Source organism: Elaeis guineensis, chromosome 1 (genome assembly GCF_000442705.2).
Source record: "Elaeis guineensis isolate ETL-2024a chromosome 1, EG11, whole genome shotgun sequence".
NCBI classification, from domain to species: domain Eukaryota; kingdom Viridiplantae; phylum Streptophyta; class Magnoliopsida; order Arecales; family Arecaceae; genus Elaeis; species Elaeis guineensis.
This window is the reverse complement of record NC_025993.2, coordinates 147,696,890-147,768,978: the sequence shown is the minus strand read 5'-3', so window position 1 is coordinate 147,768,978 and position 72,089 is coordinate 147,696,890. Positions and strand designations below refer to the sequence as shown.

The 72,089-nt window shown below is 34.2% G+C and overlaps 3 protein-coding genes and 1 non-coding gene across 4 annotated transcripts; all 4 read left to right on the top strand.

The window, feature by feature from the left end:
• Window positions 1-12,980: 12,980 nt before the first annotated feature.
• Window positions 12,981-13,087, top strand: LOC140854966 (small nucleolar RNA R71). Its single transcript, XR_012138059.1, has one exon. It is a non-coding gene; the product is annotated as a small nucleolar RNA R71 (small nucleolar RNA).
• A 7,888-nt stretch (window positions 13,088-20,975) lies between these two features.
• LOC105036475 (beta-glucosidase 13-like) lies at window positions 20,976-31,337 on the top strand. The gene is made up of 13 exons (XM_073243333.1): window positions 20,976-21,155; window positions 21,252-21,321; window positions 23,364-23,422; window positions 23,538-23,613; window positions 23,962-24,039; window positions 24,116-24,203; window positions 28,121-28,376; window positions 29,296-29,411; window positions 29,513-29,730; window positions 29,831-29,862; window positions 30,111-30,213; window positions 30,681-30,789; window positions 30,955-31,337. The coding sequence occupies exons 1-13, from the start codon at window positions 21,024-21,026 to the stop codon at window positions 31,160-31,162; spliced, it is 1,545 nt and encodes a 514-aa protein (XP_073099434.1). The 5' UTR covers window positions 20,976-21,023; the 3' UTR covers window positions 31,163-31,337.
• Window positions 31,338-32,965: 1,628 nt separating this feature from the next.
• LOC140850892 (beta-glucosidase 13-like) lies at window positions 32,966-36,686 on the top strand. Its single transcript, XM_073254612.1, has 9 exons — window positions 32,966-33,084; window positions 34,472-34,586; window positions 34,817-34,970; window positions 35,079-35,198; window positions 35,282-35,325; window positions 35,437-35,578; window positions 35,635-35,688; window positions 36,142-36,268; window positions 36,593-36,686. The coding sequence occupies exons 1-9, from the start codon at window positions 32,966-32,968 to the stop codon at window positions 36,684-36,686; spliced, it is 969 nt and encodes a 322-aa protein (XP_073110713.1).
• Window positions 36,687-53,406: 16,720 nt separating this feature from the next.
• Window positions 53,407-62,145, top strand: LOC105061258 (beta-glucosidase 12). The gene is made up of 13 exons (XM_073243326.1): window positions 53,407-53,622; window positions 53,698-53,767; window positions 57,487-57,545; window positions 57,667-57,742; window positions 57,816-57,893; window positions 57,990-58,077; window positions 58,288-58,543; window positions 59,113-59,228; window positions 59,346-59,563; window positions 59,670-59,701; window positions 60,343-60,445; window positions 60,638-60,746; window positions 61,862-62,145. Exons 1-13 carry the CDS (start codon window positions 53,464-53,466, stop codon window positions 62,028-62,030), a joined length of 1,533 nt encoding a protein of 510 aa, XP_073099427.1. The 5' UTR covers window positions 53,407-53,463; the 3' UTR covers window positions 62,031-62,145.
• The last annotated feature ends 9,944 nt before the right edge of the window (window positions 62,146-72,089 follow it).

Below are 72,089 nucleotides of genomic sequence, written 5' to 3'. Positions count from 1 at the left end.
CACTGTTAGTATAAGATTTGCCAAGACTCTTTAAACCATTGATTATATCAGTAAAACGAGTAAACATAGCAGTTATGGACTCATCATGCTCTATTTTGAACAATTCATATTTATGTACAAGCATGTTTATTTTAGACTCTTTTACTTGATTTGTTCCCTCATGGGTTACTTCTAACCTATTCCATATTTCTTTAGCAGATGCACAAGTAGAAATGCGATTAAATTCACTTGCATCTAGTGCACAATAAAGAACATTCATGGCTTTGGCATTTAATTGTGCCAATTTCTTGTCAACCTCATCCCATTCTTTCTCGGGTTTGGTTGATTCCTCACCATCTATAATCTTGGTGGGTGTGTGAGGACCATTCACTATGATACTCCACATATCATAGTCGAGTGCTTGTATGAAAATCTTCATCCGAGCTTTCCAATAGGTGTAATTAGACCCATTGAAAAGTGGAGGTCGGTTTGTTGATTGCCCCTCGGCTAGAGAAATACCGACATGGGTTGCCATAGATCTTTGGCTCTTTGATTGTTAGATCAAAGAAGGGCTAGAGCACCGGCTCTGATACCACTTGTTGCCCAGCTATGCAACCCAAGAGGGGGGGGTGAATTGGGTTTCTAAAAATTTTAAGCCCAACTGATTACTTATGAAGAACAAAACAAAGACTTTAAATCAATATTAATTACCTAAAGCAGTATTGCAAGGATATAATAAAAAATAAAGATAAAGCGATAAAGCACACCACAAACAAAGGATTTATAGTGGTTCGGTGCTAACCTTGCACCTACATCCACTCTCCAAGATCCTACTTGAATTTCAATCCACTATCCTTTGTATTCAACCCGAATACAAAACGTCGGAAACTCCGACACTAGCTATCCCAAGCTAGATCACTTGTTTCCCGGGTACAAGTAAACCCAAAACACTCCGATTTCAGGTTCGGATCAACCTTTCCTTGTTTTGGAAATCCTCCAAAAACAAGAACAAAAACTCACAAAGAGTTAGAAAATTTTGAGCACAGATTAATACAATAACAGCTCCTTAAATGAGCGAATATAATAATAAAAGCTTTACTCAAATGAAGAACCCCTTTTTCAGATTTTCTCAAAGTGGATGAACGCTTGAATGCTTGAGAAGAGGTTGATTGTTGATTGAAGATCTCTTGAAAGCTTTGAAAGATCTCTAGATCAAGGTTGAACACTAGGCGTGAAGATTCTCTCCTTGAAAGCTCTTGCTTTTCTCTTTCACACTCTCTCTGGTATATTGTGGATCCTCTCTCTTTTTCTTTTTGGATTTTTCGTTGATCTCAGGCTTTTTCTTGCAAATTTCGGATCCTCTCTTCTGTTCTTCTCTCTTTGATCTGCCGATTGATCTTCTTCTATTTCTCTTCAATTTGATCTGCTATTTAAACTGCAATTTCTTTCATCATTTTAAGCATTTTATAGCATTAGAAGCAAGAGAAAATAATTTAGGTAGATAAAGAGCCATTAGAGCAATTTTAGGAAGCATAAATGGCAATTAAAACGGGCAAAAAAATAGCCGTTGCTGACATTTTCCGTCGCAGGGGTCGACTCATGCATCAGGAGTCGACTCATGAGTCGACTTCTGTTGCACAGACCAGAAGGTCTGATTTCTGGATTTTTCGGCTCAAATCAGCAGAGGTCGACTCATGAGTCGACTCATGCCTTGTGGGTCGACTCATGAGTCGACTCACAGGTCGTGCCAAGTCAAAAATCCAGCGTGCCATGGAAATTTTTGCGTGCCAATCAGCTCACAGTGCCATGAGTTGACTCATGAGTCGACTCATGCACTTCAAACCTTCATAACTTCAAAAATATAAGTCCAAATACAATGAAATTTTACCAATAGTTTACAAATCATTTGTTCTATCAAATGATACTATCAAATCAGAATTTTAGTGAAATTATGATTTTGCCCTTGAAGAGCATAAGGACTTTTTCATTTTAAAATTATTTGTATCCCTTCAATCTGCTTTGTAATCATCAAAATCAATCTAGGAGCAACATAAGCTAACTTGATTGAGAATTAAGTTATCGATCAACAGGATTGAAGAGTTGACTATGTCTAGCTAGCACTACACATGAGATTCAGGTTCAATCCCGGGGATGAACTGTTGAGAAATATGTCCCAAAAATCAATCGTCAACCTGTTGACAGTTGAGCAACCTTGTATTGTAATTGATTTATTAATAAATAAAATATATTTTTGATATTTTTATCACAAGTTTTCATCTTTTAATGAACTCTATTGTTGTGATGAAGTTCTTAGGACTATTTAGGTTCGATAAAAAGAAGATTTACCGATTAGTCCTTAAAACTGTTCACGATCAAATGATAGGCTGTTAATAAGGATGACAGCCTCTATCGAGCATAGATCGCTGTAGGTCATATGGGTTGGTTGTCCTCTTAACCAAAGAGTGTGAAGATACTGGTATGGCATACAGATGAGATGTAAGGGTTCATCATTATTGAACGTGACCAACTCCAGAGATTTTGCTGTCGAGAATGTCTCTGATGGGATATAGGTATAAGTGTCTCTTAGACCTGAGATCATCTCAATGACTTGTAAGCAACTCACTGTGCTTTGATACTGAACTAACTGAATTTCTAATTCAGTGACGGAAGACTTCTGGACACAGTCAAGTAGAAGTCAGAGTGTGATCGAGATGGGATTGATCACTCTAAGAGTTGGAGAAGAATGAGTCGCTGTATTTCAATTTAACAAAATCTTAACCAGGATAATCCATCAGATAGATTTGATATTTTATAATACAATGTGGACAACCTAATCAGAGTTGACAGTTGAACTCTGAGGTATCCTATGAGCATTTTGGTCAAAGGGATGAATCATATGGAAACTATATCTACATGGGTTCTAAGGATGTTGTTCTACACATTCGACCTATCCGACCATCAGGTATCATTGCTAGATGATCACTTCGATTGGTACAAAAATTTATTTCTATACTACTGACTTAGGTTTGGACCTATGAGGTCACACACATTAGAGTTTATGATTTGATCGAATGGTTGATCAATGATTAAGAATCGTTCTAGGGTTAAATGATCAATGCAATTGACATTTAACCTAGTGCAAGTGTTGCAGGAGGATCGATTAGCAATTCGATTGCTAATTGACTTAATTTGATTAAGTCAATAGATTGAGATTAAGTTTAATTAAATATGATTTAATTAAATTTTGTTTGGACTTGATTGGATCAAATCCAATTGGTTTATTGGATAAGTCAAGTGCAAGAAAAAACTAGTCCTAGTTCAAATAGGACTTGGGTCAACCTAATTTCTAATTTGATTAAAAAATTAAATCTAATTTAAATCTAATTTAATCTGATTAAATTAGACTCTTAATTGGGTTAAGAATGTAATTAATTGTTGATTTAATTTTGGTTTGATTTGATTTGAGAAACCAAATTTGAATAAGTCATAGATTGAATTCTAGTAAGACTAGGATTCCACCTTACGCCACCTTAGCCCCCCACGCCCACTCTCTCTTATCCCACACCCACTCTCTCTTATTTTATGCGACAAAACCTCTCTCCCAAGTCATCATGCATGCCTAAAACTTTTCTCTTTTTCTTTGTTACATGGAATGTAGTTGTGGATCAAGTAAAAGTAGGAATTAGTTTGGATTCCAAATTCTATGAGATAGAGTTTTAGGAAACCAAAACTCTTTCCTTATGGCATAGATTTTATCCAAATTTTTTTTGATATTTTTATAGATTTTATGGTACGTAATATGCACCCTTTGCTGGTGGTCCATGACAGAAAAAGAAGGAGAGGACGCCCAAGAGTTGGGCACCCCTTATCTTGCCTTGTTTGGATAATCCTTGACTAGGTATTTGACCTAGATAAGGACTCTTCATATCTCTCTATTCAAAATGAATTTCCTCATAAAATTTTCATGGATTGTAAAGAATTAAGAGATCTTTGGGGCAACCAAAAAACAAGGATAAAAGTCTTGGGGCATGGAGATCTAATAGACATAAGACTAGGTGTCTGGGTTAGAGCAAAGAGAAGAAGAAGAGGGTCTTCTTCTAGAGTTGCTGGGTTCATCTCTTTTCTTTCTCCATCTGTAAGTTTTCTGAGAGTGTCTCATCTAAAACTCCTCCTACTTTTTATTTTTAGAAGAGTCCAAATCAAGAAGAAGGAGGTATCTGATCGACCGTCGAAGAAGGATCAGCGCAGTACTAGCATACTGTGCTGATTTTCTGGACCAGGACTTCTGATCGTGATTCGTGGGCTCGTGTGGATGACTCCTAGAGATCGAATGTATGTACGGCTCACAACATCATCCTCAAGCCCGGATCAGCAAAGTTAGAATGTCTAACTTGCAAGGTAATAGATCTGATCTATTATATTTTACATACATTAAATGTAGTATAGAAACATGTTGATATAATCAACATGTAGTTCTTGCTCTTTATATTTTAATTTCTGACTTAATGCCATATAATAATCATGTAATAGGATCTTAGATCTAGGGATTCTCTAATTTTATAAGATAAATTATGATTTATTTTAGTCTTGCACTGTCTGATTTTGTAAAAGTTTCAAGATCTAATCTTGAAACCCTAGATCTAGTTCCTTCAATTGATATCAGAGCCAGGTTGTTTATTACATGATTATTTATACATGCTTAGATTATTTCTTAAATTAGATCTAATTTATAATCTAATTATTAAATCTGAAATTAAAATTTTCAGATCAATCACGAACTGTAGGTTGTCCTACTGTAAGGTTTAACGTGCAAAGATTGTCCTAATTCGTGTAGATCTATCTTTAATCATAAATTTGTTAGACGTGATCTAGATTAAATTCATAATTTATAAGATTTAAAAGGTATTTTATATCTAAATAAAATCTCTTTGTTAATAATTCTCGCGCAAAGAACCATCATATATGATAGCCATTTCGCAAGTACACGAAATCGCTCAAGTAATATAATGATAAATAAGAGATCGTTCCCACGAGGACTGAGTTTAATTATCAAAAATAATGCTAATTTTACTAATATCTAAATGATCGAAACTGAATGATAATGAAAAATAAAATTAACTCTAAAGAACTCAATGAAAGCTGAATCAAAATTCGATTGATAAAGCACTAGGGTATATCTGATTTCACTTGGACAATTATCAATTTCAGCTATTCCGATTAATAATCCAAATTTAATTATTAATGCAAGGATAAATAATTCTAAATTATATATAATCTCTCCTGAGCCTTATTAAATATACTAATTAAAACCTATAATCTATCTTCCAATAGTAAAATAGATTCAATTAGTTCAATAAGCACAGTGATTATTTCCAAAATTTCACAGATCAAATCTTCTGCTCTCGCTCCAATTATTATTCCTATGATGTTTGTTATTAACTCTAATTTATAATCTTTTTTCCCAGTACAATTATAAATCGAAATCAATCAAGTACCAAAGATAATAATACTTAAAAGCATTAAGTGCAAATAACAAACAATTGCATTAACAAAGAAAATTAATACAAGATTCTGGAATTGAAATTAAATCCAAGCTACATCAGGTACCCTAGCTAGAAATTTAGCTTTTCATCATATCAAAATCAAACTCAAGTATACTTGAATAAAACTCCAAAATCATCCTAACAATGAGTTTAGAAAATAAATTCAAAGTAAACAAGAGAAAGAATTAAAAACTCTGAAGGAATTGCAGAGCCAAATGAATCCTCTCTTCAAATCTTCCAGATACTCCAAACTCTCCTTGCTTGATTTCTAGCTTTCAAAGATGATTCTCCTCTCCTCCTGCTGATGTTTTAGGATCCTTAAATAGGGCTAGGGCTAGGGTTAAGGTGGTATTTTTTCCATGATTTTATTCTATATATCATTCTTTTATTTGATATAGAATCTCTCCTCCTTTGGATAGGCTTTAAGCAACCACCAGCCATCTACTCCTTATGCTACCCAAATTTTCTGATTTTATTATGATTTCCATAGTAAAAGAAGGAAAGGAGGCATGGTTAATTAGAGGAGAAGAATTTCTTCCTTCTGGGTCCACAAAATCTGCAAAACAAAGTAAGGTTTCGGCTGCCCAAATCAAGTTTTCCAAGAATTGGTTCCAATTCTTTCTAGTTTGCTCCTCATGCAGAATTAGTTTGGACTCTGATTTTTTTTTATTTAATTCTTTCCAAGATAGCTCTTTGCCACCCAAAATTGGTTGCCATATCAATCTTTGTGCCAAGAAACACTAAGAAGAATCTGGGTGTATCGGGTGTTTCTTGTTGTGTCCAACATTGTTACCAACTTCAACCTACTGTAGCTACCTCATCTGGAATCCAAATTCAATTCTGTAAATTATGTTCCTTTCTTGCTTCTCTCAAAATTCTGTAGATCTAATCTTGCTCAATTTGGAGTCCTGTAGCTTGCCTTTTAGGGGTCCTCACACAAAATATCCAGAATTTAGATTGGTTGACTAGATGGGAGAGATTAACTGCTTGATTTATTTCCTGCACCTTCTATTTCTTTTCTGACTGATGATGCCAAAAAGGATAAGGTGTGGGGTCCATTGATATCTTGATTTGGTTATTCTCTTTGAGATGGACTCTGATTTTGATGTAAGACCTGATGACTCCGGATGACAAATCCTGCTGAATCGGACTCAACAATTTCACTTAATTTGACTTTAAAACATGGTTAAGCCCAATTAGGTGTGACCTGGCTCAATTACCTACAATTGACATAAAACATATCAGGTTCTTATATTTATTTAGTTAATTATTATACCAATTTCATCAAAATCATTAAAAACTAATAATAATAATTACTATAAAAATGCAATACATCAAATACCCCCAAACTTAAGTTTTTAGTTGTCCCCTAGCAAAAGAAAAAGTCCAAATCAAAAATGAAGAATCTCAAAAAATTAATGCTAAAAATTTATTTAACATTAATATACTCAAAATCCATCTAGACACAAAGGAGTAATACCCAAATGCCATGGCTTAACCACCTCAACCCAAAACCGAAAGGCAAACCCACAAGCTAACTATTCCAAACTCATTCATACTCAAACAAAATTATGCACAATCAATAGCTACCCTGCTTCCTTTAGGTTTTAATAAATAATTCGATTCAAACATCCAATCCTGAATGCAAAATCCTATCAGCCCATCTCCAATAGTGCAAACAACATACTCAAGAGATCAATAGGACTTTTTCGGGTTAAAAAAAATAGAAAGCAAGCAACAAGAATGATGGTTATGGTCACATAAGTGAAAATAAATCAACCACAATAAATTAGAGCATACTCAATTACTTATACTTTACATCCCTTCCTTTATTGTTTTATTTTATATTTTTAGAACAGCCTATACACTTTGGCACTCTTCCTTAAGTCATCATTTGCCTTTTTACGCGAATACCGATATTGACGATGAAGGCACCCGATTACTCAGCAAGTTATATACTCAAAGTGCTTTGTATACTCATAATTCAAGTCACTGTTTGAAGTAAAAGCAAACATGGGGCTCATGAATGCTCCTAGTTACTAGGCAACTTGAAACAGCGGAGTAGATTGTGTTTTTTTTTTTTTTTTTTGAATGGAAAAAAACTAAAAATTCAGTATGCTCTAACCATTATAATCAATTTATTCTCAAAAAATATGAACATAGATATGAGATAGGATGAAAAGAAAATACAAGGGGTCAAAAAGGATATGCTAAAGGAATGCCTATATCATTTCTCCCAAGTAAATTGTCTACATTTTATTGCAACAAAGCTCACAAATAGGATTGGCGAAGCAAAGTAACTATCTCCTATACGAGATTTTATTTAAGTATTTACAAGTTTAAAACAGTCAATCTCTGAATTTGACTTCCAAATTTAAAGCTAAGATAGCCAAACAATAACACAAAAGTAAAATTGTCCCCCTCTATATCCTTACAAGTGATCAATGAATCAACATTCTAATTTTTTTTTAATTAAATTTTATTAAAAAAAAGAAAAGATGCAAACATAATGGCAATCCTATATTATTAACAGAAATGCTCATGCAAATGCATCCCCAAATCTGAATTGGACATTGTGCTTATGACAAGATCATCATCACAATACATATTATAGCAAGGCATTCTTAAAGGTTAGGGGTACTCCCCTTTGTAGCGTGCCTATGTGCTTGTGCGAGTTTGCAACTCATCCTCAGTCATTTCATCTCTCTTGTCTTCTTCAATGTGCCTACAAAAAGTGAACAACGTCCATTCAAACCTTGAAAATATAGTGAGGATTAAAATTGACTCAAAAAATAAAGAAAATAAAAAGAATTTGCTTGGGTTGCCTCCCAAGAAGCGCTAGTTTATAGTCGTTAGCTTGACTATCCCAATGCATTATGTCAGTGATATGGAGTTTTTGGTTGCTCAAATCCTCCATCTATGTATTCCTTCAACCTTTGCCCATTGACCTTGAAGGTCCTATCACCACTCTTCAGCTCAACAGCTCATGTGAAAAACTTGTATAATCTCAAATGGACCTGACCACCTAGACCGGAGCTTGCCTGGAAATAGCTTTAGGCAGGAGTTATACAGCAACACCTTTTGTCTGCTTGAAATTCAGCCTCACAATATGTTGTCATGCCATCTTTTCGTTCTCTCCTTGTAAATTCTTGCATTTTCATATGCATGGAGGCGGAACTCATCAAGTTCATTAAGCTATAATGACCTTTTCTCCCCAGCAGCTTCCATATTGAAATTTAGCAACCTAGTTGCCCAGTAAGCTCGATGCTCTAGCTCCACAGGTAAATGACATGCTTTTCCATAAATAGACGATACGGAGACATCCCAATTGGTTTTGAATGCTGTTCTATATGCCCATAACGCATCATCTAATTTTAGGGACCAGTCCTTTCTTGATGAGTTGACAGTAGTCTCCAATATTCTTTTAATTTCACGTTGGAGATCTCTACTTGTCCACTTGTTTGGGGATGATATGGTGTTCCTACACGATGAGTAACACCATATTTTATCAATAGAGAATCCAAATAACGATTACAAAAATGCTTACCTCCATCCGTGATGATAGCCTTGGAATACCAAAGTGTGTGAATATGTATTTCTTTAAGAACTTGAGCACACTCTTGGCATCATTAGAGGGAAGTGCTACTGCCTCAATCCATTTGGATACATAATCCACCGCCACTAGGATGTATTGATTTGAATGAGAAGGTGGAAAAGCCCCATAAAATCTAATCTCACACATCGAACAGTTCTACTTCAAGGATATTGGTTAGTGGCATTTCTGTCTAAAAAAAATATTTTCAGTTCTTTGACATCGGTCACAAGAAGAAACAAAAGCAATAGCATCTTTAAACAGGTTAGGCCAATAAAAACCACACTGTAATACTTTAGCAGCTGTTTTGTTGGGTCCAAAATGGCCTCCACACTCTAATGAATGGCAATGTTTTAAAATATTTTTAATTTCATTATCAGGCACACATTTCCTAATAAGCTGATTTGGATAATACTTATATAAATATGGATCCTCCCAAAAATAATATTTTGCATCATGTAAAAATTTTTTTTTTGCTGGTAATTAAATTCAGGAGGAATAATATCACATGCCTTAAAATTAACAATATCAGCATACCAGGGTGTACTAGATGTGAGTAATGCAAATAATTGCTCATCAGGAAATGACTCATTAATGGGTACCTCAGTGTTCTCAATTTCTTTACTTAACTCTAACCGAGACAAGTGATCTGCTACAAGATTTTTTGCTCCTTTCTTATCCCTAATCTCCAAGTCAAATTCCTGCAATAAGAGCACCCAACGAATTAGTCTCGGTTTCGCATCCTTTTTTTCAAGTAAATATTTAATTACTGAGTGATCAGTATAAACTATTATTTTTGCTCCTATAAGATATGGCCTAAATTTATCAAAAGCAAAAACAATGGCGAGCAACACTTTCTCTGTGGTGGCATAGTTCAACTGTGCATTATTCAGTGTTCGACTCGCATAGTACACCACATGAAGTCTATTCTCCTTTCTTTGTCCCAAGACTGCTCCTATAGCATAGTCGCTTGCATCACACATGAGTTCAAATGGTAGATTCTAGTCAGGTGCAGTGATGATAGGAGCTGAGATTAATTCTCTCTTTAACCTGTTAAAAGCAACCAAACACTCATCAGTAATTTTAAAAGGTGCATCCTTGATCAATAAATTACAAAGAGGTTTGGTAATTTTAGAGAAGTCTTTTATAAATCTTCTATAGAAGCCAACATGCCCTAAGAAACTCCTCACTCCTTTAATAGATGTTGGTGGTGGTAATTTCTCAATGACCTCCACCTTTACTTTGTCTACTTCTATCTCTCTAGATGAAATCTTATGGCCTAAAACTACTCCTTCCTGCACCATAAAATGATATTTCTCCCAGTTCAACACAAGATTAGTTTCTTCACAATGCTGTAGAACTTGGAAGAGATTAGTCAAACACATATCAAAAGAAAGACCAAAAATTGAAAAATCATCCATAAAGATTTCAATGAATTTTTCAATCATATCAAAGAATATAGACATCATACATCTTTGAAAAGTTGCAGGTGCATTACATAACCCAAATGACATTCTCCTATATGCAAATGTTCCATATGGACAAGTAAATATAGTTTTTTCTTGATCCTCAGGTACAATAGGAATTTGAAAATATCCTGAATAACCATCTAAAAAATAGTAGAAGGGATATCCGGACAATCTCTCAAGCATCCGGTCAATAAAAGGCAAAGAAAAATGGTCCTTTCGTGTGGCTTTGTTTAACTTCCTATAATCAATATACACACGCCAACCAGTGACTGTTCTAGTGGGTATCAGCTCATTTTTATTATTTGTAATAACAGTCATTCCCCCTTTCTTAGGAACTACTTGAACAGGACTCACCCAACTACTATCAGAAATAGGGTAGATAATTTCTGCATCAAGTAATTTCATTACTTCAGCTCTAACTACTTCCTTCATATTAGGATTTAACCTACGTTGATGCTCAATTGAAGGTTTGTAGTTTTCTTCCATTAAAATTTTATGCATGCATATACTGGGACTAATTCCCTTAATATCATCAATAGACCAGCCTAGTTCTTTCTTATGCTTTTTCAACACATGCAATAATTTTTTCTCTTGTTCAGCAGATAAATGAGCAGATATAATGACAGAAAAAATAGATGAGTCTCCCAAGAATGCATATCTTAAGTGAGAAGGGAGCTACTTAAGCTCAAGCTTGGGGTTTGGCTTAGCCTATACTGAATTCTGTATTTTCTCAATATCATTTAATACATCAACATGCTGTTTATTTTTAACACCATCAATCAAGTCATATTCAGAATTATCAATTATTTCACTAACAAATTTATTAATCACATCTAATCTAAAATATTCATCATTCTCAAGAGGATATTTAGAATAATTAAGCACGTTAAAAATTACCTCTTCTTGTCCCACTCTTAAAGTAAGCTTACTCTCATGGACATCTATAAGTGCCTTGCCAGTTGTAAGGAATAGACGCCCCAATATCAAAGGAACCTCTCTATCTTCCTCCATATCCAAGACAATGAAACCCACTGGGAAGATAAAATTTATCCACCTTGACTAATACATCCTCCACTATGCCTTTAGGATATGTCACCGATCGATCAGCTAGTTGTAATGAGACACTAGTCGGTTTCACATCCCCTAGTCCAAGCTTCTTGAAAACAGATAAAAGGCATTAAGTTAATGCTAGCACCTAAATCGCACAATGCTTTAGTGAATTCGATATTGCCAATATTGCATGGAATTGTAAAACTCTCTGGATCCTTTAATTTTGATGGCAACTTGTTCTGAATGATTGCACTGCACTCTTCAGTGAGCATGACTGTCTCATGGTCCACTAGCCTTCTCTTTTTGGAAAGGATGTCCTTCAAGAATTTGGCATAGCTAGGCATCTGAGCTAATGCCTCCGCAAATGAAATATTTATGTGTAGTTTCTTGAAGACCTCCAAAAACTTCAGAAAGTTCTTGTCATCCTTACTTTACTTGAGCCTTTGAGGAAAAGGAACTGGTGGATTGTAGGGCTTTACTGGCTCTTTCTTTTTCTCTTTTAGCTTCTCTTTGACCATAGTCTCTTCTTGAGTTTGTTCCTTTACTTGTTCTTTAACAGGCTCTTTCTCTTGTTGTTCCCCTAGTTATTTTCCACTCCTCAAGATAATTGTCTTCACATGCTCCTTCGGGTTCGTTTCAGTATTGCTAGGCAATGACCCTTGAGTTCTGTTAGCTACCATGTTGGCCAACTGTCCCATTTGTATTTCCAAATTTTTAATGGCAGCTTGCTGGTTTTGAAAGTTTTCCTTAGTTTCACCCATGAAATCAGTAGTGGCCTTGGTGAGAGTTGCAACCAATTCTTCCAGGTTAGACTTCTTTTCTTGCTGTGAAAAATTAGGTGATCCTCTATTCTGATAATTCTATTATTGCTGTTGATTTTCCCAGGAGAAATTTGGATGGTTATTCCAGGCAGGTGTGTAGGTGTTTGAGTATGGATTGTTCTGTTCCCTTCCTTGGTTTGCCACATATTGCACTTGTTCTTGTACTGGAGGCATGAATGAGCTGTCAATCGGGCAATCTCGAGTAGCATGTTGCCCAGTACACATCTCACAGGTCTGCACACAAGTATTGACAGCATTAATAGATAAATGATCTAATTTTTTGAAAAGAGTGTCTACCTTTGCATTGAGTGTAGTAATAGCATCTATCTCATGAACCCCAGCAGGTCTTCTCGCCATGTTTCTCTCATTGGGCCATTGGTAATTGTTGTTGGCCATTTCCTCCAAAAGATCATAGGCCTCATCAAACGACTTCCCCATCAATGAACCTCCAGCAGCAGCATCAATATTAATTCTGGTATGGTTGTTCAGCCCATTGTAAAAGGTTTGCACAACCAACCATTTAGACAGCCCATGGTGTGGACACTTCCTAAGCAGATCCTTGAACCTTTCCCAGGCTTCATATAAGGTCTCTATGTCGAATTGCACGAAGGTTTTGATGTCATTCCTCAACTTGGCAGTCTTAGCAGGTGGAAAGAATTTTACCAAAAATTTTTGTGCTAAGTCATTCCAAGTGGTGATCGAGCCAGCAGGAAGAGACTGTAACCATGCTTTAGCTTTGTCTCTAAGTGAAAATGGGAACAATCTTAACCGAATTGCATCATCTGACACTCCATTATGCTTAAGGGTATCACATATCTCCAAGAAGTTTGCAATGTGCGCATTAGGGTCATCATTGGGCAATCTTCCAAACTGAACTGCTGTCTGGATCATTCGGATCAAAGCAGGCTTGATCTCAAAGTTGTTTGCTTGCACAGGTGGTCTTGTGATGCTAGATGAAGCTCCATTCACGGTAGGCATGGCATAATCCCGCAGTGCCCTGGGGTTTGCCTCTCTAGCAACTTCATTATTCTCTACTAGGATTACTTCTCTCCTTGGATCTTCAGCTATTTCTGGATCTATTTTTGCCTCAGATTTCTTCCCTTCTCTGACGGATTTAATGTTTTGTTTACAAGTGCATTCAATTTCTTGACTTGAAATGGGATTTGATTCAATTCTCACAAGTCGACCCGATTCTCTTTTCCAAGTTGTAATTTTGAAAGATTATTATCTTTTTTTTTTTAAGAGAAGAGAGAAGAGGAAAGAGAGAGAAAAGAGTTCTAGAGATGAGTCCTAAGGAGTCCTAAATCTGGAGATGAAAGAGAAAAGTGTTTTAATTAGGTTTAAATTTTAATGGCAAACAAGTTAGCACAAAATGGACTTTCTATCCTAGGGTTAACCTAGATCTAGACAGCTCCTAACTGTTCCAAGATCGCCTTCAAGCACTCCAAGCCCAAAACTGACTAACTATCTCGGTCAGGTAAGTGTAAGATGTGGGAGATCCCCTGCTTGTTGTTTTCCTTAAATACCAACTGAGTTGGCCAGGTCAGACAACGGAACTAATTGAAAACCACCTTCTTAAACCACTTGCCTTAGACACCGAGCAATTAATCAATTCGAACCCGATCTAACTTTAGGGCTTTCTTGTCCTATTAAGCTCGAATATCCTAGGGCCAACGTTTAATTGATTTTAGATTAAGGTCTAGGTTATGCAGGATGAAGGATGTAGTTTTTGGGCTAAGGAAAGGTGATTAAATCCCCACCTTATCTGATTAATGGGTTAAGTGCCCTTAAAGTTAATTATGGAGATGCAATGCAAAGAAACAAGATGTCCAATCAAGTTTGATTTTTTTTTTTTATTTTTGGTTATACTATATTAGTTAAGTGTTATGAAATATCAGTGATTTTTTTTTAAATATCTAAAAAATAAAATATCTAGATTACTAGTAAAATCAACTATTCTTGATATTAAAGCACCAGTCCCCGGCAACGGTGCCAAAAACTTGTTAGCCTATTTCGCAAGTGCACGAAATCGCTCAAGTAATATAATGATAAATAAGAGATCGTTCCCATGAGGACTGAGTTTAATTATCAAAAATGAATGCTAATTTTACTAATATCTAAATGATCGAAACTGAATGACAGTGGAAAATAAAATTAACTCTAAAGAACTCAATGAAAGCTGAATCAAAATTCGATTGATAAAGCACTAGGGTATATCTGATTTCACTTGGACCAATTATCAATTCCAGCTATTCTGATTAATAATCCAAATTTAATTATTAATACAAGGATAAATAATCCTAAATTATTTAATAATCTCTTTCGAGTCTTATTAAATATACTAATTAAAACTTATAATCTATCTTCCAATAGTAAAATAGATTTCAATTAGTTCAATAAGCACAGTGATTATTTTTAAGATCCCACAGGTCAAATCTTCTGCTCCCGCTCTAATTATTATTCCTATGATGTTTGTTATTAACTCTAATTTATAATCTTCCTTCCCAGTACCAATTATAAATCGAAATCAATCAAGTACCAAAGATAATAATACTTAAAAGCATTAAATACAAATAACAAACAATTGCATTAACAAAGAAAATTAATATAAGATTCTAAAATTAAAATTAAATCCAAGCTACATCAGGTACCCTAGCTAGAAATTTAGCTTTTCATCATATCAAAATCAAACTCAAGTTTACTTGAATAAAACTCCAAAATCATTCTAACAATGAGTTCTAAAAAATAAATTCAAAGTAAACAAAAGAAAGAATTAAAAACTCTGAAGGAATTGCAGAGCTGAATGAATCCTCTCTTCAAATCTTCCAGATACTCCAAACTCTCCTTGCTTGATTTCTAACTTTCAAAGATGATTCTCCTCTCCTTTTTGCTGGTGTTTTTCGATCCTTAAATAGGGCTAGGGCTAGGGTTAAGGTGGTATTTTTTCTATGATTTTATTCTATATATCATTCTTTCTATTTGGTATAGAATCTCTCCTCCTTTGGATAGGCTTTAAGCAACCACCAGCCATCTACTCCTTATGCTGTCCAAATTTTCTGATTTTATTCTGATTTCTATAGTAAAAGAAGGAAAGGAGGCATGGTTAATTAGAGAAGAAGAATTTTTTCCTTCTTCAACCTTTCTGAGTCCATAAAATCTGCAAAACAAAGTAAGGTTTCGGCTGTCCAAATCAAGTTTTTCAAGAATTAGTTCCAATTCTTTCTAAATTTGCTCCTCATACAGAATTAGTTTGGACCCTGATTTTCTTTCATTTAATTCTTTCCAAGATAGCTCTTTGCCACCCAAAATTAGTTGCCATATCAGATCTTTGTGTCAAGAAACACTAAGAAGAATCTGGATGTATCGGGTGTTTCTTGTTGTGTCCAACATTGTTACCAACTTCAACCTACTGTAGCCACCTCATCTAGAATCCAAATTCAATCCTGTAAATTATGTTACTTTCTTGCTTCTCTCAAAATTCTGTAGGATCTAATTTTACTCAATTTAGAGTCCTGTAGCTTGTCTTTTAGGGGTCCTCATACCAAAATATCCAGAATTTAGATTGGTTGACTAGATGGGAGAGATTAACTGCTTGATTTATTTTCTGCACCTCTAGTTTCTTTTCTGGCTGATGATGCCAAAAAGGATAAGGTGTGGGGTCCATTGATATCTTGATTTGGTTATTCTGCTTTGAGATGGACTCTGATTTTGATGCAAGACCTGATGACTCTGGATGACAAACCCTGCTGAATCGGACTCAACCAATTTCACTTAATTTGACCTTTAAAACATGGTTAAGCCCAATTAGGTGTGACCTGGCTCAATTACCTACAATTGATATAAAACATATCAGGTTCTTACATTTATTTAGTTAATTATTATATCAATTTTATTAAAATTATTAAAAACTAATAATAATAATTACTATAAAAATGCAATACATCAGTATGATTATTGGACATCCGTCAATGATCTTTACAGTAGTATGAATAAATCCATTTCATAAGTGGACCAAGGGACTTCTGGAAAGAGCTTCGTAATGGAGTCCAAGAAGCTATGGTACCGTATCGGCCCCGCCGTCTTCCCCTCCATATGCTAGTGCTCCTTAGGTGGGATCATTCAGATGTTTGCCAAGCAAGTTGGCATGCTCGAGTTTGCCATCATCTTTATCGAGAACTTTATCATCATCTACTTCTCGATGTGGATGAAAAGTGTGGATCAAGCTTTTACCCCTGGCAATTTTCTCACAATTTTTTTTCCTACTAAATGATAGTTAACTGTGATTATATATTTAATAAAAATTAATTTTTTATGGATAATGTGTTGAGTTTTTATTGTTTCTGTCCACATCCCACGTTAATCAGATTTCATGGATAATGTATCGAGGTTTTATTGATTTTGTCCGTATCCGACGTGATGGAATCATTATGTCTGAATAATTTAAATTATTTAAATAATTTAAAAAAAATTTATTAAAATTTTTAACTTATTTACAAAAATAATATAAATCTATAACACATCATTTGAAATGGTGTTTCATAGCCGCTATGTCACCACCCTCTCTGCTCTACATGAATGCTCAAAAAAAAAAAATTAAAGTCGTCATTTGAAATGGCATTTTTGAAAATGCCATTTTCAATGACTTTTTCAAAAACACCATTTCAAATGACAACTTTAATTATTTACTTTCAAAAAAAAATAAAAAAATAAAAATTATAATTTTAAATTTATAAAAAAATAAAAATTTTAATTTTGATTTGAATAAAAATCATCCTTTTAAATTACTTTCTCCATTTCAAATTAATTTTTTTAAAAAATATCTAAAAAAATAAAAATTATAAATCAAAATTTTAAGAAAATAAAAATTTTAATTTTAATTCAAATAAAAATTATTATTTCAAATTAGTATCCCCATTTCAAATTAATTTTTTTAAAAAATATCTAAAAAAATACATCCAAAAAATAAAAAAATAAAAAATATCATAAAAATAAGAAAAAAATAAAAATTCTAATTCTAATTTTTTTAAAAAATAAAAATTTTAATTTTAATTCAAATAAAAATCACCATTTCAAATTAGTATCCCTATTTTAAATTAATTTTTTAAAAAAATCTAAAATAAAAAATACCTCAAAAAAAATAAAAAAAATAAAAACCAACATAAAAAAGGAAAAATCGAAAAAAATAAGAATTATATTTCTAAATTTTGAAAAAAATAAAAATTTTAATTTTAATTCAAATAAAAAATACCATTTCAAATTACTTTCCTCATTTCAAATTAATTTTTTTTAAAATATCTCAAAAAAAGAGAAAAATTACCTAAAAAATAAAAAAAACCATAAAAATAAAAAAATAAAAAAAATTATAATTATAAATTTAAATTATAAAAAAATTAAATTTTTTTTATAATTTAAAAAAATTGCTATTTCAAATTACTTTCTCCATTTCAAATTAATTTTGTTAATAAAATATCCAAAAAAAATACCTCAAAAAAATTAAAAAAAATAAAAAAACCATAAAAAAAAAAATGAGGAAAAATTGAAAAAAAATTAAAATTAAAATTTTAAATTTAAAAAAATAAAAATTTTAATTCTGAGACAGATGAGACACATGAGACTCTGTATGTCCATATCCATAAAGCATAATATCCGATCACTTGAAATGATGTTTTAAAAAATAGACTTAAATATAAAAAAAATAAAAAATATATAAATTTTAAATTTTAAAAATAAAAAAATTAAAAAATTAAAAATTATAATTCTAAATTTTAAAAAAATAAAAATTTTAAATTTAGTTAAAATAAATTTTAATTAAAAAAAATAAAATAAAAATTTTAATTTTAATTTACATAAATTTTAAAAAAAGAGAAAAAAATAGAAAATTAATTCGTACCATTCCCATACCGACTTCTAGCAGCCCAAACTGTATCGCACTGAGCGGTTGGTAAAAGCACCATAATATACCGGAACCTTACCGACCTATACCGATAAAATTTGAAATGGTGATAGTAATTTGCAATGATAATTTTTATTTGAATTAAAATTAAAATTTTTATTTTTTTAAATTAAAAAATATAATTTTTATTTTTTCTTATTTTTTTCTTATTTTTTATTTTTTTATGATATTTTTTATTTTTTTTATTTTTTTGATTTTTTTATCTTATTTGAGATATTTTATTAAAAAATTAATTTGAAATAGGGAAAGTAATTTGAAACGGTGATTTTTTTTTGAATTCAAATTAAAACTTTTATTTTTTTAAAAATTTAAAATTATAATTTTATTTTTTTTCATTTTTTTCCCATTTTTTTCCTTTTTTTATGGCATTTTTTTAGGTACTTTTTCTCTTTTTTGGGGTATTTTATTAAAAGAATTAATTTGAAATGAGGAAAGTAATTTGAAACGAAAAATTTTTTTGAATTCAAATTTAAATTTTTATTTTTTTTATAATTTAAAATTTTATTTTTTTTAATTTTTTATCATTTTTCTCTATTTTTTATCATTTTTTTCCTATTTTTATGGTTTTTTTTATTTTTTAGGTTTTTTAGGATATTTTTAAAAAAATTAATTTGAAATAATGATTTTTATTTGAATCAAAATTAAAATTTTTATTTTTTTATAAATTTAAAATTATAATTATAATTTTTATTTTTTTATTTTTAAAAAAAATTAAAGTCGTTGTTTGAAATGGCGTTTTCAAAAACGTCATTTCAAACGGTGACTTTAATTTTTTTTTTTTTGAACGTGAACGTGAAGCAGAGAAAATGATGACGTGAAAGTTATAAAACGTCATTTTAAATATCATTTTATAAAATTATATTATTTTTATAAATAAATAAAAAATATATTATTTTAATAAATAATTTTTTTAAAAATTATTTAAATAATAAACTCTAATTCCTCCCTCAGGTGAACTGGCGCTGAATTCTAGCGGCTGGCTTGAAGGCAACCCGTACTAAAAGTTCCCTCCGCCAAGCTACCCATAACTTGCTCGTTGAAGTCCGGCTAGCAGCTGACCATCACCGGTTGCCCAACTAAGTGGCACATATAGGTGCCAGTTTCTCCATACCTTTGTTTCCTCCTGGCGCTCAATGCCGGTGACAGTTCACCTGAATCGTACCAAGCCCGGAGCACGTAATAAATCAATAACATATCTTCGCCACCTAACCTGGGGAAAATGGGGAAATAAACAATGACGTCTCCCATTAATATCACAGCTCTGTGCATGATTGGTGCACCCAAAAAATAAAAAATAAAAACAACAAGGACATACGTCATCAATCCGAACTCCGTGGATCGTTGGTGGGGGCCATTAATAATTAATGTACAGCACGTGGTTGTTGGCAGCCTTATCATCGAGAAAGAGTTGGGACGAGCGATTCCTCTCTCTCTTCCTGTTTAAGAAAGGAAAACGGAAGACGGAGCGGCCCCACACACATAATTTAGTCTTAATAATATACGATTAAGAAAGGATGCATCTGACAATCATGCATCAATTGATAACCCTTTTTTTTTTAAGTAATACCTGTAAATTGGTGCTTGCAATTAAAAAATATTATGCAGCAATTAAGCGATCGAGTTTTGGTGGACGAATTTCTTACGATCTAATTAAATAGTAACCTTTTTTTTTTTATATAGAACATGACCTTGCCCTTGTAGGGTTTCAGTGATAGTTTAAATAGTTTAGAATTAATTAGTTAGATGTGACTTAAAGTAGTAGCACGGATGAATAGGAAAGTGCGTGCTTAAAAACTCACAAGCGAGAAGGTACACAAGATCTTTCTTTTATAAAAATAATAATTTTAATTAATTCATCAAATATCCAGTCTAATTAAAAAAATTATTTAATCTAATTAGAATTTATAAAAATTAGAAATTTTAAGAAAATATTTGAATGGATCCAAATTGGATATGGATTCAAATTTCATTTAAAATAATCTTAATCTATTTTTTTTTTAAATTATAATTATTTTATAATATTTATATAATAAATTTTTTATCCCATCCAATCAATCTTTTTACCTATTCAACTCAATCCAATCCGTATATCTACCGGATCCGATCTGATTCAATCAGAAAAAGAATGAATATGGACATAAAATTTTTAATTATAAGATTGATATGGATATTGACCAATCCAATCTATATCTAATCTAGTATCATCTTCAATTTTTTATATGACAAAAATGAAAGCCATCTTCAGATGATCTTTTTTTGATACATATTTCAAAAAAATTTTATTTCGCAAGTATATTTTCTATTACTAATATCTTTGTTTTTTTAATAACTTCTTTATAAAGAAACTTTCGGCAATAAAAACTGATAAAGTTAATTCTACAGTAGCCAGTGTTTTTTGTTTTTTTTTTTTGTTGTGCGTGGGGGTGGGGGCGGTTCTGTAAATCATAGGCAACAAACTCTTCGGGTCAAGCAAAGTCCTTTCCGTAATTCTCCACATGCAGACAAAACCTTGACAAGCCTTTAAATATTGTAGATGGAGAAAATGGAGTTTCTTAAGGGGATAAGAAATTATCCTTCAAATGCTGTGAGGGCCTTCAGGCTTTGTTCCCGACCACCATGGCTCTTGGATTTGAAATCCTTCCTCCTGTTCTCCTCATCGTGGCTATATTAAGGAATGGTGCTGCATCGCTCGATCGGAGTAGTTTCCCACCTGGTTTCATTTTTGGGACGGCCTCCTCAGCTTATCAGGTTAGCTTTGATTTTTAATAATGAATCTAATGGTCAAAAAAAAAAAAAAAATCTACAAGGATTAGTTTGATGGCATGCTAGCTTTCATGATTTTAGTACGAAGGTGGAGCTAGAGATGGTGGCAGGGGGCCTAGCATATGGGATGACTTCACCCACAAGCACCCAGGTCTCTCTCTCTCTCCCTCCCCTTCACTCACGTACAAGCACTCGGGTCTCTCTCTCTCTTTCCCCGCTCCACCCACACGCACGCAGGTCTCTCTCTTTCTCAAACGTAAATAGGAAGAACAAGAAAAAAAAATCATGAGAAGCCGTCCCCGGAATCTATTTATCAAATGATGGCTGGATGACACTTCTTAACTAGTTTTATGATAAAAGAAATCATCAAAAGTTTTGTCTTTCTACTGCATTAAGAAAATTTGCCAAGAAAATACAAAAAAAAGGTAGTTAACAAATTTCTAATAGATTGATGAGAAATATTGACAATAGTTCGACATTTCTTTTTGAGCTGTTTACTGTGCGGATGAATTAACAAGATATGCAAATGGGTAGAAGAAACAAGATTCCTTGTGCTGCCTACTCGGGACCAAGAACAGCCAGGTTTCCCATCACAGCATCAAATTAATTTGCCAAGTCATTGACATCCATACCAATTGACTTTGTCAATTGTACTAGCTGACGCTAACAATCAAGGGCGAATCCTTCTGTAAAAAGGCATGACATGTCTAAGAACCTTAGATCAATTTTGGTAGATGTCTCATGCCATTGTCACGGCAATAATGCAGAAATTATTTTCACTTGATGTGTTTAAATTATTGTGTTGATCTGGAATGTTGAGATCTTTTGAACGTAGGATTGGATTCGAAGTCTTATTTGACAATTTAGATTTTTGTGATAAGCTTTACTTGGCTTTGCAGCGATATTGGTTGGCAAGTTGGGTTCATTCTCTCTCCTCTCTTTTTTGTATCTTCCTTTCTTTATTTTCTTCTCCTCTTCTACTTTTCCGCTTTCCTCTCCTCTCGTGATCATTTCCCTCTGTACTCTTAATGAAAGGTTGACATATAGTTTTGCATTATTGTCTCAGAAATATTGACAAATATCATATAATTTATTGAACACATAGACGTTTCGACTCCTATCATAGTTGACCCACTAAATATGGCTCGGCAAAATCATTGATAAGTAATCTTTAATCTATCAACTTGTTTGTTTATTGAAAGAATTGAGAGAACTCTTCCATATGATATGTTTGACTATTTCTGCACGTATTGTTTTTTCTAGATACTAGTTTCTTTCTAGTATACTTGATCAAATCCAAGCCCGATTAAAATGAATAGATTTTAGGCCCGAGGCCTGGCCCATGATCAGCTTTACTCTTTAGATACCAGTATATATCTAATAATATAGCAAACATTCAAACTAGATCTGATCATGGGCTAGGTTTAGGCTGAAAGAATGTCAAATTTTATAGAGACCCATCCTGAAGTTAAATTAAAATAATAGAGTTTAGGCCCAAAGTCCGACCCATTATCAGCTCTAATTCAAACCAATAGGAGAACCGTCCAGTTCAAAGGTAAGTCGGAGAGATCCTAACTCATCCTCGAATACTTTAGGTTGAAAATATTTCATGCATTATTTTGTATTTATCATATATTAGTTTTTATAAATCCAGTTATATTATGAGAGCCATTTAGTTGGGTGATATCCAGCACCTCCTAATACAATATATCTCAAAATCTTGTCTTATTATTTTATGCAATATAAATGATAGAATCTAAGATATTATCCAATACAATATACTAAAATTGGCAGATATTTTTAATCACATTTTACTTCTTTAATATTTTTTCAATTAATACAACTACAAATCAATATTTAATATAATATTTATTCTAGATTAACAGATCTTGAGAAATCTGTTCTATATAAAATTTTTTTACTTATCATATTGGCTGAGACAAACAGAGATCTTAGTTTATCCGAGCTCAACTACTCAACAAGATGACCTATTTATCTAGATTCAAAAGCCTTGCTAGACCGCTCGTTTTCTAACTTTAACTTGTATAATTATGGTGGGGCTGAGGCAACTATGGTCCACCCTGTTTGTAGTCCGTTCACTAAACTTTTGAAAGAAAAAATGCACTGAGTTTTTCTCTTTGAAAATTACAAAGCCGAAGAAAAAACCTAGTGACTTCATGCACGATTTTACAGAGAAGATTCTGGACCGAAGCAATGGTGATGTAGCAGTAGATTCGTTTCATCGTTACAAGGTACCTCCGAACCTCTATCCTTTTATTATCTTTCCTCTTTAACATTTTCTCCTATTCAGACTTGGTCTTTAATTAGCATTTTAGTCTCAAAGCTTCTAACAAAGTCAAAACACAGGACGATATAGATATTATAAAGGACATCGGCCTGGATGCTTACAGGCTTTCCATCTCATGGTCTCGAATCCTACCTAGTAAGTTTCGCCTCATACTGGAATGTATTCGGGAAAAAAAAATCTGTTAGGATTTGTCCAACTTCTGAACAAACAAGTTTGATATCTAATAATTTCCTTTTCCAGTGACCCATACCTGGTAAGTGCAATGAAAGTTGTACAGGTCTTATTGTTCCTTCTAGTTTGTGTATCGGACTTAGATATGCAATGCTAGATGTCTTTCACTTCTTCTACCTCCACATTTTTAGTGAAATGATTGGGTGGGGCTAGTCCTATCCCTTTTCTCTAAAGAAAAGAAACTCCTTTAACTATTTTCCCTCAAATGAACTTCTTTATTCATGGCTAGCTAATATTATCATCCAACGGCAGATGGCAGCCTAAGTGGAGGTATCAACAGAGAAGGCATCATGTACTACAGCAACCTTATCAATGAGCTCAAATCCAATGGTATTGGTTCGGTCATCATCATTTCTTTCCTTCGATTATCAACCTTATCATTATATACAGTTGAAATAATGGGCAGGTGTGCAACCATTCGTGACACTCTTCCATTTTGACACTCCCCAAGCCTTGGAAGAGAAATATGGAGGTTTCCTAAGCCGCCATATCGTGTGAGTTATTAATTATAAGCCTTACTCTTGCTGTTCATGGATAGGGCTGCTAATGGGCTGCTGTGCTGTCCAAATCTTGCATTTACTGGGTCTCAAACTGCACCATTCGACTCTAGGATTTGCTTAGCGCAAGCTTAGCTCGGGACAGTAGCAGAAAGACCCATAAATCACAAATATTGTGATTTGTAGTCTAATAAAAGTATCAACAGGAGTAAAATTATAAAGTTTTTAGTACAATATGGTACTATAATAGGCTATGATATGGTCATTAAAACATATTAAATCCTAAGAAACAAACTTTAGGCACCTTAGTTCTTGATAGCAAAACCAAGAGAGCATTACAAAAACTTAGAAGCTACTAGGGCTGGAAGTTGGCTGCATAATATATATCTTTCAAAATCCATTTTCATATCTGAATCTTTTTAGATATAGATAAAAATTTGAGCATCTAACTAATATCTGTATTCGTATTCATATCCATTAAAAAAAATAGATTTGAATATGGATAAACAACTATCCAATCCATATCTAAATATTTGATTTTACTTGTAATCCTATTTAGTTTTTTATATAGTATTTATTAACTTTTAAGAAAAATATATAGCAATATCAACGTGCTATTAATTTGACTTATTATTCTCTTAGTAATATCTTTAATTTTATCATCATAAAGTTTAAGGGCCCGTTCTTTTGCGGATAAAAGATTTACTTAGAAAACTATATTTTTTTGGATAAATATTTTTCAGACAATATTTAGACATAAAAATAATTTATCTATATTTTTTTATGTATTAGAAAATGGCTTGAGAATATGTTACCCATGTTCTTTTGTATTACTATTTTTTTGAGTAAGTTGCTATGATCTATCTATATTTTTCATAATACCCTTTATCATATAAATATTATATTATATTAAAATTATATTATAATATTATAATATAATATATTATATAATATTATTATATATAATAATATAATATATTATATTATATTATATTATATTAATATATACTATTACATATAAAATATATTATATTATTGTAGTATTATAAAATATATATAATATAATATATTGTTATATTATTATATTATAATATATTATATTATATTAATATACATTAATATATAAGAATATATTCTATTATTGTATTATTATAATAAATTATATAAATATTATCTTTTATTATTATATATTATATATTATAATATATTATCATATATTATATTGTTATGTTATTATTTGTAATATTGTAGTATAAAATAATAATATATTATATTATTTTATTATTATATATTATTATAATATAATATTTATTATATAACATAATATAATAAAATAATATAGTATATAGTAATAAAATATATTATATTATATATTTCTATCATATATAATAATACAATAATAATATAGTATAACATATTGTAAATATTAATATATCATATATTATATTATTATATTACTATAACAATATTATATTGCTATATATTATTATATTATAATCATATAATAACAAAATAGTAATATAATATAATATAAGATAATATAATATAATATTATTACAATAATATAATAATATAATATATTATATATTAATATTTATAATATATTATACTATATTATTGTAATATTATATAAATATAATAATATAATAATATATAATATACTATGTTATAATATTATAATTTAATATATTATTATAACAATATAATAATATCATATAGTATATATTAATATTTATAATATATTATACTATATTATCATATTATTATTATAATATTATATAAATATATAATATACTATATTTTATTACTATATATTATATTATTTTATTATAACATATTGTATTATATTATATTATTATATTATTATTATTATATTATAATATTATATTATATTATTATATTATATTAATATAATATAATATACATTACATAATTTTATTATATATAATAATATTGTATAATATATTATAAATATTAATATATAATATATTATATTATTATATTGCTATATATTATTATATTATCATAATATATTATAGTATAGTATAATATATTATACTATACTATTACTATAATATTATATAAATATATAATGTAATATATTTTATTACTATATGTTATATTATTTTATTATAACATATTATGTTATATTATATTATATTATTAGTATATTATATTATATTATATTATGGTTAAGGGTATATTAAGAATGAATTAAGAGGATTATTTTTCTGATTGATGAAAAAATGATTTAGCCACCTCTTAGATGGGTACGATTTTTTTTTTTATTTTTTGGATAAATACTATTCATGAAAAAGTAATTTATCCATCTTGAAAAGTGTGAGAACATGGATAAATTGATCAATAGAAAAGTTGATCAACTTTTTCATGATATTTATCCACAAAAGAACAGGCCCTAAGTATTTAACTTATATCTATATTTACATCCAATCTTTCTATATCCAATTTGTATTCGTATTCATTTAAAATAAATAAAGTTATAAATTTTTATGCCTGTCTAATATCCATATCCATATTTAAATTTATCAAATAAAACATATATGAATATAGACATATGATCCATATATGATCCTGTCCCTAGAAGGTGCGTGCCAATATCTTCACATCTGCTATGATGTGTCACTTTCCATTGTGTCCTACTTATTTTCTTTAAGGAAATTTAACACGTGTCCTTTGTTTGATTACTATTTGATGATTATTCCTTACAAATTTCATTGTCTCTACCAAATACCATATTAATTTATGCTAGTTCTAGTATGGACCTTTTCTTCAAAATTTGGAATTGCTCATTCGAAGCCCAGCCCTTTGTACCCTTGTATACCAAATGAATCTTAACCCATCTAACCTTCCTTTAAGCTGAATGATAAAATTGGGATCCGACAACTTATCTGGGCCTTAAGCTCTATGTGTTTGTCCATCTCTGTTCCCCAATGCTACACCAAAGATAAAAGGAATTTTTCAGAAATGGCCCATTCCTTTACAATTTATTTTGCAAGAATATCTTCTTTTTGAGAAGTTCGAATGCTTTTTATCCCTATCCCATCAAATACTCTCCATCTATTTTAGTATAAAACATCTGCATCCAATACTCAAAATATATGTGCATTCTATAAAAAGTATGTGATGAACGATCGTCTTATCTATCCGTACTTTCATTAGGCACAAATGTAGGAATTAGAAATTTTATTTTAAATTCTATTTTATTTAAGAATTAGAGAATTTTGTTTTTATTTGGACTCTAGGACTAGAATATTATGAGAATTCTAGTATTTTATTTCTACGTGGACTCTTATTAGGATTTTGAGTCTATATAAAACCACTATTATATATTTGAGAACACTGGTTTGCATTACTGAGATTTGAGAATATTGAGCTTCCTCACTCTGTCTTCTCATCCTTTTTCTCTTTCCTCTGTTTTCTTCTTCCTCTTCTTTACTCCTTCCCTCTATCTTTTGTGTCAATTTGGTACCAGAGCTTCCTATTTTTCACATGCCTGTCTTGAGCCAATATGTATTGAAAATATGAGAATTTGATCTCCTTAAAAATACAATCAATTTTATCTACCTAAGGTAAAGGACAAAAGCCTTCAAAAATTTTGAAATTGCAGCATTCTTCCAAAATACCCAGACATAAATGTGCTGAACTTGAGGTCACGAATGGCTATTCTATAGGCTACCAAGCCATCATAATTTGGCAGTTTTTGATTTTTGCCTTCAAAAATAAAGAAGTTGGAAGCAAAAACTAATTCAGAAACGACATGTATATTCTTGCACTAATGTCTGGCAACCATCACTTGGTTGGCAGCCCTATTGTTAGGCCAAATATCCATGCTTCAAGGAGAGATCTTGACCCTTCTTTTCTTTTTTGTGGCCTTTCTTGTGACAATTATGTAGGCGGGACTTCAAGGTTTATGCCGAGATTTGTTTTAGGGAATTTGGCAATCAGGTGAAGAATTGGATTACAGTCAATGAACCATGGGTCTTTTGCATAAGAGGATACGGGAAAGGCATGTATCCACCGGGCCGGTGTTCCCCATGGGAGAAGGAGAAGTGCGATGCTGGGGATTCAGGAACGGAGCCATACATGGCCTGCCATCACATGCTACTAGCTCATGCTGCTGCCGCACGGGTATATCAAGACAAGTATCAGGTGACAACATGCACCCATGATCGCCACTTTGGTTTTGATGCTATTTGTGTAACTCAACATAGCCCAGTATACAAGATTATGTTTTCACAAAATGAAAAAAATAAAAGAAAAGAAAAAAGAGATATGTACATATGCAAATGACCCTAATGGACTCGGCACTAAGATTTTCATTTTGTGAGTTGGGCCTAGTCTCGATCGTGATATCCCTCTACCCAAGAACCAGAAGTTCTAGGATTATTCAGCCCTAGGTATTTTGCCTCGGTTATTTATGGTGTGGATAGATCTTGCTCTCTTTTCTCCCAAAGAAATATATATATATATATATATATATATATATATATATATATATATATTTTGGTTCAAACAATGTTAAGATTCTCATTTTGTACAACATCTTCGTTAGGATGCTCAACATGGCTTCATAATCATTATATGACTTTCTGATTAAGAAATTCATCTTGGTGAAGAGATGTGTTAATATGAGTCTTCTACCAATTGATATGATATTTTGAAACTCTTGATATTCATTACTATTATTTCTTTTATGAGAAAAAAATGGGTATTGTGTCCCATGTCAAGATATCATAAGATAATTTGATATGATTTCATGTAGCCAATCTTTTCAAACTCTTCGTTTTTTTTTTTTTTTAGTTTACTAAATGTGTTTTTCTAATAAGTAATTGTCAAAATCAACTTTATTGTATAATATATTGGCTGAGATCTTAGATTATCTTGGTTCATTTCAAATGTATTTTGGTTCATTTTTTATACGAAGAATGATTAAGGGACACGTAGCAGCATTCTTTTGATATCAGTCACCTACAAAGATGAGTAGTAGTATCTTAGATTTGAGATTTCAACAAACTTGCTTCAGATAATAATCGGATAAAGGGCAATTACATGCATTGCTTTGACACAGGCAACGCAGAATGGCAGAATAGGTATCACATTGATCTCCCACTGGTTTGTTCCCCTCTCTGATTCAAAGCCCGACAAGGATGCAGCCAACAGGGCCTTGGATTTCATGCTTGGATGGTGAGTCATTGTCAAATCCTACGCAAATGATCTATCCAATAATACATATGAATAGTTCAGGCTCTACTGCTCCATGCATGTTTATTCTGAAACTCCTATAGGTTCATGGACCCCGTAACTCGAGGAGATTATCCATTGAGTATGAGGACCTTGGTAAGAAAGCGTTTGCCCAAATTTACCGAACAGCAGTCCAGAATGCTTAATGGATCATTTGATTTTATTGGAATTAATTACTACACCACGCGGTATGTTTCTGAACTTACCATATCCAAGAATGTTAGCACAAGCTATGATACTGATATGCAGGCTCAGGTGACAGGTAAACAAATGTAAACTTTACTATCATTTTTCAGTCAACAAGCTATTGCATTCTATCTCTGATTAATATTCTTCATAACCGTGGGACTTGTATGTGATAGAGATGCGTAATGGAATTCAAATAGGTCCTAAGGTAAGAATCCTTATGTTAGTACTTCCCCATATGTCATAACTATGTGCTCATTATGCGTTTGTTTACGTGCAGTATGCATACAGCTCCATGCATATAGAACATATAATGAATGACCTAAGTTGCATTAGCATATCTTGTTATGGAGGCCTGATTGTATGCCTTTTATCATTTCAAAAAGGATTTGTGCATGAGGTTGCCAAATTGTGCGCTTTTGCATTATACAATGACAATATGGCCTTCCATCACAGGCTGCTTCGGACTGGCTGTACATCTATCCACAAGGAATAGGAGAACTTTTACTCCACGTAAAGACCAAATACAACAACCCAATTATCTACATCACGGAAAATGGTAAGATGGTCCTTTAAGGTTCAATTATTTTCAACATTTAATTTGCTCACAGAACTGCAAGATTAATTCCTAGACCCAATTCTTAATTCACTCGATGCTTCCGAGTTGGTCCAGAAACAAAGTTGCACGAGGTTTTGGAAGAAATGAAGCCGAATAAACCTAATTCAATTCACGATGATCCGATTCCACCTCACTAAACTTAGATACAGATTGAATTAATTGAGTAAAATTAAGACTTAACCATCGCATGAATCAGTTGGCTTTGGATCTAAAGTTTGACCAATGGTCAGTTCAGTCATTTTTGTCAGGATGACTCCAACATTACAGGAAACATAGCATTTAAAACAGCGAGACATGGGAGGATAAATTGCTTGTGATGACACAAAGGCATCGCTTATCTGCAGATGCAGCATCTTGTAGATAAGATTTGTCTAGCATTGAAGACGTTCCTTTTCCATGTTTTGCAGGTGTAGATGAGTACAACAACAAGAGCGCATCGCTTGAAGAAGCCTTGAAGGATGACACCAGAATAAACTTCCATAGCAAGCATCTTTTAAATGTTCTGAGAGCCATCAGGTCTGTCAATCCAAGCATACATGCAGTGTTATTGATAGTGAATTTCAAAGAACCTGCATAAATAATTGGGATAAGATCTGATTTGCATGGAAATGGCTGTGGCCAATGAGCGACAGATATACAACTCCATCTAGTCTTCACATCTATGGTTTCTTTTTTCAACAGGAAAGGAGCAGATGTGAGAGGATATTTTGCTTGGTCGTTATTAGATAACTTTGAATGGACGGAAGGCTACACGGTTAGGTTTGGTATTATTTTTGTGGATTTTGAAAATGGTCTGAAGAGATACCCCAAAAGCTCTGCTCAATGGTTCAGCAAATTCCTTAAAGAAAAGACTCATCAGAGTGTAAATAAGTACTCCGTCGTGATGTAGTTGGTAATGCTTTGTTTTGAAAAATTATTACAGTATGAAGCATCATAGTAGTAGATGCTTATTATGGTAGGCTGGTGGCAATGTTTATGTTACCTTTGCTTCTTCAGCAAGAAGGAAAATTGAACTTTCATTGGCAATTCAAATATACAACATAAATAGTACATGGCCTAAAGAAGACTGGAGAAGGCTCTCGAAAAAAGTATAAGCCTAAAAGAAATAACTTATTATTTAGTCGTGATTTACATTACATGTAATCTAATAGAGTGTTTTGTGCGTGAATTGGGGCTTGTACAACTAATCATAGCTCCCTACATAGCAACCACAGGACCTGATTTCAAATTTTTGCTAGCTCATCTCCAAAAATCTAGAACAAGATAATATTATAAAGCTGGTTGTTCTCCCTCGTTTTCTATTTAAAAAAGAAAAAAAAAAAAGCATCTTTTATGTAAAAGATGCTTAATACATGGATCTCCGACTGGTTCCTTTCAAGTAAGAAATTTCTGACCGAAGCAAGAGAATATGCTACATAATTTGCGTGGTTCTCTTTGTCAATCATCATATAGTTCAGTACACATCATGTATTAACTAATCCATACCTAATTAGTAATTCAACTTATTAAATTTTGTAACATATTCGAATTAATATTTGGATTAACAATGTGATTTTGAAGGCCCACCTAGGTCCCGTTTGCTTGACCGGCTCAATTGGACTTTGCGCATTTTCCAATCAAGTAGCACTACAAGAAAGCTGACTATTAGTGCTTGCTAAATGCTATCGCTAATAACCATGTCTCCAAAAAATAGCATAGATCCAGATTAAACTGACGCACCATTGATTTTGAATATTTACAGAATGAGGGCTTTGCAACACCTCGACAATTCCATAGAATAATCTTCACGAGAGTTAAGTGGTAGAGGGATTTGCAATGCGCTCCTCTAGATTACCAACAACATAAAATGCTAAAGTTGGAGGCTACTGCTATATAACTTCTGACTCCTGTGAGCTAGATGGATTCGAGGAAGGACCTGATATCCCCTGAGTATCCCCAAAACTTGTTGTAATTGATGAACAACATGAGAATGAGAGGAAAAAGCAATACTAGTGGGATCCTGAAGGGGCCTTATACATGACAAGAAGAGCAGCAAAGGGGGACCCTTCCTTCCAGCTCAAACGCGACCAAGGTTGCCTCCGTACTCTCCAAACCTCCTTTCCGAGTGAACCCTTGTGATATTTATTTTTCAAATTGGATAAAGTAATGTGAGGACATTATATAATTTATGTTCTTTTTAACTTCTTGCCCTGAGAAACAATGCGCACAAGATGACTTGCACAGTTTTGTTTAGATAATGTAGTCGTAATTCGATTTCTGTAGATATATTTATTATTTTAGGCCTAGGGGAGCCCTATGGGATCACAACCACCCACCTCTCCTCTCAAACCTCAACTATCATCACAATCATTTATCCCTGTTGCAACCAAGGATTCACATCACCACAAGATAGTCCAAGATTCACTGCCTCCAATGGCTATATCACCATCAAGCATTTGAGCAGCAAAAAGCAAAAAGAAAAAAAAAACCATTGCGGATTCCCAAATTCGGAAAACCCATTACTGCTATGAAAAAGGGATTATAACACTCCAAACCTCTCAATTGAAGCAGTGAAGCGAAAGTCCTAAGAGAAGGAGAAAAGGCTCTTTTCTCTAACTTCGCCTTGCAACGACATCACAAGCTCTCCCTCGAAGGAAAGCTTTCATTTTCTTGATTCTTAGTTTTTTCTAATTGTTCTGCTCTTAAACATTTTATGTGCTGCAAGGTTTCCCTCTTTCTTAATTTTGATAATAGTAAGGACTTCCAGGACTATACAGAAGTTTGCTTCATGGAGGTTGGCTATCGGATGAAACATTGGATCCCATTCAACTAGCCAGCAACATTTTGTAGTCAAGGGTATTCCACGGGGGTTTTGGCACTAAGCCGATGTTCTCCTTGGGCGAAGGGGAGGTGCAGCACCGGGGAGACCGGTCAGGAACCATACATGGCTTGCCATCACCTGCAACTAGCTCGGGCCACTGTTGTAGGGCTACATAGGCACAAGTATCTCGTAATGCTCCAATCCATTCTCACCTAGCTACATTTGGAACATAATGCTATCTTGCCATATTTTTGGGCTTATTTTGTATATCCAACATTCGTTAGCTCTTTGATAAATTTCAATTATAACAGCCCGAAATTTACAAATAATCTCCTTCACTATTTCTGAACAATGTAAGTTCATGTTGGAAAAGCGAGGAAGAAGAATGCGTATAACCTTGAAATGCAACCGGTTTGTGCCCTACTCCGGGTCCAAGGCCAACCATGCAGCAGCACAACGAGTCCTAGATTTTGTACTTGGATGGTGAGTCACCGGTAAGCCTAAGACATAGTTCCCATTCGATAAAAGCATGACACATGCATAGGTCCCTCCCAATAACCTCAAATGAAAACTTAATCTATAACATTTCTCCAAAGGAAACTAGCCTACAGAGCTGGATTTCTCATGGCTTGTATCGGTTCATGGACCCCTTAACTCGAGGAAATTATCCATTTATCATGAGGGCATTTGCGCAAGATCGTTTGCCCAGATTTATCAAAGAGCAGTGTGAAGAGCGTTAAGGATCTTCTGATTTTGTACGGGTTAATTACTACACCACCAGTTATTTTTATTTTTTTTTTTGGTAATGAGGGAGGCTGAAAGCAGCCACCCAAATTTATTAGAAAAAGAATGCTATTTACAGAACCAAACAGTAGTTTTTATACAATCAAAAAATCATCACCCGGACGATAGGCTAGTTTCACAGGAACAAAATACAGATGGAGTCAAGTAGTAATAGATTGAAGCAAAAGAAGGAAATAACCCCACCTAAAGAGCAATAGAAAGACCATCCTTTAAAGAGCCGCTTTGCCAACGTTCCAACACTAGCCCAGTCATTCGGATTATAGAGAGCAGATCACAGGTTGAATAAACTTAAAATCTTTCTGAAGACAAAAGCTGTAGTTGAGCTCTTGTTAAGGAACATCCTTGAGTTCCCTTCCTCTCAGCATAAGATCAGGTTGACGAAGTACCAATTTGAAATTCTGTTTTGACCAGGAGGAATAGAGTTGAAGCAAATTAGATGGCACAAACTGCACATTTACCCTGTCTTAAATCCAAGACCAAAATGAGAAGTAAAGGGATAGTTAACAAATATGTAATCAGTGGATTCTGCGGCACCATCACAAAGCAAACAGCCCTCAATATTTCTGCTTAATTTCTCTTGTCGGAACTCCCTAGCATTGAGTTTGTTTGGAAGGGCCAACCACATAAGACATTTAACTTTAGATGGAATCCTGCTCTTCCACAATGGCTTAGCCAAAGGCCACTTCACACCTCTAGCAGCAAGAAAATGGTAAAGAGAAGATGTAGTGAAGTTATCCAAGGGTTCCAACTGCTAGATGATTTTATCCTGATTTGAATTCAGATCGACTTCGGCAAGTATTGACAGAAGATTTGCTTTTTCCTAAAAACATGCGAAGACTATGAAGAAGATGGAATGCACCAACATCCCCATCTGGAGTTGAAGAAGGAAACCACAGTTCCTTTTTTACCACAATAATAACTGAAAAGATGAGGAAATAGGATTTTGAGAGCAAAGCCAATCCAGTTGTCATGGCAAAATGTTACATTCTTGCCATCTTCCACCTTATATCTGACTCTGTTCCAAACTGGTGGCATGGAATTAATCACATTCCGCCAAAGCCTAGACTAGATTCTTTTCGGCTTCCAATTAGCAGTTAGTATAACTTTTTTGAGACAAGCACCAGATACAATTTTCCTCCACCAACCTGAATCCTCCTCATAGAAACGCTAGCCCCATTTTGCCAAGAGTGACTACTTAAAGGAGCGCAGATCCTTGATCCCAAACCCACCTTCCTCCTTAGGAAGGCAACCTTGAACAACGTTCTGCCCCACAACAATGTTCATATAAACTTTAGTACCGATGCACGTTTTGAAGTAACAGGTAATTAAATGTACAGCTTAAATATCATATTTTAGTGGTTCCTATATGTGATGTTAATCCTATCTTTCAATTAACTATGTAAATGTCTGTGACGACCATTCGCAATTGGATCCCAATTGGTCCTAAAGCCAGTGCTTTCTTAATCAAATTTAGAACTATCCTTTGACAACTCTAACCTGGTTTGCAAAATCATAGCCTTGGTTTTCTGTAACTAATGGAGACTTGAAATGCATCACAGGCTGCTCCTGACTGGCTCTATATCTACCCACCGGGGATAAGAAAACTGTTGCTCCATGTCAAGGTAAGATACAATGACCCGGTTATCCACATTACGGAAAATGGTCAACTAGTTTCTCAGGGCTTTCCAGTGTTTCAGTGCTGTAGTTTAACATTGGTTGTCTGATCAGGTGCTGAGCTTCCTTCTCTTGGTTTGTAGGTTTGTGTGAGTTCAACAATAAGACAGCGCCACTTGATGAAGCCATGATGGATGGTATTATAATAAACTACCATCTCAAACACCTCTCGTACCTTCGAAAAGCCATCAGGTCAGTCAATAACATGTGTGCACGGAATGTTATTTTTTTGATGCAAACGAGTTAGAGAAAACCTTACTCAGATGCAAATAGGAGGCCGGATCAGAAAGGCGCGATTTTACTTGTGCATGGAATGTTATTGTTCGAAGGCTTTAGTTTGTCCAACACATATAGTTTATATCTTGGTTATGTTCATAGATAATCCCTGAGCTAGTATTGCAAATATATCTTAATCTTTTATATTCAAAGGGACTTCATTTCCATCAATAAATGTGTGCATGTAATGTTACTGATTCTAGGTTTTAGTAGGTCAAGAATTGATTAATCTTTTATGTCATGGTTTTGGTTTTGTACAATGACTAACAAAGTTTTATTTCTTATTAACAGTGATGGAATTGATGTATCATGAGGATATTTTTTTGCATGGTCGCTGTTGGATAATTTTGAGTGGGCGGCTGGCTACACAGTTCACTTCGGGATTAATTTTGTAGATCACAAAGATGGTCTGAAGAGATATCCCAAGAAATCTGCCCAATGGTTTCATAATTTCTTTAGAAATTAGACTTTTATTGAACGGGTTGTAGGGAGACTGTTTTGTACTGCACCCTGTTGATTGTGTTGGGATGCTTTTTTTTTATTTTGACATAATTGAGTTAGAAAAAATTATTGTATTAATAAACTTAGTCATACAGTCTTAATTATGCGTTTTACAAGATATAGGTATTACATTTAACTGTAGTATTTGTAGTGGATGTAAGAATTTCTAACAGTGTCAAAGCATTGAGACACTGCTGTAACAAGTTTTGAGGACAGGTTTCAAAAACAAGTTCTGAAAACAAGTTTCAGATTTTTGGGTTGCAGGGTTCAAGCAGATCTAGTTCGGAATGTGTACAAAATCGATTTTAGATTTCTGGAGTTTCAGTCCACTATTCATGGGGATCCATCTTTTGGATAGGATCTACATGGATATTTAGCAGGTCGTAAAGCCCATATGTTAGCTTCTGGACATCAACGACTGTGACTCGCCCACGAGATTCCCAACAGGTATAGAAAGCTTTTTATGACCCAGGCTTCACAGTAAATAGAAAAAAGACTTTGTATGCAGACTTTGAACTCTCGTTTCGACTTGGTCTCCTTGGATCATCTACATGGTGTAGTATATACAGCATCACCTAGGGAACATTTGGCTCCTGTTCCCAGCCTGTGTGTATATGCAGATGTCTCCCTCTATGTGTTGGGATGTTTTTGTCTCCTAGATGGATTAGTGAGGTGGGGGGGCTTCTGTTTAGGGCCTTTGGACCTAGGTTCTTGTTTCAATTGAGCTTCTTCCGTTGGTCTTATTGTCTCCTACTCTAAAGCTGTGTTTTATTTATCATTTCAAATATATGTCAAATAAAACAATGATGACTTTTATCATCATTGTCCCAACAGAAAAAAAAGAGAATAAAAAAATAATGGTGAACGGGAAAAAAAAGAAAACTACTAAAAAATTTATCACGTATACATTTGTCAAAGAAAGAAGTCATGTATGTGATTAAGTGGCTATGGAGCCACGATTGCTAGAAAACGGAAAGAATATTTTTGTTCCACTGCTAAAGCAGCCTCAATAAAATTTTAGGAATCTAAACAATCAAAAAACACCATTTTTTTTTATTAAAAATGAAAGAGGAGAGTTTATCTTTCCATTTTCAATACTTATCCTATTGCGGTCATGGATCAAAAGATCGAATGGCTCGGATGGTTGGTTTATGCCTCCGTGCTCGTATACGTGAGGTATTGTCTACTTTGGCTTGGATCATTTTTGGATTTCAGTGGGCCTATGGTCACTTAGAGCCTCACGATTTTGTCCTTTAAAAAATGCCTCACGTGGGAGAGAAGGTTTCAATCTATATAAGCAATACTTTCTCTTGACTTACAATCGATTTGGAACTAAAGATGTCCTTCCTCCCACAACATTGTCCCCCAGTCAAGAGAAAATATGTGTGGGTAGGAGATATTCCTATAGACGGTACCAATATTACGATCATGGATCAAGAGGTCGAATGGTTCAAATGGTTGACTTATGCCTCCGCATCCGCATACGTGAGGTATTGTCCACTTTAGCTTGGATCATTTTTGGGCTTCAGTAGGTTTATAGTCATTTGGAGCCTCACGGTTTTGTCCTTTAAAAAGTATCTCATATGAGAGATAAGATTCCAATCCATATAAATCATACTTCTTCTTGACTCATAATCGAAGTGGGACCCCCCCCCCCCCCCAACATATCCTATTCTCTTTGTTGATATCCATATCCATACATGACAAGAGGGCCAACAGGCCATGTGAACCCCTCAGCCCCAAGCTTAGCTTCCAGATCATTGACCGATTCGGTAATATTTTGAATTGGGTTGGGCCTATGATACCCCCTTATTGCATGTTTTACTAAAGTTGTGGTTTAATGTTGGCCGAAAAATTATTTGGGCTCTCATGTTTTTTGAATCCTGAAGTCCTATAAATGAGCCCGAGTCCTTTTCTTTTGCTCTTACTGGGCTCCTGAGACTGAGCAAGCCGGGCCAGCCCATTGACAGACTTGGCAATCCACCATATCCAAAATAGCTTGGGTGTCATGCGCCGCCAATATCTAATTCTCATTGAGTATTTGAGTCAATAGGCTTCTATGCATTGCTAGCTGCAAAAGGTAATCGGAAGACTTCCTCTAGTCCGAACAAAAATCATACGAGGGAGTCACTATATACCATTATATAGAGTGGGCCTAGTTTCGTGCCATATTTTTTTTTTTTTGCATCTTAAAAAGAAAATTTAGAAGTCAAATAGGGATTAGATTTCTCCTACTAATGGAGTACGTTAATTCCATAATTGAAATAATAAAAAAGAAAACAACATGCATGCCTAAGAGAGATCCTTCATGACAATCAATATTCTCTTTCTTTCTCATCAAGTCTCTCCATCCATTATCTTTCTCAGCAAATCATTTTTTCTATCCGTGAGGTCTTCCTTCTGAGTCTTTTTCTTTTCTTTCAAACCTCACGCACTATCTCTCCTATCCATGAGTTTATCCTCGAATCTCTTTCTATTTTTTCAAATCCATCTTTTTTTATAAAATCTTTGTATCTAAAAGTTCATAAAAACTATGTATTGTTTTACTTGAAGATGTGTACTAAGACATCGGATAAATATTTTGCTAAGTGTATATCAACTGATTATATACTATATAATGGTGGATATTAAGTTTATAAACTTTGTGTCAATTGATCTGTAAGTGTATATTGAATTGTTGTTGAGTGTATACTAGAAAAGCTTATGGTATGTATCAATAAGCCATCTAGTGTGTATGATCATTTGCTCGTGTACTATATACTGATTAGTGTTATGTTCTGAAAACTATGTATTACTTTATACAAAGGTGTGTATTGAAATGTCGAATAAATACTTTTCTAGGTATGTATTAACTAGGCATATACTATATATTGATGAATACTAAGTTCAGTAAATTATGTATCAATTTAGTTGTAGATATATATTGAGTCGTTGCTAGATCTGTATCAAAAAAGCTTATAATATGTATCACTTGGTTATATATTTAATGTGTGTCATATGATTATATAGTATGTATCGCTAAAAAAGTTTATATTAGAAATAAAAAAGAAAAAGAATGATTTAATCACAGAACTAATAACTTCGTTAGCAGAAAAAGACTTTGATTTTTAGACTTATTATTTAAGATTGGATTAATAAAAATATAGCAAACTATGAAACTCGCATCATATGATATTTTATAGTACCCACCTCATATGATTTTTGTTCTTCTAATCTAAATTGCCCTTAAGAGTGAAACTACCAAGTTCGAGCTATTGAAGCTTTCTTGTAGAGAAGATCAAGATTAAGAGAAGAATTTATATATTTGAGACTAGATCTATTAATGTTAAGATATAACACACTTCCTACAAAAGCCCCAAAGAATCATGGATCTTGAAGAGCCTTATCATCACCTTATCTTAAAATTAGGACCTATTGGATGAGAACAAGCCTTGCTTCCTTTCAAGCTTAACTTCTCCATAAGGCTAGAAGCATATGATCTTTGTCACTGAAAAATGTCATCAACACCCTTCTCTCCCTCCAACTCAAGAAAGTGACCAAGTTTGCCCAAACTGCTCATCTTAAGCTAAGTAGCAAGCTTATCTTGAAGCCTATTAATTTCTTTAACATTGTTTCTGGTCACTAACCTTTAGAATAAAGAGAGAAAGAGATTAAAAAAATGGTTTTATAAAATAAATATTAAAAAAAAAGATAACTTAAGAGAGAAGAATGGAGGGAAAAAGAAATCCCTCTTCTCTTTTGCCATCACTACAACCTATCAATGGCAGATTCAACAATTTTGCTTTATGGGGTTAATATAATAAAAGAAGTGGAGGAGCTGTGGAAAAAAAAAAAGAAGAAAAATAATAATAATAATAAAATATTATTTTTAAAAAATAATAAAATTTATAAAAAAGATAATGCATAGTACCTTAAATATCTTTTATAATAAAATATTATAAAAGAGCATAGTAGCGAAACTTTAGATATTATAAAATATTAAAATTATAATGGCTAACTAAAAATTATTCTAATAATATGTATTTGATATGAGTGAAAAAAATAAAAAAAAATAAAAGAGTGTTACAAAAAAAAGAAGCTAAAAAAGACATACCTAATTCAGATTGAGAAGAGAGATAAAAAGAATATATAATTTTTTATTACATTTGGATTGATTAGGATATAAAAAATAAATTACTGTGGAGTTTAAATATAAGAGATAGATGGATAGGGACCATAGAATTGGGGTGAGGTATTAAAACATAAATAGAGAAGTAATGAATAAAAAAAATAAAAAAGAGAGAAAAAGAGATCAAAATGGCATAAGAGAGAGAGGTAAGATATGTGAGTCATTAAAGAGAGAGAACGTATGTCATAATTACTCTTTTTATCTTTTAATGTAGTCATTTTTTTTTGATAAAGTAGATCGTTTATACAATTCTTGTATGAATATATCCAAAAGCATCAAAAAACGAAACATCCTTCAAAGTTCTAGGGATTCTACTCATATCTGTCCATAATGACAAGCCCAAGTGCTTCACGATAAACGTAGCCACCTAATCAACTGCCAAGTTTATCTCCTGAAAAATATGCCTAATAGATAGGTCCACACAGCCAAAAGGAGTTGCTATGTCCCGTAGAAGGGGATGGACGGCTTCATTCTTCATACACCCCTAAATCCATGAAATCACTATGATCGAGTCACCCTCAATAATCAGGTGATTGGCATAGAGGGTCCGACGGACATAAGTGATCTTGCCCATGTCGCATGGAGCTTCGCAATATAGACCAAAGACTCATGGAGATGGGTGCCCCTGGTTGTAATAAGTTTGGATGTCAAATCTTGGATCACAAAGACGGCACCTCCACTCCTTCCCCTGATGCTCTCATAAAAATTGACCTTAAGATATAATGGAGAAGGGGGCTTCCAAGTGATGAACACTCGCCAAGATGCTACATGAGCAAGATGGGGGCCTTAGGTCTCAGAAGGTCTCAAAGTTAAATCAGTCACCTCAGCTGTAAAGGATAGAGCTCTCTTCAGAATAAGTCTCGTCAGTCACCTCCTGGTCTCAAACACTAGACGTTTCTGGATAGTCAAATCTGATAGCCAATATAAGTAGCTTTAATACCAATGGCTCTCATCAACATGGCCTAGGAACCCCATCTCAACATGTCCAAAAAAATCTTAGACCAAAACCTCGACCTATGAGGTAAAGTTATGCATGCTCGCTAGATGCCATGTATACCCGAAAAGCTCTTAGGCACAGAAAAAGTGCTTGCTCAACTATTTCCTCCACCATGCCACAAATCAAGCAAACAGATTGAAGATCCATCCCTCTCTCCTTCATGGATCTTCTAGGGTATAAATAATAAATTAATGTGAAGTTTAAATATAAAAGGTAGATGGATACGGTTGGGTGGGGTATTAAAAGATAAATATAGAAGTAATTAATAAAAAAAGAGAGAGAAGAGAGAGGAAGCGAGGTCCAAGTGGTGTGAGTGAGGAAGAGGGAGCGAGAGATAGGATATATGAGTCATTAAAGAGAGAGAATATAGGCCATAATTACTCTTTTGATGTGATCTTTTTTATCTTTTTTTTTTCAAAATTTTACATGAAATATGGGGTCAATTCATAAAATTAGTGGGGTCAATTCTAACTTTTTTTACTAGTATATATATATATATATATATATATATATATATATAATATATATATATATATATATATATATACTTAATATGTTTTAACTTTTTTGGGGTCAATTTACTTACATGTATCTGCTAATGCCACCTACTATTATTCACCATTACACCCCTAGCCATTATTATTAGTGATCCCTGGAGTTATGCACCACCACTGATACTCCCCAGCACCATCCAACATCACCATTGATGTTCACCACTTCCTACCACCATCTCTAATCTCCATCATCACCCACCATTATTCAAGATTCCCATCACCACCCATCAGCGGCCTAGTTCACCAGCAATCTCCACCCCTATGGATCTTAACCACCACCACCCTCATCAATGATCCCTACTTCTATCCCCCATCAATCATAATTTCTATCATCATCCACATTGCTGATAATCTTGACCACTACTCACCGCGTTGATGATCTTCTTCGTTGCATATCACGGCTCACTATTAACTAAGATATTCACCGCTACCGATAACTGCCATCACCTATAACCATTTACAACGGAAATTTTGAGGGTACAACTTAATTATTTATAATTATCATTACTAAACATCAAAATAAAATTACTAATGTCTTTCTCACTTACAATTGCTGACTTTCATGAGACTTTTTCACCATAATAAGCAGTCATTTTCTTTTTCGTTTTTTGGTAAGAAAAGGAGCTGAAAGCTTGAATTAAGAAGCAAAGACGTACAACTCCGTTCAAACAGCTACCACAGTTCCAGCACACCTGTTGACTAGACCCAACATAGCTTGGACTATGGTTTCATGACAGCAAATATACAGGTGAGAAAAGGAGCCATCGATCATTTGCTCTATTAAGCAAAAGTCCAAGAAAAGCTTGTAGAAGCAGCTCTCAATATGTATCAAAGCTTATTTTTATCAAAAAAAAGAAAAAAAAATGTATCAAAGCTTATATTGTAGAAGCTTTCCTTTTCCTTTCCCACGACGATGACGTTGTATGTTAACGGATTATCTAATGAAATAGTGAAGCTTTTCGAGCTTTTTTCTTAAATAATACAAAAAGAAAATTATTTACATAAATAATACAAAATCTAACTTATTTACAGAAATAATGCAAAAGAAAAAAATGTCATTTTGAATGACATTTTCTCTCTGCCACGTCACCCATTTTTTTCCACGTTGGCATCGTCCGAAAAAAAAAAATCATTTAAAATGATGTTTTTAAAAATATCATTTTGAATGATGTTTTTAAAAATACCATTTTGAACGGCGTTTTTAAAAACGCCATTCAAAATGACGTTTTCTATTTTTCCCTCCAAAAAAAGAATCAAAAAAAATGAGAAAAAAATAAATTTTAAAATTTTAAATTAATATATAAATTAAAATTTTAATTTTGAATAAAATTTAAAATATAAAAATTTAAATTTGTAATTCAAATAAAAAAGATAATTTTAGATGATTTTTTTTTCAAATTAATTTTTTTAAAAAAATGTCTAAACAAAAATCTTAAAAAATTAAAAAATTAAAAATATCATAGAAAAAGAAAAAAAAGAGAAAGAAATGCGAAAGAAATAAGAATTATAAATTTAAATTTAAAAAAATAAAAATTTTAAATTTAATTCAAAAACATCATTTCAAATTCTTGAAAAAAATGTTCAAAAAAATAAAAAATTATAAAAATAAAAAGTGCCATTAAAAAAGTAAATTTTAAAAAATTGAAAAAAATAAGAATTATAATTTGAAATTTAAAAGAAATAAAATTTTTAAAATTAATTGAAATAAAAATATCATTTCAAATTACTTTCTCAAATTCAAATTAATTTATTTAAAAAATATTTGAAAGAAATAAAAAAATAGCCTACAAAAATTTCATAAAAACAGAAAGAAATGAAAAAAAATAACAAAATTATATAATTATAAATTTGAATTAAAAAAAATTAAATTTTTAATTTGAATTAAATTTTGATAAAAAAATAAATATCATAAAAAAGTGAAAAAAAAATGAGGAAAAAATGTGAAAAAAAGAAATTTGTAAATTAAACTTTAAAAAAAATAAGAATTTTAACCTTAATTAAAATAAAAAATATCATTTCAAATTACGTTATCTATTTCAAATTATTTTTTAAAAAAATTATCTCAAAAAAAATATTGTAAAAAAATAAAAAATATCTTAAAAAAAGAAAAAAAGGAAAAAAATAGAATTGAAAAAAATAAAAATTATAATTGTAATTGAAAAACAAAATTTTTAATTTTTAATTTTAAGAAATAAAAATTATAATTATAATTGAAATAAAAAATATCATTTTAAGTAACTAAATTAATTTAAATATGATTGTTTAAAAAATATTTTAAATAAAAGAAAAAAATACGTAATAGAATGCCAAAAAGATAAAAATGGAAGAAAACTAAAATTAAAATTTAAAATTATAAAAATTTTAAATTAAATTTAAAAAAAATATCATAAAAGAAGTAAATAAAAGAGAAAAAATGATAATAAAATAGAAATTATAATTATAAATTTAAAAAAAATTAACTTTAATTTAAATTAAAAATTATCATTCAAATTACTATCCTCATTAAAAAATTTAATAAATAAATTTTAATTAAATTTATTAATTAAAAAATTACAAAAAAATAATTAAATAAATTAAGAAAAAAATTTAAAAAATCAAAAAAAAAGGAGAAGAGAAAAAAAAAAGAGAAAACGTCAAAGGAAATGGCGTTTTCTCCTTCCTCCCCGTTCTTCTCTCCTTCTCCCTCTTCTCCCTTCTCCCTTCTCCCTCTTCTCCCTCTTCTCCCTTCTCCGACGTCTCTCCGACGGCACGGCGGCACGGCGGTGAGCTACCTCCTCTCTCTCCCTCTTCCTCTCTCTCTCCCTCTTTTTCGTTGGCTACCGGCATCAGAGGATCGGTAAAAAAATATAAAGAATAATTTTGAATTAAAAAAAATCTAATTTTAATTGAAATAAAAAATATCATTTCAACTTATTTTTTCATTTAAAATTAAATTTTTAAAAAAAATATCAAAAAAATAATAAATTTAAAAAATAAAAATTATCATAAAGAAGCCAAGGGATCAACTCATGGGGTCGACTCACAGAGTATGCCAGCCAAAATCATCAAAATCAATTCAAAAAGCAACATTCGATATATTATTATTTACGTTATAATTTTTATAGTCCTTTTAACATAACTTTTTCTCCCCTAATGTTCTGAGACACATTCGAGTATGTGTATCCATATGCACAAAGCATAATATCCGATCACTTGAAATTAAATAATATAAAATAAAATTAATATTTAATATTATTAAATAGAATAAAAATATCAAACATATAAAAAATAGTACAATAAAAATGTAAAAAATACTAAGTACAAATATAACAAAGACTAAGTCCCACAAGGACATCGCGGTGCCCGTGATCGCTTGGACCTTCTCAGGAAGGTACTCGCTGGCTGCTCCTGCTGTGATGGCTCTTCCCCTATATCAGTGGAGGAGATCTGCTGATCATGCTGCTCAGGAATAACTGATGCTGTCGGATCATCTACGGACTGAGAGACCCGTTCAACCCTCTCATCTAGATACACGGATGGACCTGAAAAGAAAGTATCATACTCATGTGGTCAATTGGTACCCGGTGATATCATCTGGGGGATGTAGGAAGAAGAAGGCGCTGCCATCTGTGGATCAAAAGGCGGTGGCATCTGTGCAGCATCTAATGATGACATCTGCGGAATATGCAGTGATGGCATATGTGAAACATATGGTGACGGCGTATATCTCATATCTGATGCCGGAGCTGCTCCATACCAAGGCGCACACCTATATGGATTAACACCAATCGCCACCAATGTTTCGGAACTTATTCTCTCTATCTCCCGCAGTATCCGAATCCGTTCATCCTCATCAGTCGTAGATAAAGCACGACGAGCGTCCAACATGAGATCCGACATAGAATCAATCTACAAAATAAAAATAAAACAGTCAGTATAGTGTAAAATATAAAATAAAAATATAACATAAATAATATAAAATAATTTTCATAATCTTACCAAAAGACGCACGGTAGAACTCTCGTTCTCGTATCCAGGAACTGCATACCGAGACTATCCAATGACTCACACCGTAATGCTAAAAAATCAAGCCATGTAGTCATCGGTATATGAACAGCCTCTCAAAATATGATCACCATGAACAATGTGATCTCGATGTGCATCCCAAATATCTATGTACTCTGTATGTCTGATACGCCAGTCAATATAAGCTCTTCCTCGTCGATCAATACGATGAAGTCCCTGACTGGTATCAAACTACTCTGGGATGCCCTGAATCTGACCAAACTATCGCAGGATACGATCGGAAAGATGCCACTCTACCACATCAAAATAAATAAGTGGCACCCTAGCAGTCTATATGTCGTGTCCAACTGTACACATCTGCGGCAGTATAGCCAATATCTCATCTGTATATGGTTCTCACAAAAACTGATATAATAAAAATAAAAAAAATTAGTAAGCTAAAATTTTAATAGATTATGAATACTATAAAATGATATTTGTAAAAAATTCAAAATTTATCCGTCTATATGTATCAACTAATGTATCCAACTGGCACCTATAAATCCGTGTCACTCTCGTCGATATGTGATGAATGTTGAATGCAACGTTCCATCTGTTTCACAATGTATTAATGTTAAATAAATTTTATCGAATTTAAAATAGTAAATTTGAAATAAAAAAATAATATTTCGATACCTATATCTCAATGGTCCGTCTAGTCTGAATGGAACATCAGGATCCTGCTGCTTTGATGGCATCTCGAGCAACTGTCGTTGTAATGGACTGATAGTTGGCATATGCTCCAATACCCAAATCTGTAAATTTTAAAAATTAAATAGATGATATACCCAATGTAAAATATAATTAAATATTAAAAATAAAAATTTTTAATTCACATACCTGTAATAATACAAGATAATCATTAATCTCGCTCTGATCAGCATAAGAACCCCGACACATAGCTCTGCATAAGCAAGCTAGTATTGCACTGCCCCAACTGAGTCGACGAGCGAAGTCTAAATCCTCTAATAATGACAAAAATATCAACTTCATCTTATTCGATGAAGTATCGGATAACAGGACACCACCTAACAACCACAGTACCTGACCTCTAACATACTGCTGCACCAACTCCTCTGGTGCATCATCCGCAATATGAAAATATCGATAACGATCATCCAAACACTATATCCTGAGTCGTTAATGATCGAAAAAATATGCGTCGGGCTCAAACCCTAGCAATCGCAAGCACAAAGCCTGCCACTCTGGAATGGTAAGCGTGGGATCAACTTCGGTAACTGGATCGCCATCAACTGGTAGTCCAGTAAGGATGCTGATATCTTGTAAAGTAATGGTCGCCTCACCAAATGGAAGATGAAATGTGTGTGTCTCTGGACGCCATCTCTCAAGCAAAGCAGTAATTATACCCACGTCCATCTGTATACGACCAATCCGATATACTCCATAAAATTTTAGATATCGTAAATAATCTAACACTCTATGTGGGATGTCCTCTGTCCTCCAGAAGTCAGCATCGGATCGTCGTAGACGAAGGTGTCTGGACTCCTGCAATAAAATATAATAACTAGATAACGTACATGACTTTTAAAATAAAATTTTAAATAGTAAATAGGATGTAATGCTTATGCCGTCATCTAAAATAGTCTGTGATCGATGGTGCTCCTGCAATGTAAGAATACTACTATCTCGAGGATTGGGATACCGCAGATCGTAAGCCATAATACGGTAATGAATCTAAAATAACGATATTATAACAGATGTATTAAAAAATAAGACACAATATATTTTAAAAGAATTTTTTTAAACACAATATTGTCACACAATACAACTTAAACACAAAATTCAGTTCATCTCAGGATATTAAACACGTAAATTCAAATACAATCTCACAAAAATACATAAAATAATGATGAAAATAAATCTTTGAAGCCTTAATTTCTTCCACTACTTGAAGTTGAAGTATGTTGAAGTATCCTAGGATAGCGACGGCGGTCATGACCCTGTTCCCTACAAATGCCACAGTGGTTCTTACTTCTTATTTGCCTATCATCTATCTCATTTCATAGTCTCGTTGTCTTTGGTCTACCTTTCTGCTTGGGTCTCAAACAATGATGATCAGGAATACATTTGAACATATGTATATGCATCCAATAATCTTCATGTGGTAATGGATTAAAATCACCGCTCCAAGCATTCATATATGCTGTAATTGTATATGCATCATCCACAAAACCACTAAAATGTACAGCAATTTTTTGACACACAGCTAAAATATGTGAACATGAATATTTGTACATGCTCCACTTTCCACAAGAATATTTTCTTTCAGCTAAAGTAACAGCATAAAAATTTTCTCCACCTTGTAACCCTCCGCTTGCTCTCCTCGTAAGCACTTCATATATACCTCTTTGAAGATTAAATGCTATTACTCGGTGCTGGTTAGCTTTAACTTGATCTTCAGCAATCTTAATTGCAACATGAGGAGTAAAAAGATTATTTGGATTCTCCTCTATATATCTCAAGGCTTGGGCATGCCTCGTATTGAAGTATTTCATAAGACGATAAAATGTCATTTGAACACAAGCTGTAATTGGCACATTTCTAGCTCCTCGTAAAATACTGTTAAAAACCTCCGATAAATTTGTAGTTAAGACACCATAGCGCAGGCCATCATCATGTGCCAACGTCCACTTCTCCTTTTCTATCTCGGACAACCAGCTCCAAGCCTCTTCATTCACTGTTCTGATCCTACCCATGATAAAGTTGAACTTGCAAACTTGATGAGCACTTTCTGTTTGCCATACTGTTCTTTTCAGCTGCACATTTTTGAAATGAGTGTTGAAATTACTGCAGATATGTCTTAAACAGTATCGGTGATAGGCACGTGGTGGACTCCATCCAATAGACTCATCTACGATGGCATTTAATATACCTAGATGCTTGTCAGAAATTAAGCATATTCCATTTCTATCTTTAACAATATGTGTTCTGAGCTGGAAAAAAAATCAACTCCAACTTGCAGTCGTCTCCTCATCCACAATTGCATATGTTAATGAAAATATCCCATTCTCTGCATCAATTCCTGTTACAATTAATATCTTACCTTTAAATTTTCTATACAAGTGCGTGCCATCAATGCTGATTACAGGACGGCAGTGCGTAAAAACCCTGGATAGATGGTTTGAAAGCCCAAAAAATATAATTTAAAACTCGGATATTGGAATTCACAGCTTGAAAAAAATTTTATGAAACAATTGTATCGGGATTTGCATGTTCAAGTGCAGCCATATAATAAGGTAATTTAGTATAAGACGGCTCCCATTTTTCATAAATATCAACCAATGCCTTCTGCTTTCCACATCATGCTTTCCTGTATGACACTGTATATTGAAATTGATCATTAACGGCTGCCACAATAACTTCAACTTTAACATCGGGATCTTTCTCAATAATATGTCAGACTAATGTGCTAATCATCCTTCCACTGACATATTTGTGGTCTCGACTCAATCCCGTAAACAAACAAGTGTGAGGACCCTCATATTTTGTGATTTGAAAATATCCATATTTTTTCAACAATGCAGCACGAAGCCTCCATTTACAATGTTGAATATTATCTGATGATGCGCATCGTACGGACCATAAATTCGAATGCGACTGAACTACATTGTATGTCCGATGCTTCATAATGTGATAAAGATCAACAGCTCTCCTTACATAATCTTTACTCTCAAACATTAGACCTTTAGAAAATTCAGTCATCGAGAAGTCCCAAAACTGATTGTCAGAGTTCAATCTTCGGCCAGCACTAATACAACCACCATCATCTAAATTTATATCGTTAAAATATTATGGAGGTTCATGCAAATGAGGTTGAGGTTCTTCCACATTAATATTAGCCTGAACATCTTCATCATCATTCTCATCTTCACCATCATCATCATTACTGCTACTGTCCTCATCCATCCAACAGTCTTCATCTTCATTTTTATCTGACTCAAAACCTAGACTATCAAAATTTATTCCACCGACTATCCAGTCATCGTTTCCTATATGAGTATCGTCTCTCGCACTTACCACTACTTCTAGCAAAGGAGAAGTCACCATAGCAGAAGATACAAGAGAAGTCACCATAGGACTTGGAATAATTGGACAACTAGGACCGGCAGTAGTGGAATGTTGTTCTGCAAAAATGGCCTCAACACTATCGGTTTGCACCATAGGAGTTACGAAAGGTGAGGAAGGCCCAACATTATTGTCCGCTTGAGTTAAAAGCCGACTATGGTATCCAAAGCTTGATACATCTTCCTTTTTAATATATAATTCTAAAAATCGATATTCTGAATATTTCAAAGAAAATGTCAGTATTTCTTCGACATCTTCATCGTCATCAATTGGAACCAAGATATATCTACTCTGCATTAACTATCCCGACAGATTAGGAGATTTTCATTTCAATTTTATTTCATATTTTTCTTTGTTTACAGATATACTGCTGTATAAATGATCCAATAATTCTTGACGTAATAATGATGAAGATACTCTAATCATCCGATTTGTAGGGTGACTGTACTGCACATCAGTTTCATCATTCTGTATCATGCATCATAATATAATAGTACACGAACTCGAGTACTGATCATTTTCTCAGAAAAATCTATGATAAAATCAAAATATTTAATATTATTAATTATTTTATCGTTTCAAAAGATTTACATGATACATGCATCATATCATCAACAAATAGGTACAGATAGATCCTATCCTATTCGAAAATTGCATTAATTCTATAGATTAATTACATTAATCAAACGATACGCAAAAAGGATCGAAAGAAATTTCGATAGTATTTTTTCTTAGTTCTCCCCACACGACTCAAAATGTGTGAGGAGAACTAAAGAAAAATACTGTCCGAAATTTCTCTCGAATCCTCCGCATATCATTCGAATAATGTAATTATCTATAGAATTAATTGTAATTCCTAAATTGTCCAAACTGGACAATCAATTGACCAATGTATATATTTTACGATATCCGTACAAAAATATATATATTTAATATATATTTTATATGGATAACGTAGAATATTCTATATTGGTCAATTGACGGGTCTATATTTTCATGAAATGTAATATATTTTAAAATTTTTAAAATACGATCGAATTGAATTTTAAAATACATCTAAATCTAATGAGATAAAAATAAAAATAAAAATAAAAAATAATGAGATAAAAAAAAATAAAAAGATTGAAATAGACGGTCCATCATGGGGGCCGTAGCGGAGCCGCTGTCGGGAACCGTCACAAAGTGACCGTCGAAGCCCGATGGGGCCCGCCGCCATCGCGGCCCATCGCGTGGGACCTGCCGTATCCCACCGTCGGAGAAGGGGAGGGTCGGGACCCGCCACAGGGGGCTGCCGCCGCGCCACGGTGGGGCCTGCCGCCTCGACCCCCCGATGGGGCTCGCCGCCCGACCCCCACAGGGCCGCCGTCGGGGCCCGTCGCTGGAGAAGGGGAGGGTCGGGGCCTGCCACAGGGGCCGCCACCGGGCCCCGGTGGGGCCCGCAGCCCCCCCGACGAGGCCCGTCGCCCGGTCCCCGCGAGGCCCGCCTGCGGCCGCATGGGCCGCCGCCGTCAGGGCCCGTTGCCGCCGCCAGGCCCGCTGCCGGCCGTCTGTCGCCGGTGGCCAAGGAAAAAGAGGGAGAGAGAGAGGAAGAGAGAGAGAGAGGAAGAGGGAGAGGAGGGGTCGGGGCTCGTCGTCGGGGCGCGGGGCCCGCCGCCGGCCGTCTGTCGCGACGACCAAGGAAAAAGAGGGAGAGAGAGAGGAAGAGGGAGAGGAGGGGGCCGGGGCCCGCCGCCGGGGTGCGCGGCCCACCGCCGGCCATCTATGGTCGGCGGCCAAGGAAAAGGGAGAGAGAGAGGAAGAGAGAGAGAGAAGAAGAGGGAGAGGAGGGGGCCGGGGCCCACCGTCGGGATGCGAGGCCCGCCGTCGGGGTGCGCGGCCCCCCGCCGGCCATCTATGGCCGGCGGCCAAGGAAAAGGGAGAGAGAGAGGAAGAGAGAGAGAGAGAGGAAGAGGGAGAGGAGGGGGTCGGGGCCCGCCGCCGGGGTGCGCGGCCCGCCGCTGGCTGTCTGTCACCGGCGGCTAAGGAAAAAGAGGGAGAGAGAGAGAGAGGAAGAGGGAGAGGAGGGGGCCGGGGCCCACCGTCGGGGTGCGGGGCCCGCCGCCGGCCATTTGTGGCCTTTGGCCAAGGAAAAGAGAGAGAGAGAGGAAGAGAGAGAGAGGAAGAGGGAGAGGAGGGGGTCGGGGCCCGCCGTCGGGGTGCGCGGCCCACCACCGGCCGTCTGTGGCCGACGGCCAAGGAAAAGAGAGAGAGAGAGAAAGAGAGAAAGAGAGAGGAAGAGGGAGAGGAGGGGGCTGGGGTCCGCCGTCGGGATGCGCAGTCCGTCGCCGGCCGTCTGTGGCTGGCGGACAAGGAAAAGGGAGAGAGAGAGAGAGAGAGAGGAGGGGGCCGGGGCACAAAGAATTGTAAACGGCGTAAGACATCCACTTCCCTCTTGTCGCTAGCGCCAAATTTGACAGTTCAGCAAAATGTCACAAAGAATTCCACAGCCGGCGCGTGACGTGCAGCAGACAAAGTATAAACTATCGAAATCCCGTCCTAATAGCATGATTGCCTGGCGGATGTCTCACCACTGGCATACTTTTATCGCACTCCCCCTCTTTTAGCAGCCTCACATTTTTTATCATTATTAAATAACGTAAAATGCCATGGGCATCATTTTCTAAGATCGGTTTGTATCTTTCGCTCGAAAGAATGATTAATCTCCTTTCACAAGCTCAATTATTTTTACATATTTTCAAAGCATGATGAATATTTTTCTACCGTATGTGGTACAGATTGCGAAGTTGATATCGCGTTATTAAATGGCAAAAGCTGAGGGGAAAAAGAAAATCAATCATCCTCTCGCGCGTGAGATACAAATCCGTACCCTCATTTCTCTGTCTACCTCAAACGTGCAAGATAAGGATAGTTATAATAATAATATATATATATATATATATATACACACACACACACACGATGGTCCTCTCTGAAATCATCATAAGAATTGTTATTTTAAATCATGTATGGAAACGAGGTGATTGACGGGATGACCCGTTCTGAAGTGTCGGCCCATTTTATGGGCAGGATATCGCGCCAAGAGCCACAAGGAATCTATTGACCGGGTATATATAAGACAAAGGGATGCGCGGTTGCCTTCGGAATCCCGTAATTTCGTGCAACGTTATTGGGGTCTATACGTCTTTATGGCTAAACGTACCTTCGTTTTATCCTTTATTTAAATCCGGTGGGCATGAAGTGAGTTTTTATTTAGGAGGAACGAGGACTTGGTCTCACTGTGACCCAGATGGAGCTTGGAGGAGCTCTTGCACTGGTCTTCTCTTTTGTTGTGGGTTTATGGATGTCACATATTGGAGAGGTGTTGGCAGGTGACAGTGGCATGCCGTTCAACCGGAGCGGTTTCCCGACTGGATTCATCTTTGGAACTGCCTCCTCGGCCTATCAGGCAAGTTACGATAGCTTTTAGAAGATAAGAAGCCACTTTTTGTTGTTGCTTATGAAGCTATATGGTTATATCCAGTATGAAGGTGGCGCTCGAGAAGGTGGTAGGGGGCCGAGCATATGGGATACATTCACCCACGAGCATCCAGGTCTCTCTCTCTCTCTCTCTCTCTCTCTCTCTCTATATATATATATATATATTAGAAAATATGCCATATAGTTCTATCCTTTGCATATCTGGATAGTTCCTGTAGATCTAGTGCTGCACCATATTTCTTGAGATTTTTTTTTTTTAAATTTTTTTTTTTGTCATTTCTTTTCTTGTTTTTTAAGTTATAAATCATTGGTTTTCTCCTATAAATCTTTTACTGCCAAAAGTGTGTAATTTGAGTCTATAGGGAATTGATACTTATATTCTTGTTTTTGAGTTTTCATTGGTTATCTCCTCTTCTGCTTTTACTCTTAAATCTGTAATTAGGAGTGTGAGAAAGTAGAGAAAGATGGATGGATGGATAGATAGATAGAGTGAGAAAGAGGGAGAGAGAGAGGATGCCAAGTTGTAAAGATGGTGAAGTATTTTTGTTTTCATACAAGAGTCCAAAATTTGATTATGTCCTTATTTTTGGCTGGATGTTCACGAGTCCTATTCCCCAAATAAAAAAAAAGAAAATGATGAATAAAAGAAGACTAGCTAAAGTAGCCACTATGTAATAGCGTCCCTGAAAAAAGAGTAACGATCATATTGGAAGAATATAAGAGTTTGATAAAGCTGTTCATCTGATATTCATTAGTCTTCTTTGTTTTAGGAAAATCCATGGGTCTTCTTATTTTCCATAAAATTGCATCGAATAAAATTGGCTCATGGTTGATTCTGAAGTGAGAATTATGGAATGGAAATTTGTTACCAACAACTCCGTTTTCCAATCAAGCACTCATCATTATATTGGAACAGATAATCTGCAAATCTGATGATCCTAGTAAATCAGATCTGCATGCAAATGTAGAACGACAACCAGTAGTTATCAATTGCGTAGGGCTCTTGATCCCTCGGGAAAGCAAAATAGTTGTGAGACTTTAAACTGTGTTGGAAAAATAAGAGATAAAAAGATGGGACCAGCCAGCTTGATAGATCCCAAAAGCGAAAGGACCCAAACTTTCCACCCACACAGATAAGGCAGCAAATGTATTAATTATTAGACTTGGCAACCCGAACCGAAATTATTTGGATTAGGCTCGCATTCAGAAACATGCCCATACCTGATCCAACGACCCACTTGCAACCCTACTATAAGAGCATGACAGCACAGGCCCCTCCTTTCCAAAAAAAATAGAAAACATTAGTCCCCCCCCTCTCTCTCTCTCTTTGTTCTTGAAGGAATATAAAGAAAACATAATAATCTAAGGTAAATGAAACTTGGATATTGTATACCAAATTGTGGTAGAGAAAATATATGCAATAGATCAAAAAAAAAACTCTTCTGACTTATTAATCTTCTAGGCCTGGAAATTGGCCACAAGGAGTAGTCACAGTCATGGTAATGTTTAGCGACGCTATCTAATAGACTTGTATGGTTCTGCATTGACGTTGTCCTACCAACACCCAGCGGTCCACCATATCTTATGACCGGAGGGTGGGGAACCGCGGCGAACGTGATATTTTTGTCCTAGAAAAGATGGGGATTGGTGATTCCTGGAGAGCTTGTCCGGATGTCCGATGAGACCTTCCGAAGGGCACGTTCCTGAGAATATGCCGTGAAAGTGGGCAAAAAGCAGGAGCATTTTAAAGAAAATGGGCCAGCTAGAGGAGCAATTATAAAAAATGATAATCAGATCAGATTGAATTATAAATAAATTAAATTAATATAAATTGAATCAGAAAATCATCAATCCAAATCTGATCTATTTTATAAATAGATCAAAAATTCAAATTTTAATCCGACCTGTTAATTAAACAGATAATCCGATCGATTCGTTTAATCTATCTATTAAATAGATCAAATTAAGTTAAACGAATTAAATAGATTAAATAAATTAGATTAAATAGATTAAAGACATATTAAATGGATCTTAAATAGATTAAACAGGTTAAATAGATCGGATTAAATAAACTAAAAATAGGTTAAACAGGTTAAATGGGTTATCTGATTTAACCCGAACTGAATATTAAATGGGTTAAATGGATTAGATATTTAAAACTAAAATCCAACCTAATTATTAAACGGATTAAATGGATCGATCCGTTTATGATCCAAATTCATTTAGCCTAAGTCTAAACTTATTTGTGACGGATCGAATACGGATCAGATTGACAGATCGGATCATATTTTGTCAGTCCTAAATAATTGATATATAATTTTTAAAAATAAAATAAATTATCTCTCAAAATAATAATTTATTCTTAAAAATTAGAAATTGGCTGCCCTTTCTAGTAAACAATGATTCATTCAAAAAAACTAGAAATTGTCTGCTCTTTCTAATACCTTGATCTTTTTTCGAAGCTCTCATTACACTGCATTTTCTAAAAAGATATCTATTGATAAATTTTATCCAATTGAGAAAAACATGTGATATCCAAATAGAACCTAAATTCGATAATTTCTATATACTTGTCCTACCTTCATTTTAATTAATGATTCCTTAGCCAATAAAAATAGGCATAAATACAAGGGTAATTGCCCTCTCACTTAAGCATGTTTATTGTGCCATTACTTATATTATGGTACAATCTAATGATAATAGGAATTAAAAACCATCAATCCAAAAAAATTATTGATTCCATCTTATTTCATCTTAATCTAAAATTAAACTATATATTTATGAAGAATAATCATGTCAGATATAGTAATCTCTGATTTAGTAAAAATCAAATCACAATTCAAATCTTTCTGGATTGATTGTCAAATATAATAATTTTTGATTTAATGAAAATTTTTTTATTTGGATAGGAGCGCCATCTTATCTATAGGTTAAAATTTAAAATCAAAACTGGATCCGGTTTTAGAGGTTGTCGAAACCGGTTTCATCACATCAAGAAAGTTTAGTACTCAATCACGTGGCCGGCATGGTTTGATCGTAATGATAAAAGCAAATAAAAGTTATTGAGACCTACCTTACAAATTTCCTTTGATGTTGGTATCATGCTCAACTTTTTAAAATAATAATAATAAAAAGCCACGAGGCAACGAGTTTAAAAAGTATGTCTTTGTCTTTGTTTTGTTAATAGTTAACAAAACGGTGCTTTTGACTTCTTGTTTGGAATTAACATGGTTCTCAAACTTAACGAAAAGGCAACTTATACGCTATTCAGGCAAATTGATAATTGCATTATTCCTTTTTCAGTTTAAAATTTGACCTTGCGATGGTTAGGGACACCCTAGAGATATCCCAAAGTCACAAGGCCATGCGAAGCAATAATCCGGAATTGAAGGAGAGACACAAGGTAGTGCAAAGCAAAATAATTAGGAATACCACAAAGTTACCCAGGGTGAGTAATATAATTAGTTAATCCGGGCAGCAACTTTCGCTTGTTTTAATTTTTCTGCTCTTTTTTTTTGCTCTCAACCACATCCAAATAAGGTTCACAAAATGTCAATCTAGGATATCTAAAATGTTCTACCTAATTATCAATGATGACGACAGTAATCTATTAGTGTAGCTTTTGTTGGAAAGATTGTACCATACCAAAAATTATTTTTTATCCTCTTACATGTCTTTCTAAAAAAGTAAGTAAAAGATTCTCTAAAATCATTTTCCATCACAACATTGATATCTCTCTTTCCTAAATTGTGTCATAGGCCAAATTTCTATTTTTAATTTTTTTTATAAATATTTTCTAAACTGATCCTTGCAAACTTATTATCTTGTGCAGAAAAGATAGCAGACAGAAGCAATGGGGATGTAGCAATAGACTCTTACCATCGTTATAAGGTATTTCCAAGCCTTGGCCTTCATCTATATATAGTTATCATTTCTTTATCCCTTTGCTTTAAATTCTAATAGTCTTGTATAAGATAATTTGTTATGAGTTGCTGATGAAGTGAAATTGTAGGAAGATGTAGCTATCATGAAGGAAATGGGTCTGGATGCTTATAGATTTTCCATCTCTTGGACCAGAATATTACCTAGTAAGTTGGCTCTTTTTTAAGAAAGAGACTAGTATGTATGTATACATGTATTTATTTATTTATTTGATAACAGATGGAAGCCTAAGTGGGGGAATTAACAAAGAAGGCATCGATTATTACAACAACCTCATCAACGACCTCATATCCAACGGTCCTTGTCTCACCATCATACCTACAACAAATGGCTTCACATAATTCAATCATCTAAATCTCCGCCTCTCTCATCATCTGATTCCAAACTGTGCAGGCTTGAAGCCCTTTGTGACCCTGTTCCATTGGGACTCTCCCCAAGGACTAGAAGACCAATATGGAGGTTTCTTAAGCAACCGCATTGTGTGAGTACATACATGCATTTAATCCCATATTTTGCTTTCCATGTTATAAATGGGCTTGTAATGGGTCCTCCTGCCTATTGGGTCACAGTGCGTTGTATACAAAAGCCATCCATCCAACATGGTTGCGGTCATTGCGCTCCAAACAATTGGGCCTAAGCAGGCTTGCATATTAATTTATCCCATTCCAACCAAACTGGCCAAATTTTGCAGGGATGACTTTCGCAATTACGCAGAAGTGTGCTTTAGGGAATTTGGCGACAGGGTAAAGCATTGGATCACCTTCAATGAGCCCTGGAGTTATAGCGTCGGAGGGTATGCTTCAGGTATTCTAGCTCCTGGCCGTTGCTCGCCATCGGAGGTAGGGAAATGTAGCGCTGGGGACTCCGGTCGAGAGCCCTACATGGTTACCCATCACCAACTTCTAGCCCATGCTGAAGCTGTGAAGCTATACAAACGCAAATTCCAGGTGCGGAGACGTAAACCTCATGGATGCCTGGTTGTTGTGAATATGCCTGGTTGTTGTAAATATGCCTGTTTGGATATTTGTACCGAAGGGGGCCGAAAATTCTGTAGCATTTGTAGATTGCACTATCCATTTAGGCATGATTCTGTACCAACCAAATGCCATCCAGCTTAAATCCTATGGAAAGCAAAAAAAATGACCTCCTTAGCTTTTTATTTGCAGTCCAAATTAAAGACTAGTATTTTGGCTGGATTTGGCAGAAAATATAAGCTAGATGAGCCAAAAATTCTCAGTCCATCCATGTAGGAATATCCAAACAAGCCGTAAAATAGAACTCTTACTCCCTCACCTTAGATGAGGGAGTGATAAAATCCAAGCAAATGGTCGGTGGTGTTAACAGCTTTTCTTATAGTAGCACGTACTAAGACGCTTGCTCGAATCTCAAAATTATATAAGATTCTAATTTGGTTATTGGAAATTTTTTATCAGCATATTTAGTTGTTGCTCATATGCTCCAAAGCTTTTATTTCTGTATCTTTTCTTTATTATTTTTCTTTTTGACTTTCTTGCAGGAATCACAGAAAGGAAAAATAGGTATAACCTTAGTTTGTCATTGGATGATTCCATATTCTAATTCCCAGTCCAACGGTAATGCAGCTGAGCGAGCTTTGGATTTCATGCTTGGATGGTGAGTTCTTGACTATTTTAACACGATAAACTAGTCCGTTTCGTACCATCAAGTTGCACTCCTTGAAACATTACAATATGTTTTCTATGTATCTATGTTTTTCCACAAATCCAATAGGTTCATGGAACCTCTAACTAAAGGGGACTACCCACTTAACATGAGAGCACTAGTTGGCAGTCGATTGCCAAAATTTTCAAGGCAGCAGTCTAAATTGATCAAGGGGTCATTCGATTTCATCGGGCTCAATTACTACACATCAAGATATGCTAAAGATCTTCCAATCGGTAATGCCATAAACATTACCTATAATACAGATTCAGCTGCTAATCTGACAGGTAAGTTGCCTTAACTTTTGGTTATTAATATCATTTTTCCATTGTGCTTTTCATCTGACAATATTTTTTAATTTTGTCGACTAATTCTGTACATCTTATGCAATAGTGGTGAGAAATGGGCTCTTCATTGGTCCAAGGGTAAGGCTCCTTTGAATGTGCCTTGAAACATCATACTTTGGCAAATTTTATTGATTCTTGTATCTATTGAGGATGCTATTACCTGATCAGAGAACTAGCGCATCTGTGCCCTTCAAAAAAGAAAAAAGAAAGGTTAATGGATCAAATCCACCGTATGTGTTAAAGAACAGTTCATCATAAACCTTCCACACTGATTGCAATGCTGACTAGGCTATCTTAACAATAAATTATAAGGCATACTTTAATTCATATAGTGTCTAGATTCTTAAAATAGTCATGTGAATTGTTCTAGAAAAGAAGTATGCAAACATGCAAGGAAAAAAAAGAAAAAAAGATAACGCGACACAATAAGTTCGTGCTTCTCTTGCTCTCAAAAGAGAGTTTGTGCTTTTCCTTCTTTTTTTCAAAGAAAGGTATATCCTACTCAAACATGACGTGTTGGGAGAGGGGGAGAGAGAGCCTGTGTATGTGGTACACAAAATACTAAAGAATACACTTTAAATTTTTTTATTGAAATCTTTTTTTAATTGTAATATACACTATAAATCTTGTAATATGTTTCCTTCATTTGAGCAACATCTAATACTCATTTTGATATAAAAAGTACTTTCTGTAGAAAATTTGACATAGATGCATCACAGGCTGCTTCAAGTTGGCTGTACATCTACCCAAGAGGAATAAGAGATCTCTTGCTTTACACGAAGGCTAGATACAACAATCCCATCGTCTACATCACAGAGAATGGTAAGATGGTTTGCTACCTCTAAGTGCGTACCACTTGTTAAAGGCAAATGTAATAATTCAAGAACCGAGGTCATTTTAATTAAACCAAGATAGACCTTCCTATTTTAAACATGACAGAGAGAGAGAGAGAGAGAGAGAGAGAGAGAGAGAGAGACAGAGAGAGAGCTGAGCAGAGATTGGTTTGTATTGCAGGTGTCTCGGAGTTCAACAATGGAACACTGTCGCTTGAAGAAGCCTTGAAGGACAATACAAGAATAGACTTCTACAGGCAACATTTACTCTACGTCCGAGGAGCTATCAGGTAAGTTAACATACCCATATATATCGACCCAAAAAAAAAATTAATATATGGATAGGCATCATTTATCACCGAATCAAACTAAATCGAGTAGTTGAAAGCTCGAACTTAACTCGACTCAAAATATTTGGATTCAAAATTTGACTCGAGATCGATCGAATCTTAATATTCCTAAATCGAGCTTGACTCGATGAAAAATAAAGAAAACTCAAAATCGATTCGACTAGATTCAAATATTAACTAAACTATATTCGAGCTCGAGTTTGAATTCGAAATCGAATCTTAGCCTATGAGAATATATATATTATTATATATATTATAAATAAAATTAATATTATTAAAAATATATATAAATTCGAATAGACTCATGAGTTTTCGAACTGAGTATTCTGATACTCAAACTCGACTTATAAAACTATTCAAATTTTTCGAACTCAATTCGAGTTTGATAAAGATCAAATTAGGTCAAGTTTGGGCTCGAGTAGCACGTGAGCCGCTTGACTCATTTGCATCCTTAGACATGAATGAGTCTTTGCACCAATCCTTTTCTTTTTAATTCTAGTTTGTATTCATGTAATATAAGCCTACTAAATCTCAGATTGTTTCTTCTCGTAGAAATTGGATGGTGTATATGCTAGAAAGGTGGTTTCTAGGACAGTGAAGAAATATAAAATCAAATAGTGTAAGGCCTGAGGTGTAGTGGAAACTGTAGTGTTATTCTAGGTAGTGAAGAAATAACAGCGAGCTGTCACAAATATTAATTTGAAGCTAATCTGAGACACAGCATTACCATTTGTCCACATTGCAGTATGTGCTTTCAAAACTGCTCAAGTATTAAAAGATCAAACAGGTATTCACTTCAATCTCTCCTATCAAAGGATTGAGGTTTTAGCTTTACCCGCATTTAGTGGATAGATGAAAGGGCCTCTTCGTGAATGCACTAGTTTCTGTATCCAATGAATTAGGTGTTGTTATAATGGCTAGAACACTAGCTGATCAACATATCTAATAATTATAATATGATCAAAGATTAATACTATGTATTAATTGGTACCCTTGATTTTCTTTTTCTTCTCAAACGGATTGTTTTAAATAACCTTAGAAACTTATTTTAACAGGGAAGGGGTGGATGTGAGAGGATACTTTGCATGGTCACTGTTGGACAACTTTGAATGGGTGGATGGCTACACTATCCGCTTTGGCATCAACTATGTGGATTACAAAGATGGCTTGAAGAGATACCCAAAGAGTTCTGCTCTTTGGTTTGGCAGATTTCTCAAAAAATAAGCTTATCTATGAATTGAAATATTTTTGGATAACCATGCAGCATCCTCAAAAAATAAGCTTATCTATGAAACAATGCTTTTGGATAATTATGTATAAGATCTGCTTTTGGGATCAAGATTCTACAAAGCCTTGGCTAGCACCAGAGTAGACATGCAGTAGTCTCATCCAAGAAAAGTTTAATCTGTAAGATCCACCCCTCAATTAGTTACTAACCTACTCTTTTTCTCATCACTTTATCTCATTGAGAAAACATCAATCAATATGGAATAAACCGAACCACTATAAATTGGCCATTCTACACTGGTGCTAACTTTCATGATTAGTCTCTTGGCTATGGGGGGGTATCTGACCAGTTTAAGTTTAAATTTTTTAGACGACCACGTTTGAGGATGGAAACCAGGATCTCTCACTGCCAAGAACAATTCATTTAGGAGCCTCTTTACTCCTAAAAGCAAAGGACTGATCCTGAAGCCCAATGACTTAACCAGGCCTGCTCTCCTCCTGCAATTTGGTGAAATAAAATATCTCTTGGACTCTGTTGCCACAGCCTACAGGTCCATGTTCCTCATTTCAAACGAGAAACAATTTACAAGACAACATACTTTATAGGTTGACATGAGCTCTACGTACCCTGCACTGCAATTTGGTGAAAACAAATCCTTTTTCTATTTTGATCTTTTGTTTGTCACAGTAGGTAGCACGAGGTTGCAACTTTAAGCTGATAAATACATCATAAAAGTTTGATAAGGGACATCTTTCAAAAAAAAGAAAAATATTAAGAGTGCATGGATGCACAACACAAAAGCTTGAGCCGCTAGGAGGAAGAACGGTCAAGCTAGTAAACCTAAGTGACATCTCTTTTATTAGTCAATCTTGAAGTATGACAAATAACCATTTCGATATGAGAAATTGGAAGGAAATATATATATATATATGTGACTACAACATATACCCTAAATAGGAAGTTCATTCTATTCCTATAAGTTCATGTGCATGAAAGTGTAGACAGTAGACTAGATTTGTTTATGGGTCAGGCAAGATCAGGCTCGTGCCAGACGCTACCCAAAGGTCAACAAAATTTATGTCAACCCGGGCTCATCCTAGGCTAGCTTTTGGGCTTCCTTCCAAGCCCAAGCTCGGCATTACTTACTTGCGGTTTAAACGTTGAGCTGGGCCTCCATCCATATGATCATTTTTTTTTTTAATTTAAAAAAAAACAAAAAAATTGAAAATAATTTTAAAATGATAAAAATAAATCATTAAATACTACCAACAACTTAAAATATATTTATTTTTATATAATATAGTTCACATATCAACAACAATTGTAAACTAAGTTGACAAAAACATCAAACATAAACAAATTAATAAAAGCGGTTGGAGAAAGCTTTAGTGCAAAGCGCGAGCCTGACCTGTTTGTTAAATGGACCTATTTTCCAGGCCCGTCTTATCCCACTGGGTCTGCAAACTTTGGTCCAAGCCTGTCTAAAAGACTTCAGGCTCGAGCAGGCTTAACAGGCTGCCTGGCCAGTGAATAGCTGTGGTGCAGCCCATTGAACGTTAGACCACCTACTAGATGGCAGCTTTCAACCTAAGGCCATCTTGTAGAGCTGGGTTCTAGTTGTGTCGCACCATCCTCGAGGGTTTTCCAATTAGAAAAGGGTTAGAGGCAGAAGGCTACAAAATTGCGCTAACACTACTGAATTACTGTTTGGTCAACATGTTGGTTCACAAGGTTTTTTCCTTTGGTGAACATTTTGGATATTCCTGCAGGAATTAGAGAGAGAGAGAGAGGGCAGAGGTGGAAGGAAAGAAGGGAGGAGAGAAAAAGGGTGGAGGGTCGAATGATCGGGATAGGACATCGAAGAAAAACAACCAATGGAGATCCTGTTTTTGTTTTTTGTTTTTTTTTGTTTTTTTGTTATTCATGGGATTCCGACAAATAGTGTTGGGTTCTAGAGCCTTTGTCCAAATAGACTGCACCTGCTAGATTACCGAGCTAGCCCTTAAATAATTTTTGTACAAAGCCGGCTATGGTATGATCTAGGGATGCTGTCAAGTTCATTAGGTTAACAGTTCATTAGGCTAAGATACCTCCTAATTCAAACCTGGATCCATGGAGGATTGTGGATCTATAATTTATATCCACAATCTACTCATCAACAATTCAGTCAGATTCAAGTCAAAATGGTTAAACGAATGGGTCTGATTCAAACTTAATTTTGATCAAGACCAAGTTCAGAATTTTAGGTGTAAAAGTTTGAGGACCTCCTATCACAATTTATTTCCTTCTCAATGGATATATAATGTCATAGTGCTTGAAGTTCACTGGCACAACCTATACTAATTGTCAGTCAAGCGCTAGCATCGTGCCACCAAGTTGGCGGATTTAGAGAGTTGATCCACAAGTAGTTGTCTTCGAACATGAATCATTGCCTTCCAAACTAAAGTACGAATTGTGGCCCCTGAGCAGGACTGGATCGCATAGCACCAATACACCTCTTTTATGCAACCAGGAGAAAGGAGAAATTAGTCGTGGGATACATTGGGCCCCAGTATTTTAACATTGTTTTTTTGGAAGACATAATGCCATCTTTTTCTTTTTCTTTTTTCTTTTTTTTTTTTTTTTTTTTTGATGGAAAAGTTGGGAGGTTGAATCCAACCATCTAGATTTTATTAGAAAACTATTTACATTATGTTGCGAGTACCAAGAGTGATGGCCCTGGGGATGACAATGCTCTTGTTGGAAGTATTCATTTGAAATTTTCCTGCAACCTATCAACGCATGACATTCTCATCGAAACCAATGAAATGGCTACTATTCTTGGTTATTACTGCATCACACCGATGGTAGGGAGTCTATTGACAGTAGGAGCTTGTTCTTCTAAGAACTCGCTTCCTCCGTTGATGTTGGGTTGGAGATGCGAAGGCTTGTATAAGTTTAGTAATATTTGGTTTCAACGCACCTCTATAAACTACTTTCCAGCTTTGGATTGTGAATACCTCCTTCTTAAGAGTCGGTGGCAGAGTGTAACAGGACCAGGAGGAGCCACTGTCCTTCTAAAAAATTTTAAAATACTTATTATCTATATATTTATATATACGATGGCCTCCAATATTTTAATCTTATCCACATTATGAGTCCATCAATTTGGAAAAAGACCATATAATTAAGTTATATATTAATTTTTTATTAAAAATAATAAATTTTTAAAGAAAGAATAATTATTTATTTTTTTTTAATTTTTTATTTATTCTTCAATCTTTAATGTGGAAGAAATTATTAAAATTTTTACACAATTAAAATTATTTTGCAGATAGCATAAGGTAATATTTTTTACTTATCTTTGTTTATACATAAAATTATATATTTATTGATATTTTGATAATATTTTTGGATATATATATATATATATATATATATATATATATATATATATATATATATATATATATATATATATATATATATCTTTATTTTGTTATTTATTATAAATTTTTTATTTAAAATTTATTTATAAATTATTATTTTGTCCTTCCAACATTTGATGTTAGGTTCTGCCACTATTGAGAGTGTACTATGGTGAAGTTACTTCTTATCGGAAGACTCTATTATTTCTTTCCTTCCAAATTGATCAGGTGGTTATAATGCAAAAGCTATCTCAAGCATCAAGTATAGTGATCTTTTTCCTTTGTCTCCAATTGCTCCACATCTCTATCACATAATATGGGGATGATGTTGTTTGTGGTTGCTCTTGTATTTGCTACCGCATTATTTGTACATATGGGCATGCGATGAAGATATGATCCACTGTTGCTTCAGCTACTCCGCAAAGAGCACATAATACTGAGGCATTCCATTTCTTTGCTCTTATGTTTTTTCTTGTTAGGATTTGAAATATTAGCAAGTTGAATATCTTTGCTTTTTCTGAGAGTGGTAACTTCCAATTTAGCTTAGCAAAGTAGGATGTCACTCTACTATAGTTGAAGAATCTATAGCTATTTTTAACTGAATAGCCTTTTGAAATATTTCACTTCTAGATAATGTTATCTGCGGCATCTACAAGAGATATACTTTGCATGAAAATTTTAATTGTTCCAGTTCCACCACTCCTCTTTGACTTAGAAGGAAGGTACTACTAGTTTGTAGCTTTATTATGTGGAGGATGTCAGCAATCGTTGTGTCATTTGTTGCCACAAGTGAATACAACAGTAGAAAGAGATTCTTCAGCAGGGTGCTTGAGATCCACAGGTCATTCTAAAAGCTAATTTGCTCATCATTTTTTAATATATATAAGGTTGATACTTTGGAAGAACCATCGTTTGGTTGATTCAACGCTTTTCCAGACAGCTAAGGGTCTAGTATTCAATACAAAGACTTAGCTTGATATTTTATTTTTGTAATGAATACCTTGGATCAATTTTCTCCATGGTCTGTGTTGCTTGTGGAAGTACCTCCACCACCACTTTACGAGCATACACCTGTTGATTGGTCCAAGACTCCTTATAAGGTTAACTGGTCAATCTGGATGTACCTAAGTATCTGGATCCTTTACTAGTTCATAGAATTTTTAGAAAAAGAAATCTATGAAGAGAGAAAAATAATTTAGAGAGAGAAGAAAAAGTGAGAAAATAGAGAGAGAAACTCGTAGAGAGAGAAAGTAAAGAGAAAATGTAGAGAGAAGAGAGAGAAAAATTCTATTTTTTCTTTTCTTTTCTTTCCTTTTTTTTTTCTTTTCTTTTCTTTTTCTCTTCTTTTCTTTTTCTTCTTTCTCTTTTTCTTATTTTCTTCTTCCTTTTTTCCATGGGAGACAAAGGAAGGGGTCTTAAGCCGGCTCTCATGGCCAAAGCCCTCTACGATCATGGCCATGATGGCTCCGGCTCTGATCACTATGGCAATAGTCCTCGGTAACGAAAGTAAGACCACAATTAGTGACGATGACTAGTTCGGCGAGAGGAAAGAAAAGTAAGAAACAGAGAAGGCTTAGATTCAAAGAAATTCGAAGAAAATCCAGCCATCAATTGGCTCAAAATTTGTCGACAATGCCGATCTTAGGATGGTGAAGGAGGAAGCAATAGTTTGGGGTTTTATTACCTCAATTTCTAATGAAAAAATCATCGACAACCCATCAAGAAATATTGATAGAAAATATAGGGATCTTAAGGAATTTTACCGGTAGTTGATCGGGATTTGGGGGTGAGGCACTTAGAGGAAGAAGAGGGCTTTCTATAGCTGAAAATTAGAGCTTCGGTGAGCTCTAATCTTTAAGTCCAAATTGAACTCAGAAGAGGAGGTAAAATCCCATAGAGAGTCCTCTTTCACCAACTTTTTTTTAAATTTTTTCTATTTGCTTTGAAAATTATGCAAACAAAAATTGGATCCTTACAATCTATGCATCTCAAATCCTACATAAAAACAATATGCATCTCGTATATACAAACAGATCTATCAGATAAAAAACATAATTTTTGACATGGACATCAATATTCAAAAAACTAAAGAGTAGATCAAATATAAGAAATAAAAAATCAAAATATCAAAAAATCAAAAAAAATAAAGAAAATAATATTTTACAAATCAAGAAATCACTGCGGCGAAAAAAGAGAAAAGGAAGGCAACAAGTTGGAAATCCAAATCCCTAGCGAATTGCACATCCTCACGGACCCTTTTATCTAGATGGCACTTTCCCAAAAGGCATTTTTCTAAGTCTCCATATGCAACATGCAGGGATTTGGCTAATACTCAATTACCGAATTGAGAGGCAAAATTATCTCAAAAATTTTATCCCAAGATCAACACATTGGGATAATATTAGATATCCATCCTCAAATATGGGTTCCCATCACCAAGTTGGGTGGTAATTTGAAAAGTAGAGTGATATAAGATCTGTCACGCCCTTGACCCGAGATCGTAGGCTGGAGGTCACAGCAATCAATATGGTATCAAAGCAATTAATATGGTATAGAGCATAAGTGGATAAATTATAACACATAGAATCAAACATAAGTATAGGTGGGTAGACACTAGAGATATTAGGATGATAACTTATACTAACTATAACATAACTTAAAAACTTAAATATAACATGAGTGAATTGATGGATTGATCAGAGTGTGCAGCGGAAGCATAGTTGTCTAGATTCTTTGAAAGCTAATCAAAATGAGAATTTGGATTGGAAGATATTATAATGAAAAATATGATTTTGAAATTAGAGGATGACTATAACTTGAGATAAAAATAATCTGAACTTTTGAGAATTTAAGTAAAAAAGATTTCGAGGATGAAATTTCTTTTTAGGAAGGTAGAATATAATTTTTAATTTTTTTTTAAAACAAGACCAACTTAACAAAAAAAAAAAAGGAAGAATGGTTCACATGCTGGAAACTCACCATCGGAGGGCAAAATGCATGGAAGAACTCCTAAATGAGTTCTTCCCTGATTCAAACTCCTAAACCCTTAGGATTAGAGGTTAATTCGAATTCTAAATTCTTAGGGGTCTATTTAAAGGCCTCGATCTCTTGGGATTTTCCATACAAAAATCGCCCTCAAAATTCTCTGATTTCTTCTCGATTACTGCAGTTAATCCTTGCTTTGGCCATCAATAATCTGATTAATTTTAGCCAAAAACTAGGTAAATCCATCCCATATCTCCTTCTTAATCTTTTGTAAGTCCTAAGCATGAATTTTACCAAAATTTTTTGGCCAAAAACCCTTGAAAATTGCTGTTTTTTTTAATCCCCTGCTTTCATGTTTGTTGGTAATTTTTCGTCATCGTGGCCATCGTCGGCCACTGGACCTAGCTGACTGTCGCCATCGAGGACTACCCCTCCAACCACGGGAATCAGTGGTTGGGAGGAAGACCTCCCAGCTTTGGGGACAAAGGGAAGAGAGTTCCCCCTATTCTGTGAAAAAAGGGGAAGAGGACGTACAGATCCTCTGTTTCCTGTGAAGAAAAAAAGAAAAAGAAAGAAAAAGAGAAAAAGAGAAGAAAAGAAAAAAAAAAGAGAGAGAGTTTCTCTCTATTCCATTTCTCCCTACTCTGAGTCTAAATCCCACCTTTCTCTCTCTAGATAGTCAAATTTTCTCTCTCTATTTTCTCTCTATATAATTTTTTCTTTCTAGATTATTTTTCAGTGGATTTCTCCCCCTTAGATTTATGAAACTAGACAACTATATTCCATGATTAGTTTGATTTTATCTTAGAAATCTAATCGATGAGAGACACACCTAATTTTTGGTCTGATCTTAAGTGGGATTTTGATTTAGAATTTGATTTTGATTTAGATATATACTAGAACTAATAATATGTTGAATAATAGGTTCTGAAGAATATTCTCAAAGTTAATCGATCCGTTCGTTCAATGTTTTGTGAGAGGTAAGTAATGAACCATCTTCTTGAAATAGTTCATAATTATTTCAAAAGTAATATTGGTCTTTGAATTATATATAATTTATGAAATTATATTTTGAATAATAAATGATTTGAAAAATTGATATTTTGCCGAATACTATGGTTTATTGGTTATACACATGTTCAGTAAAATTATGATATCTATATGTTATGTTGTAAAAGCACTTTGATATGGATCAAATTTATTACAAAAAATTGACTATTAATGATGGCTATTGCTGTCGCTAATAATCAGTTTGCCATCGTTAAAACTCCAATGAAAATATCTTAGTCGCTAATTATCATTATTAGCAATGATAAAATTATCGTCACTAATAATGATAATTAGCGACGACATTAGTACCGTCGTTAATATTTTTTAATTTTTAATTAAAATTTTTAAAAAAATTATTAGCAATGGTTTGACTGTCACTAATGCCATCTCTAATATTTTTTATTTTTTAATTAAATTTTTAAAAAAATTATTAACGATGGCACTACCATCGCTAATATCGTCACTAATAATTTTTATTTTTTTTAAAAAAAATCATAATTATATATTTTAAAACTTATTTTATAATTATTTTTTAATACTTATTATAAATAAACTAATAATTATTTAACATAATTATAAATAAAAAAATTAATTATATTACATTAAAAATATAAATTATATAATTTTATAAATATGCTTTATAAGTTTAAAAATTACATATATATAAAAAAAAGTAGCATATGGATGTAGCATCTCCATGAGTGAGCATCTTAACAAATTGAAATCTAAAAAATAGGTACAAAAAAAATATACCAAAAAAATTATGTACATGCATGCAATCAAGACAATAAAACAACACTGAGTGATATAAACTAATTAGGGTAATTATAAAAATTATAACATAGTTTTAACATATAAAAGAGAAACAAATAAATCATTAGATGCTAGCATTAATAGAGATAGAGATTTTAATAACTTGCTAGCTCATGCATGCTTTTAATGCAATAAATAAAAAATAAAAAAAATAAAAAATAATATATATACAAATTGATGCTCAACACATCATAACTAATTATTCCTCATCATTCAATGTTAATGCCTAAAATTAATGAAATATGAAGTTAATATAAATATCTGAGGAGTAAAGTTTACCCCTTTCGAGGTCATCAGGATTGACATGGACAATAATAGCCCTTCGAATAATAGAATTTGGTCCACTGAGAGGGAATCTATAAAAGAGAATAAACATGGAAGAGTTTTAAAAATAGAAAAAAATAATATATCATTAAAAATATATTAAATATAAGAAAAAAGTAAATAACCTACTTATCAACAATGCTAAAATTAGCGGTCCCTGAAACATCAAACCAAAACTACATAAATATTTAATATTCTAGTAACTAGCTATGCATAATGCTTCTGGTAAACCTACTTAAGCACAAGTAAAACACCACTTCTAATACCAAGTTATCATTTTTAAATATTATAAAAATAATAATGCAGCATCATAAAGTGGCCATAATAAACAGATCATACTATTTTCACCAGTAGGCACATTTCCAAGATCACCAGCATAGCGGTTCTCATCTTCAAGTGCCCCATGTTCCTTTCCAACAGAATTAAAATGCGGCCCTGTATTTGAAAAAAATATTAGAATAACCCATAAATCAAGCACTTCAATCACAAACAATATTGAATCTCAAAATAAAAGTTCACTACCAATAGACATGCAACTATTAGTGGTGTCACCAAGAGCGTGAACATGGAATCCATGAAGCCCTTGAGCCCAGAGATGTTTGCAATTATCTTAGTAAGATCACGATCGGAGTTCGAGGAGACGAGAGGCAGTCGGGGGCTCAGGAAGACAGGAGGCGGTCGAAGACTCGGGGAGGCGATTGGGTGCTTGCTGTCGAGGGCTCGGGGAGGTGGGAGGTGACCAGGGTCTCGCGACTGGGGGCTTGGGGTGGCGGGAGGCAATCGGGGACTCACAGTTGGAGGCTCAGGGAGGTGGGAGGCGATCGAGGGCTCGGGGAGGTAGGCGGTGGCCGGGAGCTCAAGGAGGCAAGAAGCAACTGGAGGCCTGGAGCTTGGGGGGGCGGCTGGGGGCTCGCGGTTGGAGGCTCGGGAAGGGGGGAGGCGGTGAGGGGTTCGATCTGGCAAGAGGGAGGCGGCGGGGGGCCCGATCCAGCAAAGAGAGGGGAGGCCGATCCAATAAGAGGAGGCGGTGGGGTGTCGATCCGACAAGGAGAGTGGCGGGGGGACAAGGAGGAGACGATCGATGGTCCGATCTGACAAGAGGAGGCGATGGGGGTTGATCCGACAAGGAGAGACGGCGGGGGGCCGATCCGACATGGGAGGCGATGGGGAGATAAGGAGGAGGCAGTCGACGGCAAGGGGAGAGCTCGGAGAAGATGATACATGCGTGGGGAAGGGGGGTGGGGGAAAACAATGGCGCGTGGGGAAGGGGGGTGGGGGAAAATGAGGGTGCACCAGGAAGATAATAGGCAGGAAGGAAAAAAATTAGTAGCAACGACCAAAGGCCATCGCTAATAATAAAAAAAATTATCGCTATTTTTTTTTTGAATATGGTATAATTTTAAAATTTAAATTTTATTTTTATTGTTCATTATCTAAATAATTATTATTAGAGTATCGTCACAAAAGATCATCTCG

Excerpts from the sequence above, each read along its gene's own strand:
- LOC105036475 (XM_073243333.1), top strand. The coding sequence starts at position 21,024 with ATGGCTCTTGGATTTGAAATCCTTCCTCCTGTTCTCCTCATCGTGGCT. Across the intron at positions 24,040-24,115 it reads CAATGAGCTCAAATCCAATG|GTGTGCAACCATTCGTGACA; the intron begins GTATTGGTTCGG and ends AATAATGGGCAG. Across the intron at positions 29,412-29,512 it reads TTGGATTTCATGCTTGGATG|GTTCATGGACCCCGTAACTC; the intron begins GTGAGTCATTGT and ends AAACTCCTATAG.
- LOC140850892 (XM_073254612.1), top strand. The coding sequence starts at position 32,966 with ATGTGCTGCAAGGTTTCCCTCTTTCTTAATTTTGATAATAGTAAGGAC. Across the intron at positions 35,199-35,281 it reads TGCACGTTTTGAAGTAACAG|TGTCTGTGACGACCATTCGC; the intron begins GTAATTAAATGT and ends TAACTATGTAAA. Across the intron at positions 35,689-36,141 it reads TGATGAAGCCATGATGGATG|GATATTTTTTTGCATGGTCG; the intron begins GTATTATAATAA and ends ATGTATCATGAG.
- LOC105061258 (XM_073243326.1), top strand. The coding sequence starts at position 53,464 with ATGGAGCTTGGAGGAGCTCTTGCACTGGTCTTCTCTTTTGTTGTGGGT. Across the intron at positions 57,743-57,815 it reads TTGGACCAGAATATTACCTA|ATGGAAGCCTAAGTGGGGGA; the intron begins GTAAGTTGGCTC and ends ATTTGATAACAG. Across the intron at positions 59,229-59,345 it reads TTGGATTTCATGCTTGGATG|GTTCATGGAACCTCTAACTA; the intron begins GTGAGTTCTTGA and ends CAAATCCAATAG.